Here is a 72,089-nt window from a genome sequence, read left to right on the forward strand (position 1 = left end):
CATTTTTGTCACTTCTCACACAAAACAGTGCCATTAGCTGTCACTCCTCATTCTTCTCCCATGGCCCTCTGGCAGCTTCTAATCTGCTTTCTGTCTCTATATTAATCTATTCTGGGCATTTCATATAAGTGGAATCATACAGATTATGGCCTTTTGTGTCTGACTGCTTGATCACAGAACAAACTTTTTAAGATCCATCATCATATCATGTATCAATACTTGGTTCTTTTTATGGCTAAATAATATTCTGTTGTACAAATATACTACTTTGTTGTTTATTTATTATTGTGTTCATGGACATTTGTGTTGTTTCCACTTTGGACTCTTACATAATCCAGTTCTGAACACTCATATGCAAGTTTTTCAGCATGTATGCTTTCACTTCTCTTGGGGATGTACTAGGAGCAGAATTGCTGGGTCCTATGTTAGTTCTATATTTTCTATCCTTTAAGGAATGGCATGTATGTTTTCCAAAGCAGCTGCATCATGTTAGATTCCCATCAGCAATGTATAAGGATTCCAGTTTGTTTACTTCCTCAGCAATAATTATTTTTCACTGTTTTCTTTATTATATTCAGGTATGAAGTGAAATTTCTTTGTGATTCTGAGTAGTATTTCCTTGATGACTATTAACGTTAAGCATCTTTCCCTGTGCCTTTTTTTTTTACCATTTGTATATTTTTTTATAAATAAAATGTATATTCAAATATTTTCTCTTCTTTACCATCAGGTATTTGTCTTTTCATTTTTGATCTGCAGGGCTTGGGGTACAGCTCATTGGTAGAGTGCTTGCCTAGCAGGCTGAAGCCTTGGGTTCAATTCCAATGAGAGTTCCTTTTATATTCCAAGTACTAGACTCTGATCAAACATATGATTCGCAAATGTGTTCTTCCATTCTGTGGGTTGCAGTTTTAATTTCCTGATGGTATCTTTTGAAGCACAAAATTCTCAATTTTGACGAAAGCCAGTATTTAAAATTTGTTTGCTGCTTGTGCTTTTACCATCACATCCAAGAAATTGCCCAACCTCAGGTTCATTAGTTTTCCTCACTGTGACCAAAATTCTTGAGAAAAACTCATCGTGGCAGGAGGGCATGACAGAGGAAAGTTACTTAACTTTTGGCAGTCAGGAAGCAGAGAGGGAAGAGAGGGAACAAGGAAGTGGCTAGGAACAAGATATAGTCCCCAAGGGTGTGCCCCCAAGGACCTACTACTCTTTCCAACTAGATTCTACCTCCTGCAGTCTGTACCACTCCCAGATATGAATTTCTAAATGGGTTAACCCATTAATAAGGTCAGAGCCCTCATGAACCACAATCACTTTTGGAAATTCTACCTTTGAAGTTTGTTTCATTGAGGAACAAGCCTTGAATTCATGAGCCTTTGGGGAATATTTCAAAATCAAACCATAATATTCCGCCCCTCACGCCCAAAGAGAGGAATCAATTAGGGACAAGATATAGCCTTCCATGGCACACCCCCAATAACCTACTTTCTCCAACTACGCCCCACCTCCAAATAATGTCTTCAAATTATTAATTCATCAATGGATTAACCCATTGATGAGGGACACCCCCCACACATCCTTTGCAGCTGCCATGAGATGTGTAGCTTTCCTTCCTCACATCTTTCTGCTCTGATGTCTTGCCTTGCCTCTCCTCAAGCCCATGTTTTGCCTTCCTACCATGGGCTGGATTCTCTGAAACTGTGAGCCAAAATAAATCCTCCTTCAAGTTGTTTTTCTTCGGTATTTCATCATGTTGACAAAAAGCAGAAAAATATACCAGATAATAGAGATTTACACTAATATTTTCTGCTAAGAGTTATGTAGCTTGAGCTGGTATACTTTCTTTTTTTTTTTTAATATTTATTTTTCAGTTCTCGGCGGACACAACATCTTTGTTTGTATGTGGTGCTGAGGATCGAACCCAGGCTGCACGCAAGCCAGGCGAGCGCGCTACCGCTTGAGCCATATCCTCAGCCTCTTGAGCTGGTATACTTTCAGTACATAGTTTGAGGTAGTGGGCCAACTTTCCTTTGTGTTTGGATATTCACTTGTTCCAGCTTTATTGAAAAATTATTCTTTCCCCATTGGATTATCTAGGCATGCCTGTCAAGAATCAATTAACCTTAGATGTATGGTGAATTTCTCTATTCCCCATTCTATTCCATTGATTTATTTGGCTTTGCCAGTATTATACACACTGTCTTGATTAATGACTCTGAAGAAAGTTTGAAATCAGGAAATAAGTGTCCTCCAAATTTGTGCTCTTCTTTGCATATTTGTTTTGCTGTTCAGGGTTCCTTGAATTTCCATATGAATGCTATGCTCTACTTATCTATTTCTCAAAAAAAAAATAAGTTGGAACTTGATGAGAATTGCCTTGAAACTCTAGGTCAATTGGGGAAATATTACCATCTTAACAATATTAAATCTTTCAATCCATGAACATAGTAGAATTTCTTACCATTATTTAGATGTCCTTTTTTTTCAATAGCATTTTGAAGTTTTCAATGTGGCATTCTAGAGCACTTTTTGATCTTATAATAAATGGGATTCTCTTAATTTTATTATATATTATATATTGCTAGTTTATAGAAATAAAATTGATTTTTATATGTTGATATTATCTGATAGCATTGATCAACCTATTAATGACCTTGAATAGTTATGCATGTGTGATTTCTTTAGGATGTTGTAAAAACAGTCATGTCATCTGCAAATAGAGATAATTTTACTTTTTCCTTTCCAATCTAGATGCTCCACTTATTTTTTCTGTCCTATCAGATATGTTTTAGGGACCTTCCTGGTTCTACCCCTATGGAAGGGGGAGAAAATTGATGGCCATTGAGCATAAGGTATTTTATTTCTATACTCTTCTTTATTATTATCTTAAAGTATTTTTTGTCCTTTTATGACATAGCTTAATCTTGATTCCTATATAAGACCCTAACCTCTTTATACATTCTCACATAAAACATGTTAAAACCAGAATGAATTACTCTGCCTACTGGGAGTTTTTCTACACATGGGTGTATAGTGTACTGGTTAGCTCATCACTTTTCCCCCACTGAATCTTGATTAGACTGAACTTGTACATTAACTCTTTTCTAAGATCATTTGCTTTTCTATCCTCTTCCTTTTTGGAATGTTTGCAGGTAGGAATAAGAAACCTCCAAGATGAAGTCACAAGTGTACAAAATACAGGTTTCCTGGAAGCTGCACAGAGGTGTGTTTAATCAGTGAGAAGACAACCAGGTGTGGCAGAAATAAGAAAGGAAATAAGAAAGAAACAAAGAGCAGAGTAGAGATGCATTGTTAAAATTGGATACCAGTTCCTGGGAAACAGTGGAGACATTGAAAAGACAGACGTTCTGATACTGAAAAATACATATTCTCGCCTGAACATTTTAAACAAAATAAAAAGGGAAAGGGACTCAAATTAGGAAATCAGGTATTAATTAATGAAGTCAATGTCATTATCAATTTAAGATAGCAAGATCTGGCAGAACTCAATGTGTATAACCTTTTGAGTTTGTAAGTTCAGAATTGGTTCAGAGTAATACTCTCAGTAATTCCTCTAAGAGTCAAGTTTCTTGTACGTGAGGAGGGCAACTTTACTGCCCTCAGCCCACTATCAACTTATCAAGGTCTGGCAAAGCCTCAGTGTTTATACCTTTTAATTAAAAAGAATGTTTTTTAGTTATAGATAGACACAGTACCTTTATTTTATTTATTGATCTTCTTGTGTGGAGCTGAGGCTCAAACCCAGTGCTCATACATGCTAGGCAAGTGCTCTACCACTGAGCCACACTCCAGCCCTACCTTTGACTTTGCACATTCAGAATTTTGGAGTTCTGTAAGAATAACTGATAGTCATGCTTGTCCAAGATGAGGGCATCCTTACAACAGGAAGCGGGGTGAACTGGCAGAGCTGGTTCTGACAAACTCTTAGAAGCCTATGTATACTGGGAGCTGTGGTACACCCCTGAAATACCAGCTGAGGGGATGATGCAGGAAAAACCCAAGTTTGGGCCAGCCTGGTCAGGCTAGGGAGACTCTTTGTCTCAAAATTAAACATTTTAAAAGGGTTGGGGATGTAGCTCAGTGGTAGAACACTTGTCGAGCAGGCACAATCCTGAACACTGCAAAAAAATTAAATGTAAAGTATGTTTTTCCACATGAGGATTCTCCAATAAAGTAGAAAAAGTTTAAAGTAAAAACAAAGCAAAACAAAATCCACCTTTTCCACCTTGTGATCAAGAAGCCCTCTCTATTCTAGAACTGTATACCCTTCCGTTCTTCCTGCTGTTGTACATCAGCAGTCAGGAAGCCATTTATTCTTTGGAGGCCAGGACTTTCCAGGAGCTGCACTGTCCAGCCTGGGTTGCAAGAGAAAGTTTTGTTTTCCCAGGCGGTACTTCTGCTGCTGCTCCAGGCCTTTCCCAGGAACTCTATCTTAGTGACACATGGAGAGCTGGCATTTCCCCAGGCCTTAGTGCCAATTGGTGGCACATGTTTGATTTAATAGGAGCAGACATCTCCTTTCCTGTTGCCCACAGTTTAACCTAAAGTTAACTCTTAGGAAGGGCAAGGCAGGTTACTGGGCTATGATTCAACCCCTGTAGCTTCTACTGTTCTTTTTTTTTGTTGTTGTTGTTGTTTTAATTTCTTTTAAAGGTACAGGGAACATAAGATGATGAGCCATATTAACAGGTCCCAGGAGACTACAACAGTCAAAAAGCTCCAAGGCACAGTGCAATCAGATTCACATCAATTTTATTAGAACAAACACAACTTCAGATCAAAACAACTAGCTTCAAAGTTGATATTAATGAAAATTATTCCAAAAACAATTCTTAGGTTACAAATAATTACTATTTCACATAAGGAAAAATCTCACCCAAGGAAGGAAAAGGTATCCTGCATATATTTTCATAGCAATGAGTATACATTCTCAAAATTTTGTCTGGCTAATTATCCAACATTTATCAACTGCATTCATTCAATCTCTCAAGAGGAGGATGTAGTCTAACATCATCCAGAACATGGTACAAGTCCATGGTGGATACTGCTATAATAAAAACATGCAGGTTTTGAAAATTCCTCTGCTGATGCCAAAATGCTTTAGTAGAAGCATTACTCATGCCTCAAACTTGTCCATTGAGGTAGGTCAGTTTTATTACCCCATTTTAAGAGAAGGAATACTGAGGCACATTGTAAATGACTTGTCCAGTGCTGTGGTCTGAATTCATGGGATGGACACTTCATCTCCAAAGCAACAACATTGAGGTGGAACCATTAAGAGGTGATTAGGTCAGGAGTGTTCTACCCTCATGGATTAATGTCCTTATCTTGGGAGTGGATTCTTTATTGTCAGCATAAGTCTGCTTTAGGAGTCACATGGTCAGTGGCATACTGGTAGGAGGCCCTGACCTTCACACCAGTATAGCATAGCTACCTTGCCTTCTTTTCACATCAACCCACTTCTGCTACATTTACAGAGAACACACTTGGAATAATTGCAGACTGTTAAAACTTCCATTTTAAACACTGTAACCTTTTAATTAATAAAGGTATAAATAAAATATGTTCAAATTATTTCTACCCTCCATCAAACGTGATTAATAAAAACAGCCCTAAGAAGTTTACAAAATGAAGCCCAGAAGGGAATCCTTCAAATCTACATATTGGTAATCCTCCAAGCGGGCCAGTTTTTACATCTGCACTGCTGCAGGCTCTCAGGTGTTAAGGGACTCAAGAGGGAGCAAGGGAGGCTCACGTGTAACATGGATTAGAAAAGAGGTAAGGCACCTGAATAAATTGTCAGCATTAACCATTACAAATTCACTCTTGATCAGAGTTTCTTTTAATGTGTCATTGAGCTTTAGAATCTTGAAAAATGTTCTTTACTGAGTCAATCTACCACTACCCCCCACACTCATGTCCTGCACCCTCAGTCCAAGGTCTCTATCCTCACTTCTGTAGGGACGTGGAATGGATCAGATTTGTGGGACAGAATTAAAAGAGAATGAGAAAAAATTGAGGGTTATATCTACCTGATGACCTGCAGAGATAAAATAACCCAAGAGACATATTTGTGGGTAGGCACACAGGTCAGCAGATATGATCTATAGTGATCTTCCATAAGATTCTTTTCTGCTTTAATGAACAGTTCAAAGCAAGGCTGCCTTAGTGCAGGCTGGTCCCTTTTGCCTCAACTCAACTGACACAGGAAGAAAGTTCCTGCTTCCTCCCAACATCAGGCCTCAACAATGGACAAAGCATTTGGCATTGTACACTGTTAATCCTGGTAAGAGCAAAGCCAGGCTTCCACACTGATGACGGAGGTACAGGGCAGGAAAGGCCCATAGTCTTTAAACTACTGACATTCTGTTTTTCCCCCCACAGACTTCTATCCTATTGTCTGCTTGGCTGTGTGGTAGGGGATGTCGGTTAAGTTTGCTAAACACACACTCTTTTCAGCAAAATTCATGGCATCTCAGATCCCACATTTAAGCCAAAGCTTTGCAGCAGACTCTGGCTCCTGGTCAGGGCCTCCTTTCAAAGTGAGAACTGGGTGTCCTCTTCCTGCAAGAATCACACTGAGCATGCTCTCTTCTGTCCTAGAAAGGAGATTATCAACAAACCCTGCTTTCCTCCATGGTCAGCTCACTGGCACAACATGGGCATTTGGCTTAGCTTTTTGGAAAGTGAGCCTGTGTGAGCCAGGAAAGTTTTGAGAGGGTTTGCTAAACTTTTCTTAAGTTATCAGTGTGGCAGAGGCACATAGGGTGGAGGTGAAGAGGATCTGGAGGCCACTTCAGTTCAGTGCCCATGAGCAATGTGTCTGCAGAATAGGGTGTTGCCTGGATAGGAAGTCCTCACTGCCCTGAAGACACACACATAGGAGGCTGTCTTTAATGAAAAAAAGGAAGTATAAGAGAACCAGTAAAAATGACAGATGGAGTAGAGCCAGGAAACAAGGTGGTTAAAAGATCCCTACACCCAAACCCTGCCACAGGCAGTCCTATCAGTGTTGTCTGGATGGTCACAGAAAAAGGAATGCATGAAGGGGCACAATAACGGGGGAGGAAACCTAGGTTTTATTCTATGTAAGGAGAAACAGTAATGAATGAACCTATCTAACTTAGCTCACCAGAACACCCAACAAATCACTCAGCAGCTTCTGAACCCTCTGGCAATGTGCTGTCAGAGCTCTTCCTTTAGAAAGTAATCTCTCAGGAGCTGCCTACAGACCCTGCCCCTCAAACTGTCCATCTCCTCCTGCCCAGCAGTGGGAGGAATGGGTAAACCAATAGGTTCCTCTTGTCCTTCAAGCTACTTTAGTATTTCTTTTTCAGAATGAAATACTCCCAGTGAATATTTTTCATGCTGCAATACAGATTATGTCTATACACGTTTAACTTTGACCCAAGTTCACCTGCTAAAATCTTTCCATTGTTGGATATTTGGAAATGCCACAGCCATCCTATCATTACAAGGGCAGTGACCAAAATCCTGAAGATAGCACAGCAGAAAGATGAAAGAAGTTGAATGAGAAGCTCACAGAATCCTCAAAATTCTATTAACTGTTGCTGTATCCATCACTTCTGGACATGGTTAATCTGACAACTTGTTTGTGTATGAAATAAGAAAATGTCCTTGTTATATAGGGGGGAAACGTCCTTCCCCAACAGAGATCACGTTTTCTAAGGATAAAATGCTTCCCATTTATCCTCAGTCTAAACTATATTGAGACATTGAGATGTGCTGTGGTAATTTAATTGCCAACCTTCATGGCTACTCTACCAATCAGGAGAGAAAGGACGCATACTAAGTAGAGAGGCTCCAGGTCTCTGCTAAGTAGGCAGCTGGTTCTGACTACAAAAAGCTTTCCCACCTCAACCACATCCTTACTTACAAATCATACCCTGCATGCTCACTCTCCCCTGATGAATGACCTGCTTTGCAAACTCTGTGACAAAGTTATTTTCACCTTCTATCTGGCAAAGCGTATGATGACAGTTAATGGGCACTTTTGAGAAGATTTTGTTGCATATCTAGCTAGAGCCACCAATCTGGAAGCTCAGGAGAGATCAAGAAAAGAGAGTTAACTGTGGCAAAGATCTTTACTTTTAGGCTCTAGAAAAGACCGTTGGGTTTTTACAATGGACACCAACTTATGGCTGATCAGGTGCTTGCCTGGGAGGCAATGAGGGATTAGAGAAAGGAAGGTGATAGGAACCAAGCAAGGCAAAGGATAATGGGAATAGAAGAGGAAAAAAAAAAAAAATCAGCCTAGCTTCAAAGAGGGGAATTTGTTGCCTTTCAATACTTGCGCATTTACAAGAATACTGTACTAGAGTGGGTTAAGGTCATCGTCTTTAGCATCTGGGTAGTATTACTCAGTAGTTAATTAACAGAACATTAAACCTCTGCCCAGATGGCTTTAGAAAAGGAACCTGGACAACCCCAAACTCAGGCACTCTTGTGGCTTCCATCTCCAGTTCTCTTAATCCTGGCCAGGACGGCGGTCTTGGATACTTTCTTCCTGTCATAAGCCAGGCCAAGGGAAGCCATGCAGTCGATGAAGAATGTGGTAAAGTTGATGTGCCAGCGGTACTCACTGGCAGAGTAGTCATAAGGGAAGGTGTGGTGGTAGTTGTGGAAACCCTCACCTGGAACAAACCAAGGAGAGAAGTTATGAATCTCGGTGGATTGACGTTTTCCTCATCTTGGCAACATCTTACCCAGCAGCACACTACAAACCTCAGAGAAAGCTGTTGTTGCCAAGTGAATGGATGAACCCTGTGTCTTCTACTCTGAATCATATGCCCTGAGGCATCTTAAGAAATGAGTCAAGGGGACTGGGGCTGTGGCTCAGAGGTAGCACGCTTCCCTAGCAGGCATGAGGCACTGGGTTCGATTCTCAGAACCACATAAAAATAAATAAAATAAAGGTCCATCAACAACTAAAAAATATTAAAAAAAAAAAAAAAAAAGAAAGAAAGAAATGAATCAAGAAGCCCTGGTCACCAATGGCTGACTGGGAGCTTTTGTGATGGGAAATCTATCTTGAGGATAAGGAGACTATAGAGAGAAACTGGTACTGCTGACAGAGGATTGCTACTTCCACCCAGGGTTTCATAGCAAGGCTCTAAGTGAGCAATCACAAAGCCTAACATTCAATTTAAATGGAATCATACACACATGCATATACAAGAGAAAAAGGGAGAGAGCCAATGGGTTGCACTTGCGGCAGCAAGACACATCTCAAGGGGAATGGCTGTAGGGAAAGGTCAGCTTTTTCAGGGAGAAGATGAGCATGTGACTGTGAGGGAGGTAATTCAAGATGAAAAACATCACAATGGCAGCAAACAATGGTAGAAGAGAAGCTCTGAGATGAGAAGGATGAAAGAGCAGCTTTGGAGTAATGAAAAACAATGGAGACTAAGATAATGACAATCACTTTTTTATGATCATCCTTAAGGAGGCTAGAATCCGGAAGGCTTGCTATAGTATTATTTATAATACAGGACACACATGTATATGAAAATTCAGGGGGCTGGGGATGTGGCTCAAGTGGTAGCGCGCTCGCCTGGCATGCGTGGGGCCCGGGTTCGATCCTCAGCACCACATAATAAACAAAAATGTTGTGTCCGCCAAAAAATAAATAATAAATAGTTCTCTCTCTCTCTCTTTAATAGGTCTGACCACTGATGAGAAGTGCCCATGCAGTCTGCACAGGGAAAATTAACTTGAGGCCTTGTCAAAGTCTATATGTACTTGGAATGAAAGGACAGGAAAAAAGTAGAGACAGATGGTAGAACTGTTTCCCTCATTCTGGCAATTGGAACCAGGATTATAGAGAGGATACAATTTAGGAATAGTGAACAATCAGATAAGAAAACAGAAAATTGTAATCAAATTCTCTGCTTTACTGGAGGATTCCCACAGTTCTGTGGGGGAAGAGGAGTTCCCAGCATATAGTAAAGTAAGCAGAAAACCGAAAAATAAAGGACAAGAAGAAATGGGACTGATAGGAGGTGGGAAAGGACCACCAACAGATGCCCTGACTCTCCTCATACTTGCATCACTAAATAATAAGGCCAGCCCACTCTATTTTTTTGGCACTGGGGATTGAACCCAGGGGCACTTAACTACTGAACCACATCCCCAGCCCTTTTAAAAATATTTTATTTAGAGACAGGATCTCACTGAGTTGCTTAGGACCTTGCTAAGTTGCTGAGGCTGGCTTTGAACTCACCATCCTCCTGCCTCAATCTCTCCAGCTGCTGGGATTACAGGCCTATACCACTGCACCCACTCTTAAAAGTAGGGTGTATTCAAATATAGTAGTGAGATTTAAAGTGTGGCATAGTTGAAATTTTTGAAACTAATTTGTAATCAATCTACATTTTATACAGAATGTTTAAATATAAAACACTAAACATACAAACCATGCAGATGTCTCGACTTTTGTATTTCTACATCCCCCATCCCATTGTAAGACTACAGCCTATGAGATGACTAGAAAAAGGAAATCTCAAAAGGACTCATTATAATAGATAGCACATCCTTTCCATTTATATAGTTGTTGCTTCACTCCCGTAAGGGTTTCCCAATATGCTGCCCCCAGTTTTATAGCGGAAGAACTGAGCTACAAAGTGGTCATAAAAACAGTCATTTGGATTTCTCTGGCTCCTAATCAACAGACCACTAGATGTGGTCATATTAGGGATGGATGACTTACCCACAGCTCCTAGGGAAACCAGAATATTCTCCCGGGAGTTAATGTTCTTGTCATAGGGGCGGTATCCGTACAGGTGGGCAGCACTGTTCACCAGCCAGGTGGCATTGAGCACTACAGCATATCGCAGGAAAGTGGCAACACACAAGCTGTTTAGAAAAGTTTCACCCCAATAGAACCAGGGCACCAGTGTGGGCAGGATGAAGCATATCAACAGGACAGCGGGCTTGTAGTACCTACATTGAGAGATCCCACAGTTAGTGGAAAGAGAACTCTCACATTTATCTGGACTGCCCATTCTTACTGAGTGGGCTGTATATTTCCTCCTACACTATGAGTACAGGATGGCATAAAACAGAAAGAGGAAATGGGGTGAAAAATCTTTTTTTCTTTCTCTTTCTTTTTGTACCAGGGATTAAAACCAGGGAGGGGCATTGCTGAGCCATATCTCCAGCCCTTTTTTATTTTGAAACAGGGTCTCACTAAGTTCCTTAGGTTGGCTCTGAATTTGTGATCCTCCTGCTTCAGCCTCCCAAGCAGCTGGGAGTAGAGGCATGTGCTACCACACCCAGATGGGGTGGAAATCAGGTTTTAGATGAAGCAATATGGACCTGCTAAATGATTCCCTTCTCTTCACTTGAAATCCATTTTTCTTTTTCATGAGACCATAAGGTCATGTGGTCAAAAAGGTAAGGGTTCAAATCTCAAGCTCATTAGCCCCAATTCTGCTGCCTGGGCTATTACCCATCTGCCTTAGGGCTCCCTTAACTTTAAATGTCCATCAGTTTTTGGCATAGTCTATGCAAGAAGGCTTGCCTCCATTTCCTGTGACAACCCATAATTCTTTGCTATGCTTTTCCTTCAGGAGTCTCTTTTATCACCTGAAAGTCTCTGTCCCTCCAGAGGCCCTGTCCTATTCTTTCATGCAAAACCAAGCCATTAATATTCCAAGGGCACTGACTGCTTACCTCCTTACAGCAGTCACACCTTTGACTTGCATTCCTTGCCTCCAACTCCTTTCCATTGCTGTCACTAACTGCATCACTACCACCATGGGTACTTCCTACCAGCTGACCTGGGTCCCTGCCTCTCCTCTCTCTGGCTCAATGGTTACTTCCACCCACCCTGAGAACAGGCTTTCTGAAGCACACCTCTGACTGTGCCATATTGCTGCAGAGACCATTAGTAGTTCCATGTTGCCAGATGAATTAAATCCTACATCTGTGCCTCGGACTCCAAAGGAACATTATCAGTCTCTGTAATCCTTTATCTAGAGCCACCCCTGTACTCTGAACAGAAGGACCTTCCTGGAACACGCATGAGGCTATATTTCATTCTTTTCATTGTCTTTGCACCATCCCTGTTTACCCATCTTTGAGAAAAGTCTCTATCCATGGGTGGATTCTGATGCTACTTTATTTGTAAACCTCTCCCTGGAGTTCCTTACTGAGCAATCTCCCTCCTCTTTCTTCCTCTGAGTATAGCAGGATATTCTGCCTTGTATCATGGTTATTTGGGTACTTGATTTATCCCTTAATCCCCAAATAGGCTTCATACTTCTTTAACATAAGGATTAGTTAAATTCATTTTTGTATCCCTGATTGTCCTAGGTCAATAATCATTTCTTGCCCTTAATTTGTTTCACTAAGATAACACACACAAAGAAACAGAGCATTAGTTCATGTCTGTGTATCTGTGTCACATTAAAAATTAACTTTTAAATGATGATCTGAACATGTAAATCACTCCATTTTTATTTTATAAGTTCTGAGAGAAAAAGTTGGGTCCCTGAACCACAGATGTCCAGGGCCACATCCCCAGCCCCATCCTCCCTTCACTCACCTCCTCTGGAACATCACCAGCTTCTCAGCTTTTAGGTCAGATAGGTTCAGCGTCGCCCCCTTCTCTTTGACAGCTGGGTGTTTGCGCACCAGCAGCCAACCCACGTGAGAGAAGAAGAAGCCGCGGCGGGAGTTGTGAGGGTCAGCATCTGTTTCTGAGAACTTGTGGTGGGCGCGGTGATCTCGGGCCCATTCATAAACATCATTCTGGAGGGACAGAGAAGAGGAACACAGGCCTGAGGAGAGATGCCCTCCTGGGAGAAGTCCAATGCCTGGATGTCTGCAAGGGCCCACGGCTCTCAGCCCAGCCTCACAAATATCTATGAGTTTGGCTCCAAAGAAGAGTTACTGGAGCCTGTCCTCTTCTGCTCAATTGCCCCGAAGCTCAGGTGGAAAAGCAACTTAATCCCAGGCCACAGGAAGAGCACTGCAGCTTCTTGCAGTTATATGATGGGGAGAATGGAAATAAATCATACTGAGCTCAGACAGTTTCATTAAGAAAGAACACTGCCATTTCTTGAGCAAAGAAGGGACAAGGTCCTCATGGGCCAATTTGTGGGAAAGTATGAGTCAAGTGGCCCCAGAGTGATGGTCTGTGGGTATAAGTGGCAGGGACTCTACCCTGATACCTGCACAAGTGACAGCTCACCCAACTCAACAAGAACAGCAAGTGATTCATGACTGTGACTACGGTTCCAAAGGACCTCTGGGCTTGCCTGGGGCTCTTTCCATTCCTTCAAGAATGTACCAATATGACTTTTCCTTCCCTTTGGCCCTCAGATAAACAGCAGGAACTTCAAGATACAAGTTACTAGAGCAAAAATGATTATGAAAATGTGCTAAGCACCTCAGATACTGCAAAGACAAAGGAAACTAATTTATTGTTTCCCTTTTGCTGCATGCTAAGCCCTATACCACAAGCTATATTGTGCCCATTGCTATAATTTCCCTCATTCTGTCTCTATTATAAACCTGTTATCTCACTACATTTTAATACCTGACTAACCTAGCTTATCTGGGGCTGCCATGCTAAGTTAGTCATTACTCAGTTTCCTCATCTATAAATTGGGGATAATAATAAGACCTACCCCCTTACCCATCTTAGAAGGAAGTAATTAAGCTATATCAAGTACTTAAGCACAGTACCAGGCACATAGTCTGTGCTATATACTGTTACTATCTAAAAGAAAAGAGCTCAGGAGTGTATGACACATCACCTTCAATCCCACTGTGGTGGAGTCCTAAAATAGTCAACCTAAGAGCACAAGTTTAATGTTCATTGTCTCCCCAGGAAACCAGGTTCAGTGCCTAGTTTATGACCATGGTTCCTTATGCAGAAGGCAACAGCAGCTATACTGTATGAGAAGGGACATTGGAAGAAAAATAATTCTCTATCTTGATAGCCTTTCTTATTTACCTCCTATTTCCCATCCCAGTGACTGAAGAATTCCCAAGCTGGATAGAATTAAGCACTGTAGGGCAGACGGTAGATGAGATGGACGTCATTACCCAAGTACATGTATGAAGACGCGAATGGTGTGACTCTACTTTGTGTATATCCAGAGACAGGAAAAATCGTGCTCTATATGTGTACTATGAATTGAAATGCATTCTGCTGTCATGTATAAGAAATTAGAATAAAGAAAAAAAGAATTAAGCACCGAGCCTCACTTGAGATGACCAAAGTAGCTGGAAAGGGCAATGGCTGTCCTACTGGGGCTGTTCTCTAAACACTGAGCCTCTTCATTCCCATCCTGGATCAGTGACTGGGTAGAGACATAAGAGCTGAGCAGCACCCGCTACTTACCTGGAACGCCATGGTGTTGGCAATGATCAGGAAGAGCCGCAGGGGCAGCCGCGCTTTGTAAGTTCGGTGGCTCCACAGGCGATGAGCTCCTGCAGTGATGCCCAGGCCACTGATTAAATAGTACACATAGGCTGCCAGGACAAGACGATAGGGGAGTCACCAACAGGAAAGTTCATAAGGCATGTCAAAATACTCTAATGCCAGAGTCTGTGTGTTGTTCAGGTTTTGGGTGAGGAACTGCCTCCCCTGAAACTAAGGCCTCTTGGAGTTTTTTGTTTGTTTGTATTGAGAATTGAACCCAGGAACACTTTACCACTGTGCTAAGTTCCCAGCCCTTTTTATTTTTTGAAACAGGGTCCCACTAAATTGCTGAGGCTGGCCTCTGACTTGCAATCCTCTTGCCTCAGCGTCCAGAGTTTCTGCAATTATAATCATGCAACCTGGTACCTGGTAGCCTCTTAGCTTTTACCACATGAAAAGTATCATCATGTCTACGTATCAGCATTTAAGAAGGCAGGACAGCAGAAGGAATAGGACTCTCACCACTGTGCCACTCGGCACTATCGGTCTGCAGGGGCATTATCCCAGAGCCTATTTCCTTTGACCTTCAGCTGAACTTTTGTAAGATGTTCAGGGTCTCAAAGTACTCCCACAGACCTTAGGACCTGGGAACTAGTTGTGAAAACAGCAGCAAGAGCTATGTGGCACTGCCCAGTTGGAGCAGCCATAAGTTGTAGAGAACAATCAAAGGATGCAGTGATGTGTCTATTTACCACCTTGTATAAAAGTATTTCAGTCTTGTAGAAGACAGTGTGTCTGTTTCTGGGAAAGTCAGCCCTACAGAGTTGTATTTGCACAGTGGCTCAGGTCCTAGCAAAATATTAATATTCTGTAATTCACTGCATACCTTGAATGGAGCAGGTCCTGTTAAGACCTCATAGTGCAGTTGAAGAAATAGATCCCCCACAAAGATTGTTTATCTAGACCACACAGCTAATAAACCAAAGCCATGGTTTGAAGCTAGATTTTTTTCTGTCAATAAACCCTCTTGTTCCAGCTGTGCCAGCCACTCTCCAAGATCTGTGCCCAATTCCTTTTCTCTCCTTTGCCAAGTCCCTGTGAGACTAGACTCTTGAATTCAATGCTAATTCTAGACAACGCCAAGAGATAGTCAAAACCGGTAACAGAACCAGAACATTGTCCTGCCTCAGCGTCCTCTAGTTCCGCAGGCTCACAAGGCAGCAGATCTGATCTCTAATGGGGAAATGGGCAGGTGTACCTAACTCTTCATGTGTTCAGCAGTTCTATGGGGCACCAATGTTTCATTCTGATCAAGTGGGTGCAACAGTGGATCGTCAAGGGCCACATCACTTAGTTGTGGTTGAAGACAGCACATTGTAACAAATTGTTCTAGTTCTTCCACAGTCAAAAATAACTATTTCCTAAATAGCCTCCTCCTCTCCCTTCCCGGCCTTCTGCATCCTATCCTGTTTCTTCTTCAGGATACTCAGGAAAGCCATAGTCAGTGACTGTCAAAGGAAAGTGTTGTTCCAGGTGACATGAGGTCTCTGACTATGTGGCAATTGAGACCTTCTAATATTCTTCACCCATACCTGGAAAAATCACACTGGAACCAGAGCCCTGCAATCACCAGGAGGAAAGAAAGGGCTCTGGACAAAGCAGAAGCACTTGGCCAAGAAGCAAGGGAGCATTTAGGGTTGTTTCATGGTGCAAATGTCCCTGGGACATTGAATCCAAAACTACAAGTCGTTCTATCTTAACAGGGGACCTGGGACAAGAACCCAGGCACTCAGCTGCCTGTTCTATCCACATTCATTGATTCTAACACAGTAGTGCTGCCCCATTTGGAATCTGGAAAAACTTTTACTGAGAAAGGGGTTCTTCTTAGTTACGTTTCCCTGTGGCACCTGAGAATGTCTATGACAAAGCTCAAGGGACCAGATATCATCATCTATTAGACCTAAGAGATTGAGAGGGGACATTTAACACCTGGCTGGCCAGCCAAACTTTCTAAACCACTACTCTCCCAGAGAGCTGCCGGAAAAGCCCCCACACCTTAGACTGTTCCAGGAAACTTCTGATGGTCTTCTGGAGAGGGCATCCTGGCTCCCCACTCCTCAGAGAGCAACATTTGGGCACCTGGGTTTCTAGAACTCCCTGTTTCCCCTTCCCAACTCAGGCTTCAAGGGCAGAGGTTAATCTGCTTGCAAAGCACCACCTGTGTATCCAGGGGGCAGAACTGCTATCAGCCTCCAGCCACAGATCCCAGAAAAAGCTGAGCTTAGGGCGGGTCAGGGAGGACCTGGAAATCTTCTCTCTCATTACAGCTGCCTGAGGGCTAGGGAGGGGGCCAGGAGAGCTGGTATTAGAAGGTGCTAGCCCTTGCAGGCTCTGGAGAGAAGCTGAATCAAGAGTATAGGGAAAGGAATATGAAACATTTCTATGACCTTATTTCATCTTAAGAACATTTTATTGATTGGCATGTGCTTACCTAGAATAACAGTAGCACAGTATACAGAAATTTTCTTCATCTTCCTCCATAATAAACCAGCCTAATCTGCCCTGGGCGGGGTAAAGTCAAAATAGTTTTGTGGAAGACAAGCAAATGATACAAACAGAACAGCTCTTTCAGGATAGGGGTCTTTGTCACTTGTCTATACCTCAAAGCCTCCTGCACATGTTCTCAGCCTTGATCCCTAACATCCATGTCAAACTGCCCCCAGAACAGACACTTTTACATCCCAATCCTACTAGGCTCTATTCCTATCCCCATCAGCCTCTCTCAAGCAACCAAAGACATATGGGTGGCAAAAACTGGACAAAGAATAGTAGCCCTTCTGTAGAAGTCCCCACCTTATTAAAGATCAGGGAGACACCTAGGGGTACTGGCTCAGGACAAGAGGACACGCTTACCCCAGAGCCAAGTGTAGAATTTGCAGGTGGGAACAAGTATGATCCCATACAGGGCTCCCAGGTGCAGCAGACACATGAGGATGATGTTTCTCCAGACAAACTCAAACTTGGGCCTGGGGCCTTCTGCATCCTGGTAGCTGGGGTCATATATGTCATCTTTCATTTCAGGGCGGATGTCTTCCTCGGAGTAGAGAGGGTGGTTCTCCAACTTCTCTCCTTCATTCTGCGGGCTCCCCTTGGGAGGCGCTGTGATGGTGGTGGTGGTGGTGTAGGAGCTGGAGAGCTAGAAGGAGAGTTAAGCGGAGAGTCAGAAGAGAGCAGAGGCTTGCAGCAGCAGGGTCACTTTGCCCTCTAAGAGGAAGGGGGAAGGGTACTGTAAAGGCACAGGCCCTGCCCCAGTACCCAGGTTACATGAGGGTGGCTTGAGATGGAATGGGGAAGTTTCCAGAGATTATGCAGACAGATTGTGGGTAGAACATTAAGGTGAAGTGGCACAAGGAAAGATGGGTGAAACACTCCTACCCGTGGCAACGGACAAAGGAAAAATCACACGTATACATAAAGGCGCCGGCAACACCAGGTTTTTCTTTACTTTAAAAGCTCAAGAAACAAGGGGTATCAAGTGCCCCCTATTAAAAATTTAGTTACTAACTGAGAGCAAAGCAATCGACTGAAGGCAGAGCAGCTCGAAAAAAGATGGCCAGGTCCTCCCAGGAGTTTTCAACCAGTCACCTATAAGCCAATTCAAACCGCATAGCACGCGTAGCCAGAGCCACTTCTGGGATTCTCACCTGCAGCATGTGGGCCGGCATCTTGCCTCGGTGATGCTGGGATACGTTCCCAGGGCCGAGACTGCCGAGCGGAATTCGATCTGCAGAGGCCCGAGGATTGACTGACCCGGCTTAAGAGCCGCGATCTAGTACGTGCGCTCAGAACAGTCTGTGCGCCTTGCACGCGCGATGGATGTCCCGGCCGGAAACTGCAGTGCGCAGATCTCCCGGGGCTGCGTTTTTCAGGCTAGAGCTGGCAGTGATTGTGTCCGGTATTTCCTTGATTCCGTTTCAACAACGAGGGACACAAAGCGCAATGCTGGCGGAAAAAGCCGAGAGAGGAGGTGAGGGCGGGAAAAGGACAGGAGCGCTGTGAAGAGTCAAGGCACCAGAATACTGCAGACAACAACCCCCAGCGGCGGGGGTACATGCTAATTAGGCTTCCTCAACTCTGGTCGTCATTGGCCAACGGGAATTTGGTGCCACCTCGTCCTGCTGTCGCCATTGGCTCGGCGCAATCTGCTGTTCCCACTGCCACCAGGTCGTCGCTCCCCCGCCCCTCTTTTTCTGCTTTTGGCTTCTCCCCCCAGCCCGCAGCTGTTCCTCCGCCCACCACCCCGCGGCCTCGGGGCGCTGGTGAGCTCTCTAAGCCCGAGGACACTGTCATGTTGTTGGGGTTGGATCCAAGCCCGGGACTGGCGCGCGGAACAGTGTGGGAAGCCAACTTACCTCGGACCACTCGTGACTCCATCTTTTTCCCATCTCCCCAGGCGCGTGGGAGAGGAAACACGGTTTCCATCACCGAGAGTAGAGTAGCCAGCTCCCCTCCTTAACGAGCACCGGGGCTCTGGCCCTGGGCGAACTAATGCTCAGCCTCAACCACCAGCTCCAGGATGATAACCCGAGACTCCAGGGAGTTCATTTCGAATAACCAGAAACCTGCATAAAATCTGTGTGACTGCTCTCACGCACTCTGGTGTCACTGAGCACCTCCACAGGGTGCTGTCTCCACCAGGCTCAAGTGGGCTATCCTGTCACCATTCCTACGCCTCCAAAAATGAGTCTGGATGCTTTGGGAATTCTGATTGTCATGTGAAAGTTTGGAATCTTCTCTATGCAAAAAGTTAGGAAACACACAGGTGTTTTCACCCAGCAGAAGGGCAAAGGACTAGTATGTGGAATAAGGGTAGGGGGACAGTACTGAATGAACCCTGCAAACCAACTCCCAAGAGTCATTTTATTGAATCCTCACAAGGTCGTCTCACTGTAACCTTATGAGGTGGGTACTGCATGATTCCATTTAAAGGAGGAGGAAGGTGAGGTTTGGAGAGATCAAATGCCATGGCTATCCATGATCCCAGCAGTCAGTAAGTGGTGGAAGCATGAGTTGAACATAGAAATATGATGCTGGAACCCCAGCTCAGGACACTATTGCCCTGGGACCCTGAGGTGCTTTGACCTCACAGACCTATCAGGGCATAATCTCTGGGCCTCTGGGAGTCCTACCAGGAATTTTGAAGGCTCCACATTCACCTAGCCTGCTTCCATGCCCAGGTCTCCCCATTGCTGCTCTGAAGAGGGCGAGCTAAGGAGTTCTGTGTCTCTCAGGAAAAGTCACCTGGGATTGCCTGGGACTAGGACAGAGCTCTGGCCTCTGGCCTCAGGGGCAGGCCACATCCTTGACCAGTGACCAGTCACCTTCACTCTATTCCTGACTCCCTGGTCAGTGGGAAAGTGCTGAATGAACCTAGCTCCCAGAGTGGAGCGCCTATGTGGTAATGGCTCAGCAGGATATGGAATTCAAGTCTGCCTATGCTGCTCCTCCTCAGATTCTCTCAACAATGTCATCTCTGCTAAATTCCTTTGCCAACTGCAGTTTTACTCTTTGTCTAATCCAAAGAAAACTAACAAACCATGCGCCTTTTTCAACAAAAATACATTTCACACAGTTCTGGCAGGGAGTCTGTATCAAAGCACTAGGAGGTTTAATGTCTATGAGGACCCACCAGCTGTTCACAGAGGGTCATCTTTTCTCTGTCTTCATTTGGGAAAGGGGTGAGGTTCAGTTCTAGGGTCTCTTTGTAAGAGGATCAATGACATTAATGACCTAATCTCTTACTAAGCACCCACTCCAAATGCTATCATCACATGAGAGATTAGGTTTCAGTGTATGAATTTGAGGGGATATAGCATTTAGAGTACTGCACTCCTCCAAGAAGAAGATTCAGGATTTCTTTTAGGGTATACCCTTAATTGTAACTGGAGATGGCTCTCCCTTTGAGACCAACTTTCCTTCTATTTAACTACCTAAGTATATTGACCTTTGTTTCCTCCAGACCCTGGACTTCATCAGGTAACAATAAAAAATCAGGGTCCCCTGAAACCTGCCCTGTTGAGAGCCACAGTTTAGTCGGAATGACGCTTGGCATTTTGCTAGAGGGAATGGTTGAAAGGTGACCCTGCTCTGGGATTAGGGCAGCTCCGGGATTAGGGCAGATCCTGGGGGGGGGCAGGATAGGGCGGCTCCAGGATTAGGGTGGATCCTGCTGGGATTAGGGCGGATCCTGCTGCCTCGGGTGCCCTCTACTTTGGAGTTCCTGTTGAGTTCTCGCGGGGTTCCTGGAGAATTGGCACGAGGAGCCCGGTGGAGGGAGTGTGTTCCCGGGAAGTGTGTGTAGAGTGCCCGTGAGAGTTCAGGAATAAAGAGTTGCTGTTTGAACCTACAAGGCTGTGTGGCGGCTCGGTTATTTTGTGCCCAGCCAGACTGCGGCACTGCCCTGCCACTTAGTTAGCCTCTGGTACACAGTGCTGCTAATGTTGCTAAAATTAAGGCTGGCAATGTTACTTAGGCTGGGCACCATGTCATTCATTTTCTGCTAGAGAAAGAAAGTGGGTTGCCAAGACAAAGGTAGAGTAGGAGTCTTATATTTCTCTTCAAAGACAGGCTACTGCCTGGTAGAGAAAGCTCTTGGGGTCCAGGGAAGTTCTGGGTTAGGGAGAGTGAGCAAAAGGTCAGAGCCTACTTGGCTGTTGATAACCAAAAAAGTGGGACCTGGTTCATCCCATGAATATCTGTGACAATGTCACCCACCACTTTCACACCTCGGGAGCTCATGACCACCCACAAAATAAGGCTGCATGGTACAAATAATATTATTAGAAAAGCATAAGCCTTAGCATCAAGAAGTGTTAGGTTAGTGACAAATTAGAATTTTTAAAACTTTGGTCAATATTTCTTTACAATACAATCATTTATGACTTAGCTGAAAGATATTTTCTCAAACAAGAGATGGGACAAATTATGCTAGGATGAGACAGAGATTATGATAGGACAGAGATTGGAGCACTGACCATTACTTTATGAAAAGGGGCAGAAGTTACCATGGCAGTTAACTTCATTTAATTTTTTGTTTTTTGTAGGGGGAGTACTAGGGATTGAACTCAGGGGCACTCAACCACTGAGCCACATCCCCAGTCCTATTTTGTATATTATTTAAAGACAGGAGCCCACTGAGTTACTTAGTGCCTCACTTTTGCTGAGACTGGCTTTGAATTTGTGATCCTCCTGCCTCAGCCTCCCAAGCCACTGGGATTATAGGTGTGTGCCACTGCACCCGGCTCATTAATTTTTTAACTCAAGAGAATAGGAAAAAAAAGGTACAATTTAGCCATCTTAAGTAAATACCATGTCAATAACAAGAACTTTCTGTTGCCTTCAGGGTGAAGTCTTACCATTGTAGGCTCACTGGGACCAAACCTCCCACCCCTCTATTTATGCCGTCCCTCATCTCTGTCTACCTTTAAGCCTTGTTTTCTCTATTCCCATGATATTCCACTGTTAGAGCCTGAGAATATTCTTTTCCCTTTGTCCAGACTGCCCACTGCCCGCCCCCCCGTCCCTTCTTCCACTAAATTTCATTTAGCTAATTCCCATTTTCTTCAAGTGTCCAGAAGGTTTACCAGGCTAGCCCATATCGGGCCCTCTTCCGTCCTGTGTTTTCATCATTTTCATGCTAGGATGCTTCCTGAGGACAGGGCCATGTCTGTCTGCTTCACTGCCATCTTCCCAGCAGTACCAGGCTTAAGGAGGTTCTCAACAAGGATTTGTTCATTGAACTTGTTACATAAATCATCAATAGGAGATGTTAAAGGATTCTCTCTTTAAAGACTGCTGTCTTCAGGCAGTAGATGTACATTTTAATAGAGACACTTACTGGGAACTATTTACCATTAAAGTTTTTTTTTTTTTTTGTACCAGGGATTGAACCCAGGGGTGCTTAACCACTGAGCCACATCCCCATCTCCCTCCCCTTTTAAAAAAATTTTATTAGAGAGAGGGTCTCACTGTGTTGCTTAGGGCCTTACTAAGTTGCTGAGGCTGGGTTTGAACTTATGAGTCTCTTGCCTTAGCCTCCGGTGTGGCTAGAATTACAGGCAAGGGCCACTGCACCTGGCAGACCACTGAAGTATTTTTTAATGTGGGATTATCATTAATTGAGACTATTCTCATATTCCATAATGAAAGCAAAGAAATATTTCATCTTCTCCTCCCCACCTCTACCTTTTGCATTTCCCTCTGCTCCTTTCTGTCTTCTTCTCCCCTCTCCTTTTTCCTCCTTCCCTTCTTTCACCTCACCAACAATTTCAATCAAAATGACAACGTTGCAGGGTAGATGTTTTCATGGCAGTTAAATTTGGGGGTGGGGGGCGCAGAGGTGCAAAGAATTGGCTGCTGCAGTTTAAGCAGGTAAGGGGCCCTCATGCAGGGGGCTGCCGGGCTCTGGGTGCTGGAGTCTGAGTCAGGTAAGGAGAGCACCCATGTTGAGGGAACAGCCTGGTGTGCAGTGTTGGACCCTACATGCATTGAGGAAGGAGACCATGTGGTGAAGAATGGGACACTTCAACAGTCTCAAAGAATCTTCCTTCTATAAGAGGCTAGAGGTCAGGGCTGAGGGCCATCCCTGCCCACAATGCTGCCTTTCGCCTTGTAACATTTTCAGCAATTTGAGATCTCCAAATCCAGAACTAGCCTTCAAGGGTAGGAAAGCATGTGTGTCAAGGAAAAATAAAAGGTATAATTTTATTTTCTTTAACAGTTCATAGCTTGCTTTATAAACCCATGTCTGTGGGCCTTCCTTTGTTCTCTTGCTGGGGCCCTGCAAATGATAGGGCTGGACTGCTGGGAATTCTCCTGGTAACTTTGTTTTCCATCTTATTTTTCCAAAAACAGAAATTAAGAAAGTGGCATTTAAAAAGCCCTCTGAGCCTGTTTGTGCCTTTCATCACAGTACCGTAAATTGCTGGTAAACATTTCACAAGCCAAGTTGGCACAGGAATAATTAAGCTACAGCAAGAACTAGCACATGCCAAGCAGTCACTTCAGAGCCAAATGTCAGCCACTGGAGAGGCCTGACCTGGTTAGAGCAGCCCAGGTCCCCTCCACATCTCAGGATGGGCATGTCACTGTCTCAGCTCTATCTAGACTGACCCTCACTGCTCTGAATGAACCTCATCTTCCAAGAGATTTGCCTTGTTCTACAAAAAAAAAACCAAGATTCACGTTCAGTTTACTGAAAGTTTGTACTTCTAAACTGGCCACAGTTTTTGTTTTTCTCAAAAGCAAATTTGAAAACACTCTGAATCTCTACTTTCTCCTTCCCTTCCTCCATTTCTTCTCTCCTTTCTTCCCTCTTTCCTTCTTGACAGATGGTACATAGACATTAATTCAAAGAAAAAAAAAATTAATGGGAATTTCTTCTGTCCTGGAAGGTAAACAAGCTTGTTAAAGAAGGAAAGCAGGGGCTGGAGCTGGAGCTCAGTAGTAAAGCATCTGCCTCACATGTGTGAGGCACTGGGTTCGATCCTCAGCACCATATAAAAATAAATAAAGATATTGCGTGGCCATCTACAACTAAAAAAATAATTTAAAAGAAAAAAAGAAGAAGAAGAAGGAAAGCAGACTATTGTATACACCTGGAGCTCAGGAGCTCACTATCCCAGAGCTAAGAGGGTCCCGTCCTGTGCTTAAACAAGTTGGAGAGTGTCTTCATGCCTCCTTCATCATCACTAACCATGTACAGTGGGTGCTTCTTTGATGAAGCAAAAGAAGTGGCTCTCAGCAGAAGGTGAATAGAGGAAATGAATGTCAAATGAATGTTTTATTCATGAAAACCAGCATGAGAGCCATCCAGGGTGAGGAAAGAGCTGTTGGTCACAGGGGGTGATTTTTTCCAGCCACACCCATGAACAATCTCAGCCATTTGTGTCTTTTGTGATTACAAAGAGGTAACACAAAATAATTCAGCTTTATTGGAGCTGAATTCATATAAAAGGGAAATTCAGGAGGCAGGACCTGTGGGAGCAAGACTGAGTTCCCTGTGGTATTACCTTGAGTAATCACTAGGTCCCTTTCAGTTCAAAGATTCTAAGATTTTAATATTTCAAGAGTTTTGGAGGAGGGAATCTCACAGGAGGCATTCCACAGATTCTCAGTGTTGAAATCTGCTTTCTGGAGGGGTGGAGGAGTTTACCAGGATTGAACACAAGGGCACATAGCCACTGAGTTATATCCCTAGCCCCTTTTTTATTTTGAGGCGGAGTGTCACTAAGTTGCTTAGGGCTTCGCTAAATTGCTGAGGCTGGCTTTGAACTTGTGATCTTCCTGCCTCAGCCTCCCAAGCTGCTGGGATAATAGGTGTATGCCACTGTGCATGATGGCCAGTGTAGAAATCTTGACTTAGCCCAGTCTGGCTGAGGTTGAATTTGTTTGATACTTTATCTGAATTTGGGCTTAATTGTGGTCATACAGATTATGAATTAGTGATATTTAAAAGTAATATTAACTTTGTTTAAATGAAAATAAGAGATTAGAAAGTATGACTTTCACTTATATTGAAAAAGTATCAGAGGACCAATATCTTTTTGTTTTATTGACTCATTCATTTAATTAGCAAGGTATAGGAAAGAGAAATAGCAATGATTCTGAAGCCAAAATAAATGAATGCAAGCCCTTCAGGTTATAGTAAGTATAGGACTGTGAGGGGCCTATGTTCCACTTCTTCCCAGAGGGAGTGTGGAGGGGCAAGTATGCAGAGACTGACAGCCCAAGTCTCACCAAATGGAAAGAGGGAGCTACTGACAGCAGAGAGGCAGCTCCCATCCATTCCTGCTCTAAGCTGTGCTTCTGCCCGCTGAGCAGCACCTGCTGACCCCCACTGAGTCTTAGGGCCTGCAGCTGGGGACACTCCCCATCCTCATCCCAGAAAGTCATTAGGTCCTTCACCCTTCCTCCCAGTCCAATGGCTCAGAAGTGTGATCCTCATCTGGAGTACAGGTCCTCATCCTGGGAGCCAAGCAAGTCAGCTCCTGCATGTTTCCCTCCCAATCTCCTGGCAACTAATCTTAATTGCAAAAAGAGTGTTTTGTGGAATCTTTAAAGAAAATTGAAAAATATTTCAGATGTTATGCTACTATCTTTATGAATAAAATCTTTTCTGCCTTTTATTTTTCACAGCAAATGGAATGCAAATGGAATTCCCTCATGAAGTTAATCAAAACATTCTTACCAACATATGCAAATTCCGGCCTCTTTTCCTTCTTAATGAAAGAATACTTTTTGAAGAGGCTCCCCTGGGGCTGGGGATGTGGCTCAAGCGGTATGGCACTCACCTGGCATGCAGGCGGCCCTGGGTTCGATCCTCAGCACCACATACAAATAAAGATGTTGTGTCCGCCGAAAACTAAACACTAAATATTAAAAAATTCTCTCTCTCTCTCTTAAAAAAAAAAAAAAGAGGCTCCCCTGATGGACCTGTTAGTGAACTTGGATCCCAAACCCAGCTTCCAGAGGTATGTCCAGGTGACTAGTGTGACTCAGGGCAACACATATCCAAGGGGTGTCTTTGGTATCTGTTCTGCCTTTTGCCAATCTTAAACCTGGGAAGGACACAGGCTAGTTTCTAGGTATAAACCAACATGGAGTGTTTTTTCTCCCAAGGTTCTACAGCTTTCTGATTTCATCTTTAGATTGTCATTAAATAGATATGTATACAAAGCTATGGGGAAAACCAAACCAAAACTGAATTCTTATTCCATAGAGGCCTGAGGTTAAGGACTAATATACACTTCTCACAGAAACTTGGAGAAGAATTAAACTCCCTGTTTCCATATGGGGTGGGAGCTTAGTTTGGAAAACTGTCTGACATGCAGTGGGTGCCCAGAAACTTCCCCTGATAGTCAATGAATAGCCACTGCCCTGTTCAATTGCTAAGTCCCTTTCTGTCTCTGTGCTCTAAGGCCAAGGACAAGTGGCAATACTTCTGTCAGTTTGATTCTAAGAAACTTGAATTTATTTACCAAGACCTTAATAAACTTTTTATTTCTTTATATGTTAAAAGGCTCAAAGCAGATGGCATTTGATTACCCTTCACTATTAGAGGAAGACCTCTTCTATAGAGAGTATATAAGGCACCAGCTTCCAAGGCTTGGGTTGCTTCCTACTTCCTTCCACTGCTGCAGCAAGTAGGTGTGCTAAGGTTTCTACTCTGCTGATGGGTACAGTGGTTCTGCATTAATGTCAGCTAGAACTTGGATAATAAGAATGTAGTAATTATTAAAGAAGCAGGAAACACCATACCAGCCCCATGGATTGGCTGGAGTTTAAAACATTTTTATTGCACTAAGGGACTAGGGGAGATGACTTTAAGAAGAGTTGTTATTTTATGAAAGTTTTTCTATTGTTGTGGCAACAGTAAATAGCAGTCCAATTTAGCAATTACTTAAATGTTTGAAGATTCAAACATCCGGGAGAATGGGAAGCAATAACACAGCCCCTTCTGCTCTGCTTTAATCTTTCACTCAACAAACACTGTGTGCCAGCCATAACATAGGCTGTTTGGGAGATATGAAGATATATGATGGTAGCACCTTCCATTAATGAGCTTAAAATTTAGTAGAGGAGGTTAATTCCACACATGCAAATATCTACAATGTGACATAATACAATAGGAGACAGGCCATAAGAAAAGTGCAAAGTGTGTTCCTGAAATGACTGGAACATTATATGGGGAGCTGGCCTTTGAGCTGAGCAGGAACAGGACAGATGAGAGGGTAGGATCTTCCAGGCAGAGGAAACTGCAGGGGTGAGAGCAGAATCCAACTTCCTTCTCTGTAAAGTCTTCTTTACCCTCTCCCCTCTTTCCCCTGCTACTGTCCCCATCAGACAATCTGTGGTTTGAACATACTATCATTGTGACAGTTGCATTTTAACTACTGTTTGCAAATCTGTTGCTCCAGAAAACTATAAACTGTTTTAGGCCAGGGCCCATGTCCTCCCATCTTTGTTTTCCTAACATTTTGCAGGTTTTCTAACAGGGGTAACTACTCAAAGAATTCTGAGGGAGAAGGGAAATCAAGTACTGACATCAGGGACTAGTGAGAATTACAGTTTGGCAGGAATAAGAGGATCATGCAGTGAGCAGTGGGAATTGAGGCTCCTACAGAAGGTTGGCAAGTGGGTGTGCTGGTATCAAATGTTGGTGAGGAAGCGGAGGCACGGACACTCCTATATGCTGCTGGTGAGACTGCAAATTGGTGGCAGTTTTGGACAACAATTTATTAACATCTCATTGAATCACAGATGTTTGTATCTTGTGCTCCAGAAATTCCAATTCTACAGAAACTCTTGCACATGTATATAAGGAAACAAATATAGAAAATTTGTAGCAAAAAGTTGTAAATAAACAGGAGAACTGACTAAGAATAAATACATGCATCAATGTTGGTGCTTTGTTCATATGTTTGTTTGCAATACTTAGGATTGAATCCTGAGGTGCTCTACCACTGAGCTACATCTCCAGAACATTTTATTTTTAATTTTGAGACAGGATTTCACTAAATTATCCAGGTTGGACTCTAACTTGCAATCATCTTGCTTCAGCCTTCTAGGTACCTGGCATTAGAAGTGTGTGCCAACAAAGCAGGAAATATTAATATTAAATATAATATTAAGTGCAGAAAAACTCAAGGGTATAAATTTCCTATTATCTTTTATACAAAGATTAAAATATTTTAAATTCAACTATGTATTATGTATTAAGAATGTATATTTATAAAATACTTACTTTATATAAAACATAAATATATGTCCAGGGCATAGTAAATGAATATTCTCTGCAATCACACACACACATGGGGCAGAAAAGTTGATGAAATAGCTTCAACTCTGTTTAACTTGGTGAAGGACAGGTGTTTTTTGTTTGTTTGTTTGTGTGTGTGTGTGTGTTTTAAACATATTGTATATATCTTAAATATTGCATAGAATCATTTAAAAAGTTAATTAGACCCATGTTCCAGTAGAGTTGAGTTACAATATTTAGGAGATTAGGTACTATTTGGTAGTTTACAAAGAACTCCTGAAGCCTCTCAAGCAGATAAATAGTGTGCAAAAAGAAAAAAGAAATGTCCACATCACAGTAGAGAAGGGGAGGACATGTGGGAGACAGGGTTTCCTAAGAGCTGAGCCAGGGGAACACCAGCCTCTCACTCAGGGAGCTGTGTCCCAGTAACTGGACCCAAGCTCAGAGGGAGGGTTTCGTCTCTAAAAGGGAGAACTCAGAGACCCCGCCAAGGTGGAGGCCCCACCTCCCCTAGTATGTCCCATGTCCCAAACATCTGTCCCTCACCAAAATGGCCACCACGTCCAGTGTATTCCAGATGCTGCTGAGGTAGTAAGGCCAGTGCAGGTGGCGCTCTGGGAACTCTTCACCAGATAGCAAAAGAAAGAGATGCAGAAGATGCTCTCACAGCCAATGATGCAGAAATACCAGTTTCCTACATAGCAGATCAGTTTAATCATGTGGATTTGCCTGGACAGGATGGTATCTCTTGTGGGAACTCCACCACAAATCTGTGGGGAAGGGAAATAATTGTTGGAGGTGGCCTGGGACAGTTTCTCCCACCTTGCCTGCTTCCCACCCCACCCCAGGGCTGTTTTTAGGGAAGGATCTCAAGCATAGCAGCCAGGGACCAGCAGCCAGGGATGGAAGCATACAACAAGGAAAAGTCTCACCTCAGAAAGCAGAAAAGATTGATGTTGGCATTGTAGAAATCAGTGAAGACCACCTGAGTGTCCCTGTTCAGCCACAGTCCCTGCTGAAGGTCCCAGAGTACCTCTGTATTAGCCTGTCTGGACACTGGAAAGTCTAGGTAAGTCATTGCCGCCACTATAGCTTGTGAGTCTGCCCCAGTGAGAAGCCCTCAGCTCATCCTGTGAGTGGGATGTCCACATGCCATAGAAAAAGCCATCTGAGCAAACCGAGTCTGAGTCAGCCCAAATGCTCATCTCCAAGACCATGGCAACGCTTTATTGCCTGGGCCATATATTTCCATATATCTCACTTATCTATATACACACACTATATGTACATATATGTGTGTGTATATATATATATATATATGTATATATATTATTGCAATTTTACATATGATATATATTCCAATTGGTTGTTACTAATAACGGTTTTAGAAGGGAGGGAAAATATTGTCCACATTTTGCAGAAGAGGAAACAGACTTAGAGATTTCTAAAAGACCCAGCTATATAGTGACAGTACTGAAACTCAGATGTAAATCTCATTTTTTACTCTGTCTCTAGGTTATGGATGACAAAGTCAAGCCCCACTTCTTGACCATAAATCCAGAATGATCTCTCTTGCTCTTATGGTTGTTGGACCTCATGATTTTGTTCTAACCCCCAAATTGTGACACTGGGCCCCTATTTCTACCTCTTATTTTCTGTCCTATCTACCTGCTTCCCTTTCTTTCTTCATATCCATTCAAAACCACTTGCTGCTTCCCATCAAATCCAAGGGCAGATTCTCCAGCCTTGACTGTGTGTCAAAGTTACCTTTACCCAACTTTACTCTTCTGGGTAGAAGAGCTTTCCCTGTGGGGACTGCCTGCAGAGAAGGATCAGTCTGTATAGGCTATAACCTCTGGACTTCTTCCCACACACAGGTCACAGTAACTGTGACCTGTGTGTGGGAAGAGGTCCAGAGGCTATAGCCTATCTCCTCTGTGTTTGAGTGACACATACCAAAGTCCTCATGGAGTTGCACTTGGGACTCAGGGAGATATCTGCTGAGTCCCCTTCAAGATTCATATGTGGGCTGGGGATGTGGCTCAAGCGGTAGTGCGCTCGCCTGGCATGCGTGCGGCCCGGGTTCGATCCTCAGCACCACATACAAACAAAGATGTTGTGTCCGCCAATAACTAAAAAATAAATATTAAAAAATTCTCTCTCTCTCCCTCTCTCTCACTCTATCTTAAAAAAAAAAAAAAGATTCATATGTGCTCAACAGAAGTGGTTCCAATTCCTTAAGATGGTGTCACACAACACACAGGAATCATTGCAGACCTACAACTGCTGCAGCCTTGGGACCCCCAGCAGCAGGTTCTCACGGTAGATGAAGGAGTGCAAGCCGTGGCCCAGGCTCTGGTTGTTGAACCACTTAGTCCAATACAGACTGTCCAAGAGTGGGCCCTGGACAAACTGGACCACAAGCTGAGTTGGACTGACCCAGCCTCCTCCTGACCCCTACCCTGAGAATGATCTTTATCCTCATTCCTGGACACCAGCTTGTCTCTGGTCCCTTTTGTTAGACCAATCACACCTGACCCAATGACCTTAACAAGGTCCTGAGTTGACTTTACGCAAAATGTATTTTGAGGTTCAGCCCACCCTCTCACTCCCAATTCTAGTCTAACTGCTGGATTGGTTCCCAGATCAACATCCTGACCTCTCACCCACTTCCACCTGAACTCCAGCATAACCCATGAACGCAGTTGACCACTGACTCAGCATAATTCCAGACTTTTCTCATCTCTGGACATTCGTCCTGATCTATTGTCTGATGTCCCTGCATTCTGGCCTATGGTGTCAGGCCATTGAGAAGGAGAGAGCAGCGCCTGCTGCCCTGAGGACAGAGGTGCTACCTAGAGGGTAGCACCATCAGACTCCCCTAGAGTGGTCTGGGGAGACTGATGGTGGCTCTGAGGAAACCAGGGAATGCATTAGGAAAGGTGTGGCTATCAGGGCTTCTCCTCTCCTCCCCCCTCATCTCAGAGAGATGAACTCCACTCATACTGTCTCTTGACTTTGTTATTCTAGAATTTCACTTTTCTCTCCTCATTCAGCTTAACTTCCTGGTATTAACTCCTCAGAGCCAGGATATTTCTACTTTGAGTGGTGCTTCTTTCTATTTATCGTCTATTGGCTTTGAAAAGTGCCTTCAAACTCTAGAGCATTCTAAGGTTCTGGCTAAACACCTTACAATAGAGATGTGGCCTCCTGGCTTATAGGGTCAGTGATTCTGCAGACATGGGAGCAGCAGGTAGGCATGACTAGTGCATCTTGATTGGCACAGGTGTATCCTAGGAGAGGAACTCAGAGCATCCTTTATTAAAAAAAAAAAAAGACCTGGCCTTTTCCCCGAAGAACTGGATCTCCTGAGACCACTTGTATGCTCACTCCTAGTTCCATGTGCCTAAAGTAGGGCAGCTCTAAGTTTTCTGGCTAAGGGCAGGATTTTAAATGTATATGACACTTATTTTATAGATTGTCACTTCACTTAGTTTTTTTTTTTTTCTGATATTTTCTTAGGATGAAATTCAGGCCATATGTTTTGAGAAGTGCCATACAGGTACCTCCTAGAAGGAGGTACATATTGTGTGTCTCATTATTGATGAGGTTAACTTTGATTCCTTGTTAAGGTCATTAACTACCAGATTTCTTCAAGGTAAAATTTTGATTTTTCTCCTTTCATATATAATTACTATGGGTGTTGTGAGGAGACACTTGGATACTAAGCAAATGTCATATTACTCATTGATCTTTCACCTACTAGAGTGGACGAGAAACAACCCTAGAGGCTGTTCTTCTGACTGTTCTCATCCCCTTTCTGCAGAGGAGACAGGAAATCCCACTGCCCTGTGGCCAGAGTATTCTACCTAGATGGGAGCCCACAAGATCCACTGATAACCTCTGACCTCTCAAGTATCCATTGATGACTCAAAGAATAATAGTAGCTCTTGCCAAATGCAGTTGTTGCCAGATTGAATGAAAATGCCAGATTGAAGGCATATAGCACAGGACACTTAATAGTTGTTCAGAGTATCCATTGATGACTTTTGTCTGATTATACCTTATATGGTTGTCAGTTGGTAAGTTTTTTATTCCATCTATTCTACTGCATTTATTAGTTGGCATTCTGTTCAAGTAGAATTGTTCTTTTCTTCGCCATTCCTCTTTGTTGTTGTTGTGACATGTACGTGCTAAGCAAACCTTCTACTTCTGAGCTACATTGCCAGGCCTTCTCCCTTTCTTCAATAATGTATGCACATCAGTTAGAATTAATACATTCTTGGGTATTTTTTTTCTATGATATAGAATTTGTTATTATTATATATTCTGTTGCTCAAGTTTTTTGACAGGGTCATAAAAGACAAAAAAAAAAGATTGAATAATTATTTCAGATGAAAAGAAAGAAAAAATAAATTAAATGTAGTATGTGATCCTGCAATGGATCCTGGGCCATAGTTTTTCTTCTTTCCTTCTAAAGACTACTAATGAAACATGATTGAAATGATAATAAGGTCTGTCCCAGAATGACATTGGTGGAACAGAGTGAGCATGATGTTTGGAGCCAGGAAGACCTAGAAAAATCTCAGCTTTGTGACTTACAGTATAAACTTAGGTACTGAGTCTCAGCTTTCTCAGTTTGAAAGATAAGAATTATAATATCTTTCTTATACTGTTGCAAAGATGTCTTTAGAATGCATGGAAAACAGGAGGTGCTCAATAAGTAGTTCCAGTTATCCTGTTCTAAGCTTCTCAGGGAAAAGGACTATGTTTTATTTATTTTGCATTTTGCTTGGTATCTATTAAGCTGAATGATCACTAGAAAAATAAAAATAACTACCATACATGGTGGAATGAAATAAGTAAGTCATTTACAAATTGAGTAATATGTTATGATTCCCTATTGCCCACCACAGCAATGTCATCAAAATAGTCCATGGCAACTTCTATTTAACAGGTACTGGAAAGAGGCTGGTACATTCCTTAGGCCAATTCATTCAAGTCTTGGGTAAGAGAAATGAAGCCCAGTCTTTGGCTGGCTTGAAGAGCATGCAGTTAGCTAGTAACCCTTCCACAGGGTGAGGTAGAAATGGTGCTTGTAGAACTCAGTCTCCCCAATGAGTCACCCATCCAGAGAATCCAATGAGCATCAGGTTTAGAGACTGCTCAATCTGAACCCAAAAGCAGGGTAGAGGGAGTCTACGGTTGCTAGATTGAGCAATGACTCCAGCTCCTATGACTTTCTCCTCTTTCTTAATCCCTTATGAACACTTGAGCATGCAGCAGAATCACCTAGAATCACCCATTGCTGTAGGTTTGGGTGGAGCTCAACATCTGCTTTTCTAATGCAGATAATACTGATGTTCCGTGTCCCAGAACCACTTCCTTGACCTGTTTCAACCCCAATGTTTCCACAGAGATGTCAAGAGATGTCAAGTGGGTTTCCAAGTGCCCATTTCAGTGACTCTCAAGATTGGGAGTGGAAAAGAGGGAAACACACCTCTCCTGGGAGCCCTCAGAACCTCCCTGGAGTGGGAGAGCTTTCACAAACTACATGCCCTTCCTACCCCAGGGAAAAAGCACTGAACCCATTGCCCACCTAAACCAGTGGCAGTCACCGAGGGCATTATACCCTTCGGGTACACTGTGGTAGAATAAGGTTGAAAACATCCTGTTGGTCTTTCCCGGTGTCTCCCTCCCTCCATGGCCACCATTAGTTTCTATTCAGGTAATAAGGATCCTAGTTTGACTTTACTGAGAAGAACCAGCTTGCCTAACTGGAACACCTGGCACAGAAATTTCTGAATGTGACAGAAACTCAGCATATCCATATCACCATCATCCTTCTCCATATTATGGAAAGAAATGACCTAAGGAGGCACATATTGCCTATTAAGTGCCCTGCGCTATGTGCCTGGTGACTTTTCATTCAATCTGGCAACAACTGTATTTGGCAAGTGCTATTATTATTCCCATTTTATAGTTTCAGAGAGTTTAAGTCACTTGCCCAAGAAAACACCTAATGGAGCCAGGATTAAATTCAAACTCTGCTTGCCCCAACAGTGTACCAATTCTGTACTTCTCCAAGGACAGAACTAAAGCCAAGGGACAGAAGTTACAAAGGTAAAACTCAGGCTCCTTAAGATTCAGCCCTTCCCAGTCAATAGTGCTTTCAGCCAAGATAGAGGCACTTCACAAACACCCAATGTCCTATTGGAGGTGTTGACAAGGAACATTTTCTGAGAGCACTACAGTCTGCGTCTCTGCATTGAACAGGGCCTGGTCCTCCTGGTTCTTTCCCTTAAGTTTCAGTAAAGGAATGGAATTGCTCTGTGAATTTCAAAGATGACACTGAGCTAGGAAGTGAGGATTCAGAATTTGATTCATTTTGTTATATGCCAGGTTGTTGGTAAATCACTACATTTTTGAGGACCTTGTTTCAGGAAATTTTCTAAGACTGGACAATAACGGCATGAAAATGCCTTGAAGGGGGATTCAGAGATCAGGAGAAATTTTCAACTATCTAAAACCAAATATTTGATTTTTTTGATCCAATATAATAAGAACCATCATTTTTGACAATTATGTAGTACTGGGCTTTGTATACAGTGCCTTCCCTGATTCACCCCCCCCCAGAAAAAAACATAATAAACAACCCCTTGGTCTATGCAGCTGAGATCAATAATCAGCTAGAATATGTATTCTAACTCAAGTTTGCCTTACTCCAAAGACAGTAGACTTAACCATTATCCTACACTACACTAATGTATCACTTTACTCGTCTAAATCCTTCTGAATATGAACTGTGACCTACCCTCCAACAATAAATCCAAAGAGTTAGGATTGTGCAAGTTTACATGAGCCCTGTTAGGCGAACTCTATTTTGAAGGATTTAATGTCTGAGTCAGAAAGTGAATTAAGATAGCACTTGGTAAACTCAAAATGGTAAAAGACCTTAAAATGTCTTCATTCTGATGTCAAACAGATTCTAGTATGTCATTCTGTATCCAAAACGTACTCTGACATAGATGAGTCCCCAAAGAAGGAAGAAAATCACAAATACAAAGGTGTTACCTGGTTTATTTATAATATTGTATGTTGAAAGCCACCTAAATGTCCTGCAAAAGGGCATGGTTAAGTAATTATGATCTCATTAAATCACTTAATGGAGTATGATACAGGCTTTAGAATGATAACAAAAACATTTCAAAATGAATATATGCTATCATTACAATTAAATCTTATTTTGAAAATGCAAAATATGGGGGGTTGAGTTATTGCTCAGTAGTAGAGTACTTGTCTAGCATGCTTTGATAACCAGCACATAATACATTTTATTTTTTTTATTCTCATGGAGTTTAATCAATGTAATAATATTACGAGTATAAAAATATTAAAAGCATTTGATGCAGTCTTTCCAGTTTTATGTTTCCAAGTTACAGGAGGTGTAAAGGTCCAGATCTTCAATACTGCATTCTGAACTTTGTTATTGCTTCCTTAATACCATGATCTCTGAGGTATCACACCTCTCCTGATTATTTAACTCCTATTGCCAGAAGCTATATCTAACCCTGGCTCTAGGACTTGGCCAGGAAGCTCAGGCCAAAGTGAATCCTCAAAGGCCCTTCCCTTGGCATCATTATAGGTTCAGGGTTGAGCATGTGACACATTTCAGCCCCAGCAATCATAGAGTTTTAGAACTTTCTGGAATCTTCTCATACTAGATGTGAATGAGAAAGCCCCAGAAGAATCACTCTTAGGATGAAACTCACTGTGCAGCTGGCAGAAATGAATAGCAGAAGCAGACAGGTCTTCAGTGATGCCATTAAGCTACTGGATTCATCAGTCTTGAACCTTGTCCTTTTTGGGACTTTTGTTGCCTAGCTGGTAGATCCCCTGAAGGTTAAGCCAGTTCTCATTGGGCTTTACTTTATTGTAGGACTGTTTTCTATACAGTACTTGCCTTTATGGAAACCTTGACATTTTTAAAAAGATTGCATTATTTCTGAGGAAAGTAGAACTAGAAAATGAGGGCAATTAATGACTTTCACATAAATCTGTGCCAGTGTCTCCATTTATTAAAATGCATTCTTACCCTCAATTTAAGAGGGCTTGATGACTCAGTCAACTGATAATAATATTCCAGGAACATTCCTGCCACTAATTCTTCAAGGTCTTCCACGATTTATTTCTGGGTAAAGCTGGGTTTCTGGAATATATAATGATAGCACACACATGAATGTATATATGCATGTTTATACCTACACACATACACATATATTTCTACTCCTAAATTAAATTAGTACTTAATATGGATTTAGAAATAGAATTAGTACTTAATATGGATTTAGAAGAGGACAGATAGAAGGAATAATCAAATGAGAAGTTTGGGGTAGAAAGAGGAGCCAGTGGCTTAACAGATACAAGGTACTGGATTCTACTGCCAGCACCTCCCTCTTCTTCGTGAAAAAAATGCTTAAGTGAAAAGCAGCTCTAATTTTTAACACTGCTTTTATCCTCATAAAATTCCATGTCCTTTATATCAAAACCAACAAGGTCAATTGTTCCCAGACTTAGCATTTCCATCATCCCCATATAATTGGAGAGTTTTCTTCTAAGGCAAAAATGAGAACTAGGCAATTTACTTATGTTTTGTTCTTTGCTTTGGCCTCTAAGGACCTCAGATTTTTTTCTTGTTTGCAGTACTTATTTATCTTAAGTGTTTTTTTTTTTTTTTTTTTTTTTTGCAAGTTACCTTCCTCTTGCTCTTTTTTTGACAAAATATTTTTATTATATTTTCAGTGAGCCATATTTTATTATATTAGAGCTTTTTAATGTAGTCTGTCTCAGATCCCTTTTAGACACAGGTGGGGCATAAATATGTTATTATTAAAGAAGCATGACAGGTATAATTATTATTAATCATCATCATTACAAGCTTGGGTACTAACCTGATTTTATCCATTCCTGTGCTGTGGTACAGGCTGAATATTCTTGTCCTCTCTTTTGAACTCCTGGCAGAACTTCCAGCTCAGAGCAATAACAAGCAGTCAGCACAGTGCCCTGAGCTTCTCCATCCCCAGGTGATTGCCTTGAAGGCCTTCATGTGCTCTGCCCACCTTCCCTGTCCCTAGTTACTATTTAATGCACAATGTCCTTTTCCAACAGCCTTTTCCTAGGCCAGGAATGGGATCCTTTCCCTCAACTACCCACAAATAACCCCTGATAGCTGGGGTGCTTCTGCCAGAAAGTATCTCAGTCATTTAGGTACCTATACTACTCCTATGTTGGAAATTGTATGACCTCAGTTTTTGACACTCAAAAGTCACTTGACCCTTTCCAATCTGGATATCTACTTCCCTTGCAATCCCAAGTCTCTTCCACCCCCAATCCTAGTGCTGACAGTCATTGTACAAATATAGCTGCACTCACCCATGATCCACTAAATGTTGAAGAGCTGGAAGTTCCTTGGGCTTCACCATTTCTATAAATTGATCATGTGGCTCCCCTGAGGGCCTCTTTTTGAGCCCATTTTCTCATTTTTCTGGTTGAGAAGTTCTCTGAAACATCTGTTTCTTGGCACATTGGATCCAGCATGGCTTGGTTATATAATTTGGGATAGAGGACCTCTGTAGTTATACTTAAAAGGTGTATCTATTCCTTACAAAATAAAATGCAATGTCATGTAACTACCCCTTCTCCTGCCTCCCTGACAGCCTCTGGCAATAGTTTCACAATAGCTTAGCTAAGCACTGTAGTGTCTTATTCTGGTAGAACAAAATAAGCTTCCATCAATTTTTCAATGATTTTTGTCTCAGGTAGATGATTTGAGGTAATACCTTGATTTTTCCAGGTTCCACCAACAGTCGTTGTGCCAAACTCTGGACAAGATCTCTTCTTACCTTATCTGCAACAGACTGGTAGTTATTTCCCAAGACCTTCCCTTCCCTTCTTCATAATAATATCTTATCTGGAGGCACATTTTTAACTAAATACTACATTACCCAGCCTCTCTTGTAGCTAGGTATGGTGACCATTTCATAAAGTTCTGACCACTGGAATGGGAGTGACAGCTTTCTGCTGACAGCTTCTGACTTGTGTCCTTAAGAGGATGGGACACATTTTCCCTTCTATTTTCCTATTTTCTGCTAGCTGGAGTAAGGACATAAGAACAGCAGCTATAGCATGAGATAGCGGCAGTGTTTGAGGATAGCAAAGCAGTAGATGGAAGGATCCTGACCCCCATGAATGTGGAGAGCCATATTAGTTCAAGGCTTCTTATAACCCAGACTATCACACAAGAGGGAAATAGACCTCTATTTTATTTAAGCCACTGTTATTTTGGTCCTGTTATTACAGCTAAATCAATATTCCAACTGAAGATTTCACATGAATATGTCCATGTCATGGATACTTCAAAAAAGGACCCTTTCTAAAAAAATAAGAATATGGAAAGAGAAAAATAAGTAGAGCTGAAATCAACAAACTGTGAGCACAAAATTTGTATCCTTAGAAAAGTCAGTTTCATAACAGATCTCTTGGTTAAAACCATTTACTGGGTTTAACCAAGAGAACCTGTTCCTTTTCTTGGTGGAAAATCCCCTAATAAAATATTCTTTCTTTGGTGTTCTTCTTCTAATTCTTCTCCTAGGGCAATTCTTCCTTTCAGTCTCTTTGCTGCTGTCCCACCCATATCTTCTGGCAAATGCTCATTGAGTTCCAAATGTCTCCTGTAGTTTTGGATGGGCAATAAACAGGAAAGTTGGAAACTGTGGATGAGGAAAGGGTTACCTCCTCAGAGGATCCACTGGAGTTTTGTGGGAAATGAGTGCATTTCACATCTCACATCAGAGACTACATAAGAGAGACATGGGGGACTCATAGCTGCCCTGGCAGCAGAGTTTCTGAGCATTTTCAAGCCTTTAAAGGTGAGATTCAGATACAATCTTAAAAGAACCTATGACCAAAGATGGGTGGTTTCTTCTTAGGAATTCAGAATCAGGCCCAAAGAGTTTTATGAATTTTTGCTGAAGGAAATTCAATCAGGTTGAAGGGGATTTCTTTGAAAAATGAATGATCTCCCTAAAGTTTCTAGTTACCCCTTCCATCTTAACATAGCAGGAACAGTGAACCTGTATGTATCTATGCATGTGGAGTCAATGTAACTGACTAGCTCAGGGGAGGGACTATGAAATTAGATACTGGAAGTTTAGAGATTGGACCACAGAACAGGACACAGGGATCTAATTATGATCAGTTGTGGGATGGAAAGGAAGCGCACAGCAAGGAAGATGGATGTCCACCAACAGAGCCATCATGGAAAAATGACTGCACCCAGGGATTTATGTCATCATCCCAGCCTTGGTATTGACATGGTAGTTCCTGACTGTTTGAATACTGTACCCCAAATAGCATCATTTTATGTTGTCCACAAACTCCAAAGCAGCATGACTTCAGACAATGTCATGAGAGACACCGGAGATGTTTCTAGCTATGGTCTCTGGGAAGGAGGGCTCACAGGGTTTAAAGAGCTGAGGACTGTGACTGGAGCATAACATGAGAGACCTGAATGGGGGACTATCTTAGGCTGTGGAGTCAGTGCTATTTATCCACATCTCCGTAAAAGGTCACAGGGGAAGACTTGTGCTTGCTCTTACCATATTCTTTGAACTATTTTTCCCAGGATCTTCCAGAGCCTGGCCATCTTGGAAAAGCTAAATCAACAGAGAGTCGTATTGAGCTGAGACCCAAACACTTAACTATGCTGCTACATCTAGCTGAGCCAAAAAAAAAAAAAAAATGTCCAGTACTAGAAATGAAGGACGCATCTGCCGGGTTTCTGTTCTCACGACTAAAAGGCTCAGGGGTCACTCTAGTTAAACTGGGCTAACTGGGCTGCACGAAATAACCACACAAGAGACACAAATNCGTATAACTGACCATTACAGTCAGGACAATCAATCTAGTTTCATGGGTGGACTTTACAGTCCACATTGCAAGACACATTAAAGGTGGACCTGGGAAATGGGTCCATACAAGCCTTTTCATAATTTTTATTTACCTGACAAGCTAGTGAAGCTGCATGGCTATAAACTCTGTAGCTGGAAATTGACCTTCCTGGGCCAGGTTTCTCAGTCATTATCATGATGACTGGTTTAAACTCTCCTTTGATATCTGATTTAATTTACTGAATCATGTTCAGTAACATTAAGACTCTCAATATTACAATTTAAGAAAAAACTTTTAAAGTATTTTGTAAAATCTAGTGTCTCTCTGGGATCCTGTATTCCCCCTTTTCCTTATTTAATAAAATTGAGTAAAGGCTTGGCATAAGTTATAGTATTATTAGTTTAAGTTATAGATAATAGTACAAGTATTTAAATGACTAAGAATAGATTTACCTTTTATTGATTATTAAAATTTTTTAATATAGACTAGTTGATCCATCCTAACAATTTAGAAAGAATCCTCCATCTTTTTGAGAGAAGGTCTCAAAATCTCTATGTTTTAGAATATTATCCTTTAAATAGGTATCTCTTAATTGCCTTTAAAAAATTTGATTAAGGTTATTTTCTGTGTAGGGAGCAGTATATAAATCTTACTGTATTTTTTATGGACAATAGATCTAGTTAGAGAACTTATATCAATGAATTTTTTTTTGAGTTTGTAACCTTTATTGTTTAAAATTAATATATAACTTTAATTTGGAGAACATTAGTCTTAATAAAATGTTTTTTTTAAAAATTTTATAATTATCTAACAAACAAAATATGTAAAAATTAGTATCTCAGTGTCTTAGAATTAATCAATTTTAGTCTCTAAGGACAATTGTTAAAATCAAGATTTAAGTTAGTAGTTCAATATACTTAATTGTTTAATCAACAATGTGAATTTATTTACCAAAACCAATCTTTGTCTTAAACAGTAAGAATTATTAGGCAATAAGGATCTTACTTTAAAGAAATAAACTTACATTTTAATAGGTTGTTTATCATGTCAAAATATGGACAAAACCTTAGCTCACATTAGTATAGTTAAATTAGGAAAATAACCTGAAATACCCTTAAATTAATTATAGTCAGTTTAGTATATATAAATCTCTTTTTTAATCTTTCTAACTTTTTACATCATCTGTTTAGATAACAATATAAACATCTTTTTTACTTAGGAAAATACTTTTATCATTGAAATATGAATATAAAGACCTTGTTTTACCCAAAGATGATTTTTTTCTTCTTTTTAGGATCCATGTGTGCTTTTTCTTTGTTGAAGCATCTTTTTCTTTTAGAAAAATTTTTTTTGGTTATACTTTGGAACAATTTCTGTAAACCTTAGAATCCATAAACAAATTATTATACTTTGATAAGAAATATCAATGAAAATATAGTTAAAAATCCTTAGATATTTTGTAGACATAATTATAATTATTTATCATCTTATGAGTTTGAACAGTAACTTTGAGAATTAGAAACTACTTGAAGATAGAATTTTCACTTAAAAGCAAATTTATAGTAAACACATTTATCTCAAATATCTGTAACTGAAAAGGCAGAGTATCTGATAAATGTAAATATAAAACATAAATTATGGGTTTTCTGTTGAAGAAAAACAGGCAAATATATATTAACTAATCAATTAGGCATGTGCTAATTATTTTATAGATATCTAAAATATAGGATATCTAAATATCTAAAAATATATATATTAAGAATAAGAACATAACTTATAATTGTATTAACTTTATGTAACCACGTGGTCTTAAAATATTTGGATCCATTTTAATTTATTTTTAACTAGAAGTGCACTCTTTTATGTGACGTCACTTGATGTAACTGAAATAAGATCCTTGAGTATACATATTTATTTTTTATAGTTAGGAATGAGAATAAGGATTTTTTGGTCATCACAGGAACATTGCCGGCTTTGTTCCTGTGGCGAGCAAATGCATCCTCATAACCTCCAAAATTAAAAGTAAAATATAAAGAAGCATGTTTGATATCTCTCATCAATAGAACATTATTTAGTAACACAACTATAGAGAAAAGTCAGGTTATTTAACTTGGAACTAACTTAAATTTAGGACTGCAACATAGAAACCTGTGGAATTAAATTTTGTCTGAAAAAGATATCTTTCGTTAGCATTTACAGGTAGGCATTCTTAAAAATACAGGTTCTGAACAGCTCTGGTAGAAATCTGAAACACAGTAGTACAGGTTAGTGGCTGGAAGGCCAGACTAAAAGTCCCGTCTGAGTGACTGTGGAAGAACCAATCGGAAGCCCGCGAAAGTGTGGGAGGTGGGACCAGGAAGCCCGCTCTTCCGGCCAGGCACCCAATGGTTACCATGGTGATGCAAACACCATGGAGTCCGTTGCCCATTTTCCAGGCAAAAGTTTTCCTAGCCGATTGCATTTTGTTTGATTTTGTCTGCATTTTCCCCCGCCTGGCCAAGATCTTCCTGCAGTAGCAGCTTGTTCTGTCTCTGCGACCTGCGGTTGCAGCTCGTGTACATCCTGCACTTTTTTCTGTGGCACGTGGGTGCTCCAAAGGTTTTTTAGCAGCAAACGCTAGCATAACCATCAGATCTTAAGTTAGTCTGTGTTTGGCATTTATGTCAAGTAATTCAAGGGTTAAAAGCACTGCTGGCCGCAGGGGCTAGGACCCCATAGCGAGCAGCAAGCAGCAGCGGCTAAAGTCTCTTGTCCCCAGCGGCTGAGTTACAGCCATTCTGATTCATAGGACAATCATGTAGTTCTCATTCTCCTAGCACAAACTTCTAGAACATAAAGGCCAAAAAAATCTCTCTTCTTTTTTTTTTTTAAGCTTTTTTTTTTATGTGATCCTGAGGATCAAACTCAGGTTCCGCCCATGCTAGGCAAGCACTCTACCGCTAAGCAACAATCCTAGCCCCCAAAAAATCTTTTATAAAGATTTATAAAAACAAGTATAAAAAATCCACAAAAGCGCGCTTTCCATGGAGAGGACTCAACTCAACAACATAGCCCATCAATCATCTTAATAACTATATTTATTTAGAGTCTCTACAATTATACCCAATATTAAAAATTTTAACGTCACAGATTTTCCTTTTGTCAAATTCACTTACTTTCTACAATTCTGCCCACAATACTCTGCAATCCTAAGCATTCTTAACTTCTGGAGAGAACTTTCAACTTCACTAACTTTCTTTAATATTTAAATTGGAGTCCCCTTAGGAGCCAGCATTTGTCGCTTTTGTCCCAGCGGCTTAAAGACCTTTCGGCCCACGTTGGATGCCAATTGCCGGGTTTCTGTTCTCACGACTAAAAGGCTCAGGGGTCACTCTAGTTAAACTGGGCTAACTGGGCTGCACGAAATAACCACACAAGAGACACAAATACCTTTTTCTTTGGGGTTGCTGTGACGGCTCCTCTGACCTTAAGGGTCCGCAGAAAGAGAGAGAGAGAGAGAGAGAGGAGAGAGAGAGAGAGGGAGAGAGAGCATGCGCTGACCCCTTTTATTGAGGAGAAGCTATTCAAATGAGGCAAGGGGTCAGGTTTCAGGGGCTGAGTCTATCTTCATGATGTCCACAGGTTGACTGACACCTGGGTAGGCCACACCCAAGGGCACAGTAAGAGGAGGGGACACACACAAGGCACTTCCATGGAAGATTCTATCCTAAACAGGGCAAGGGGTTATATTACAAAGGAACAGGTGAGCATAGCTTCACCCATGGGGCTGTAGCAAGACACACCCATTTCTGTGACTGAGCACCTCAGCACCCAGCTGGGGAGTGTAACTCAGTCACCCATAAGCTTGGCCTCCCACACGCATCAGAAGAGGAATATTTATCATTAAAGGCTGCCAAGGCCAGAGTCCTAGAAAATTCAGACTGCTGAAGAAATCCAGCAGGAAAACTAGTGACCACTTCTATAGGGGATACCACATTTGGATACCACCATTTCATATGGTCTCTAAAGAAATGACAAAGGAGAACTAAGTTAGTAGAGTTAATGATGAATTCACTATATAGAAGCCCTGGACTTTGCCTGTATGCCGCAGTCTGGCTAGGCACAAAATAACCGAGCCGCCACACAGCCTTATAGGTAAGCAACCTTTATTCCCAAACTCTCACTGGCACTCTACACACACTTCGCGGAACACACTGCCTCCACCCGGCTCCGCGCGCCAATTCTCTCAGAACCCCGGGAGAACTCCAAAGTAGTGGGTGCCCGAGGCAGCAGGATCCGCCCTAATCCCAGAGCAGGGTCACCTTTCAACCATTCCCTCTGGCAAAAATGCCAGGCGTCATTCTGACTAAACTGTGGCTCTCAACACCGGTACTTGTACAATATAGCTATATGGATGGATCAGGTTTTGTGACCATTATAGATAGGATAATCAACACAATGACTAAACTATATGTTCACCCGATGCCAGGAACATATGGGGTCATGATGCTTTCTGGAGTTACTAGGTTTGTTTAAGCCTTGTCATTGATTGGTTGGTGAAATATTGCAAATTAAAGATAGTCCAGGAAGTTCCTGTGAAGACAGCTTTGGCCATCTCAGAGAAATCAATCACTCCCTTTTCTACAGGTATTTTTCCCTCAGTGCCCACTAGGAGGCTCTCGAATGGATCCATATGAAGGGAAGCAAATCTCACTAATGAATGTGTTGGTTGATTTAAAAATAATTTAAACTTGGGGCTGGGGATGTGGCTCAAGCGGTAGCGCACTTGCCTGGCATGCGTGCGGCCCGGGTTCGATCCTCAGCACCATATACAAACAAAGATGTTGTGTCTGTCGAAAACTAAAAAATAAATATTAAAAAAATTCTCTCTCTCTTAAAAAAAAAATAATTTAAACAGAAGCGAGATCATGAACTGCCTAAAACAACTTGTTAAATTCTACCTGGAGTTCAAATTAAAAATGGAAAATGTTCCCAGTAAGAAGAGTATTTGAAAAAATCCCAAGAAGTCCTAGGGCCTTGTCAAAAACAGGAAGAGAGGCTGTGAGGCAGGGAAATGGGAAGAAAAGAAGAGGACACCAAAGCTGCAGGCAGAGGTGGGTCAGGAGAAAGCAAAATGGGCCAGTGCCTGGGGAGAGAGAAGAGGGAAGGAAGGGGGCTCTGGGAGAGCCAGCCCAGGACCCAGAAGTGTCCAGCAGAAGCAAACTCCTGATCCTGGCTTCTCTGCAAGCCGGCAGCTCCCTGTGGTTATTCAGAGGTGTGATTTATTCTCCACAAAGTGCACCAAGAGATCCTCTTGCACTGCCTCTGTTGCCATCAGCCATCAGGGCCTCCACACTGCTCCTGTCACCATCAGCAGACACTCAGGCTCATATAGGGTGTCCTGTTGACCTCACACACCTTCTGCTGCAAACAATCCCAGCTTCTCTGTCTAAAGCTCATGTAGATCTGGATGTGTCTTGAAAGTGGCTGAGATGACACAGTGACTTTCCATGGTGACTGCAGGGAGGGCATTTGACACTCTGTATTATTTGACTTTTTAAAACAGGGACTATATGTTAGGGAAAAATTTAATAATAATGTAACCATTTTATTTTTATTATATGTAATAGTAAAATGATAGAGAAATATCAGTAGACATTCACCTGTTACTTGCCCTTTGATACTGACTATGGCAAAGCTCTCAATTATTCATCGCCCGAGGCCTTGGGTGGCTAAAACTTCCTCCTCCAACCCTGGCTCCTCCAGGCTGAGTGGCAACACTGTTCAAACAGCAAGGAAGCAAGCAAGTGGCAATGACCCTGGGCCTCCCTGACAATGACTCTGGGCCTCCTCATACTTCACGGGAACCTGCCTGTGGCACTGCAAGAGTTCCTTGATCTCCCTAGCCACTTGTCCCTACGTCTCCCCAGATTCCTGAAGCCCCCTTCCACTGTGAACTCCTCATTCTGTTGCTGTTGTTTAAATAATGGTCTCCCTGGATCCATGAAGGCAGAGGCTGTATCTCATGCATTTCAAAGCCCTTAGCACTTGACCTAGGGCCTGGCACTTAGTGAGAATTCATGAATGTTTGAATGAATGAATGTGTGAATATCTGGAATCTCTTCCTGGTCTCACCTATTCTTTTCCTCCATGCTAAGAAATTATCTCATTTGACTAGCTCAGACTCAGTCTCTACACAATTGGTTCTGAAAAGTTTTATTCTCAGGACTCCTTTGTAACTCTTAAAAGTTTTGCAATTCCAACAATGTTTTGTTTTTATGGTACCGGGGTTTTAACTCAGGGGCATTTGACTACTGAGCCACATCTCCAGCCCTAGTTTGTATTTTATTTAGGGACAGGACCTCACTGAGTTGCTTAGTGCCTCAAAGTTGCTGAGACTGGCTTTGACCCACGATCCTCCTGTGTCAGCCTCCCAAGCTGCTGAGATTAAAGGCATGTGCCACCATACCTGGCTCCAACAATGTTTTTGATACTTGGTTTATAGCTATCCATATGACTTCATTAGAAATTAAACCTGGGGGAGATTTTAAATATTTATTAATTTATTCATTCAAAAATAATGTTTACAGCTGGGCACGATGGAGCACATCTATAATCCCAGTGGTTTAGGAGCTAAGGCAGTAAGATCGCGAGTTCAAAGCCAGCCTCAGCAACTTAGTGAAGCCCTAAGAAACTCAGAAAGACTTTTACTAAATGAAATATGAAAAAGGGCTGGGGATGTGGCTCCATGGTTAAGTGCCCCTGGGGTCGATCTCTGGTACCAAAAAAAAAAGATGTTAACAAACCCAATATATGTACATACAACATATTTTTTTTAAAAAAATGACTATTCTAAAACAAAGCAAAAACAATTTTACTGAGAAATGAGGCAACATGTCACATGTTTACAAGTCTCCTTAATGTCTGCCTTTATAGATGACAGCTGGATTCTCCTGTCTGCTTCTACATTCAATCTGTTTCAATAGTTGCTTTGGTTGGTATAAAGTAAATATGACCTTGAACAAATAATGTTACTGGGTAAGAAAAGACCTCACAACACCCCTGAAAGGGCATGGGAAGTCCCAGGGCTCCTCAAAGTTCATCTTGGACAACCATTGCCTTATTTCTGGTTCTAGAACCTCTGCCCAGTCCTGACCATCTGCCTCAACTTAAAAACACCAGGCTTCCTGCTGCCATCACCAATAAGATGAACAAATTGCTCTCATGTTCTTATAACCCCTTGCTTATTCACCTTACTTGCTGAGGGAAGAAAGACCATTTCTTCCTGATCTCTAAGCTCAGTTCATTTTTTGATAATACAAGATTCTACCAAATTCTGGACAGAATCTTGAAACCAATTGAAAGAGTGGACAAGGGGGAATTTCTTCAGAGCCAGCAATGGGTAAAGAGCATCCAGTATTAATTGATGGGCAGACACAAGTCACCAAAGAAAGAGTGTTTAGATTCAGTCTTGTCCTGCCTCAGGGCCTCTCCTATACAAGGCCAGTCCCAGGTGCACCTTTGAGATAACAATATGTCTCCAAGAACAAGCAGCCCTTGTTTCTACACAAAGACCTTCAGTGTTTCCTCCCTCAACAAAAGGCCACAGCCATCCCTCCCTCCAAGAAGACAAAGGGCTAGAAGCCCTTTAGTCAATATCATGGAGATGGTGTGGGGGCAGGCAGGAGAGGCCGGAAGAGCCTTCATTTTCCAGCACTTTCCCTGCTGAGCAATAGCTGGGACAGGATGGACTCCACCTCTCAGGAACTGTTGTGAATGGCTGATCATTCCTGAACTATTTGTAATGACAACAATGACATTTTCCTAATCTTCAGAATGGAAATAATAACATCTATCTCTTACAGGATTGCTGTTGGGTGCAATGAGATCCTAGGTGTGAAAGCTCTTTGTGAGGTTTCAAGGGCTCCACAGCTTGTTATTGTGATATTGTTATTGTGAGAAGACTGATGGTTCTCCCACATGGCCTGCATAAAAAAGACAGCTCTGTTCAGCCAGATCAGACTCCAAATAGCCTGGTTTCTAGGCCACCAAGTTCCTGGAATAAAGCATGGAGGGGAATATACGTGGTCAGTGCAGCTGTCTGCACTAGGTTAGTAGGCCCCATCCCTGTGTGCAACTGCACTGGCTTTTCTTTCAGCTTCAAGAACCAGGTGCTGGAAATGAGAGCCCTGGTTGGTTCCCTCTCAAGAGTCTAGTGGTAGGGCTGGGGATGTGGCTCAAGCGGTAGCGTGCTCGCCTGGCATGCATGCGGCCCGGGTTCGATCCTCAGCACCACATACAAACAAAGATGTTGTGTCCGCCGAAAACTAAAATAAATAAATATTTTTTTTAAAAAAAAGAGTCTAGTGGTCTTCTCTATGGTCCCTCCTTCTCTCCCTTGTCCCTTTTCAAGCATACCTTATACAGTTTACACAAAGTAAGTATGCTTTATATATTAAGACACCAGAAAACTATCTTGCCTCACTATTATCAAAGAGAAGAAAATTAAGATGAATCATACCATTTTGTATCTATTTAATACTAAAGATTATAAAGAAGAAAATCTAATTTTGATGAGGTTAACACAAAATCAGTGTGATCTTACAGAACTAGTGACATAATAAATATGTATAATCTCTCACAGAAGCAAAATGACAGCACAAAGCAAGTACCATTTAGGTAATCCTTATCTTTGGCCTAGTAATATCTCTGTTTGGAAATTCCCAAGGAAACAATTCAACAAAAGGGAAAAGAAGCAACAGGCGCACACATATCTCCCCATAATAGGCACATATTGAAAAAAAAATAAGTGTTTTAGTTAACTGTGTTATGACTGTCATCATTAAGATGAAAATATATAAACTTCTTAGAAAAACTACAGAATGTTTATGTTGTAATTATACATGAAAGTATACAACATAACACAACTATGTAAAATACATAGTCATATGGGTAAAGACTGATAATGTGAACATATCTTTGATGTTACAGTAAATTATGTATCCATATGTTCTTTGATGTTTTCTTTTCATCTTTTAAACACAGCAATAAAAGACAGAAATGTTGTCTGCTGATAGAATTCTCTCAAGATTCTGGTTCAGTTAGCGTTGGGTAGGGAGTTGTTCTTGCTAGCAAGACAGTCAGGGACACCACTATGGGGCAGAGTGGTGAGATGTGAGACCCTGATAAGACTACAGAAGCAAAATTTTGCACAAGATGAAATGATTATCAGGGAAAAACCTAAAAAACCTTCCAGCTTTCCTTGTTCTTAGGTAACTTAAAAATCATTAATTTTGGAGGTCACACACTTGGGCAGTACAATATTATCTTCTTGCTAGCTTTGCTGTGGATAACACCTCTGGTGGGTAATTTATGCATGATAATGGTTACCTAGGTTACTTTTCTAGAACTTGAAGGGGACTTTTGCTGAGAATACAGACTTTTCACTTGGACTCGCAGATGTCTAATGGGTGACTAGAACAGGGGGAAGAATCTCATCATTTTTTGTTTTCATCCTACGTCTGTCCTCTTTATTGCCTTAACTTTTAGGTCAATTTCTACTGCCTCTGCATGTAGGCATGGTTTCTGATTGGAGCTGGTATGTGTTTTCTCCTACTCAAGACTTGTACAGCAGCCCAAGCACATAGTGTTTCACCCCTATCCTAAGGCACAGATAGAACCCCAAGGCCAAAATGATTGCTCAGGATGATGGTGCCAGCTGCAACAATAACTCAGCACTTTCAGGGACAAGTTGACCATGATCGTCTGGTAGTCTGAGTCCTGGGCAAGAAGAAACATCTGTTGGAAGTGTGCCCCTGACCATTGGAAATTGCCAGTCTTTAGTCCACCTGAGAAAATCAATAAAAGCTAACCTCTCCCTTTGTTTAGGGAGAAGCTTGGTCTTTCCATAACTGCTATCTCCCTTCAGCTGAAGTCCCCATGAAGCCTTGCCTCTGTGTGCTCGCAATATTTGTTCAGTCTCATTTCTGTTATTTCTAAGCCCGAAGATCCCATCTCTGGTAACACTAGGATGTAGATGGGTATTAATAAAGTAACATGGAACACACATTTGTATGTTTGCCACTATAGCTGACCTTGGAAAGAGCCCAACTCCACAAAAGTTGGAAGTTGTTGGATATTTAAAAGCATCAAATTATTTCTGTCTTCATCATCCTCCATTATTGCTTGGGTCCATGATGCTACAGTATAGATTGACAGTCTGCATAACAGGACTAATTTACCATGTGCAAGTTATACATCATGTTAAATTAGCCCAATTATTAGTACAATATTGATGGGCTATTCATTTAACCTTGCTCAGATCACACAGATGACAGTTGGAAGTGCTTGGCCTTGAACCTAGACAGTCTGACTTCAGAGCTCTAGTGCTTAACCAGCATGCCATACTAAATCAACTAAGTTGACATAGTGGCCCTGATAAGAATACCATGAGGGCTAAATAAAATACTTGTCCCACTCAACTTTTCAGCTCCAAGGTCCAGCTTTTATTCTCCCCCAAGAATTAGGGGAGGAGCATGTCACTCCAATGCTTTGAACCTTCAGTGGTTCCTTTGGTGGTTCTCAAGACACAGTCCAATTCCATGTCATGTCCAAAGAAGCCCTTTGTCACATTCCCTGCTTACACAGTAGTCTTATCCTCCTCACCTCTCTGCTCCATCTGCACTGCTGCATCTTCACTAAACTGTGCCGTTTGTCCCCACTGGGCCTTGGCACATGCCATCCCCTATTCCTAAAATCTTTCTCTTTCTTCACCTCCTTTTCAAGAAGCTAAATCTTCTTCATATCTCTCAGTTCTCAGCTTGGATGTTCACTTCCTCTGTGTGCCCTCATGGATCCCCCAAATCTGGATCCACCAGAAGTAATGGCATCCCAGGTATCTGCTGTCAGATTGCCCAAGGAGTATTTTATCCAACAACAGGCATCAAATTGATCAGGTCTGGAGACAAGGCAGACAACCAGCATGGTGAGCACACTGAAATGGGTTTTAAGATATGCCAGGTATCACATAACTAAAATCAAGGATATTAGGTCAAAATAATGCTCACATAATGCTATTGGATCAAGTAGGCACAGATGAGGAATCAGACTCAGAGAAGCTTAGAAGCTTGCTCTAGTTACCACAACTGGTTAAGTGGTAGAGTCTGGTGTTTGAAGCCAAATCTGTGCAAAATCAGAGCTCAAACCTTCAGTTCTGCATAATACCACCTCTAGATACTGCATTATGACATTGTAAGAAAACAGTAGTTTTTACAAATATATTTATTTTTTTTAGTTTTCGGTGGACACAATATCTTTATTTTTATTTTTATGTGGTGCTGAGTGTCCAACCCAGTGCCTCATGCATGCTAGGTGTGCACTCTACCACTGAGCCACATCACCAGCCCGAAAACAGAAGTTTTTTTTTAACCTGGATAAGAGATGACTAAGGAGAAATCTGGTCACAATGGTCATTCTAACACATTCTCTCACTTCAGAGAGTAGATGGAAAATATGGCTCCAAAAAAAGAAAGTTGTAAAAATGAAAAAAAGAATGCCCAAAGGGAAAGGCTCAAGTGCCAGTCATTTTTTTTTCCCTTTTAGTCCAATATCTGGCATTGACAACCGAGGAGACTCCATAAATGAAAGGAACTAGAGCTGCCCACAGCAGAATGGGTTTCCCATGAGTCTGTGAAATCCCCATTGACACTCACCAGGGTGGGGCCACTTGGACACCTGACAGAAGGATAATAGGGAAGGGGATTCTGCCTATTCTGCACCCTTGAAACATATGACCTCCAAAGCCCCTGGCCACCCCAGGGTTCTGTAATTACTGAATTGAATCTGTGACTCAATTTTGGCAAGTCACAGACCATCTGGCACTCATGAGTGCATGAGCTTTCAGGAACTGGAGGTCAAAGGCAGATGAATTCTGGGTGCCAGGACCACAGCTTCCCCACTTCAACTCCAGAGGAGTCAGAAATGGTTCAAAGTAACCCTGGGGAGCTAGGAAACTCCCAATCCTCTTCCAAAGCTAATGTGGAACTAGAGATGCCTCAGTCATCTGCAAAGAAAGGCTCTGCCCGAGGGTCATGGGATGTGAAGAAGAGAAATAAATGAGTCTCTGACAGTCATGTGCTAAAAGGAGTCTAATGGCCCCACAATGTGAACCCTGGCCTGACCACAGACGACTTCCTCCACCAAAACCTTCTACCTTGACTTTCTGCTTCACAAACGCCAAAATAAACTTTTCCTCCCTTAGGTTGTTCTGGTCAGGAATTTTGTTCACAGTGACAAAAAGCTGCCTAACACAGCCAGGGACTGAGAGGTGCAACCTCCCTACCAGGCTCAGCCAATGGACTCCTTCATGGTCTCCCCTTGAGCTGTCCCTTAATTAGTGGAGAAGGGCACTCCCCTACTCACCCACACCCATAGCCAGGGTAAGGTTAATGGCAGGAGGAGCCCCTGCAGTCAGATCTTAAGGGGCAGGGTCTCCATCCACATCAAAGTCTTTGGTATTTGGGTGTCCCCATAAGTGTTAAGCAAACTCAGGTTCTTAGATTCAGAGTTGTAGAAACAAACACTGGACCCAGAAAGAATGTAAGCACAGGCAAGGCTTTATAATGGGCTTCTGCTCAAGCCAGAAGGAAGTCACATCACTGAGAGGGAGGGATGAGGCTGGCTCCAAGAAAGAACAAAGGGGAACAGGTTTTTTTTTTTTTTTTTTTTAAGAGAGAGTGAGAGAGATAGAGGTAGAGAGAGAGAGAATTTTTTAATATTTATTTTTTAGTATTTGGTGGACACAACATCTTTGTTTGTATGTGGTGCTGAGGATCGAACCCGGGCCGCACGCATGCCAGGCGAGCGCGCTACCGCTTGAGCCACATCCCAGCCCCGGGGAACAGGTTTTATGGCATCCCTGGGGTAGATAGAACCTTGGCCTCTTGATGTCATCATAGGTAGAGGTGGAACTTCCGTCACACCTGCACTCTTCTCCATCATGCTTCTTCATGTGACACATGTCTCTTTTTTTTTTTAACTAAGAGAGAGAGAGAGAGAGAATTTCAATATTTATTTTTCAGTTTTTGGCAGACACAGCATCTTTGTTTGTATGTGGTGCTGAGGATCGAACCCCGGCCGCACGCATGCCAGGCGAGCGCGCTACCGCTTGAGCCACATCCCCAGCCCGACACATGTCTCATTATCAACTTAAGCCTCCACATCGGGATGAGCATCTTTCTATTCTAAAGATAAAGGTAATGTGGTTACCATGGTGACTATGCATGCATTTGCTCCTCATTACCTGGAGTCGCCTGTTATCATCTGGTAGAGTCTCTGACATTACTGTTTTCAGAATAGTGTAGACCCTGCTTTGTGTGGCTTTAGCTGGGACTTCTATAGACCACACAGTGTCAGAAGCTAAGCTGAGTTCCCCAGCCTCCCATCTCCTTGCATGTTATCTTATTCCCATAGCCTTGAAGACCAGTTCACCTTTTAACTCCTAATTTTCTGGTATGGCTAAAAACCCCATAAGACCAAGAGCTGGCTTGACTGTTTTATTTCCCTTGAAAGGTGTTTATGTCTTAGTCCTAAGAGGTTCTGCTTTATGTTGGTCTGGGTTGGGTTGGGGGGCATTCCCTGAGTCTACCATAAGGGGATCTTGATCGTAGACGAGGGATTAAGGACTGTGCTGAGCACCTTGAAAATTCAGTGTATCCCTTCTAGGTGTGCAACTTTTTAAATAGGATTGGAAAAGCAGATGTGCCCATGAACTGGACCATGAACCCCCCTACCTAAGTACCGAACACTGGAAAGGAGATAAATTTCCTGCTTAGATTGCAGCTGAGGGACTGTCAGGAACCTTCCTAGATGTGGTGGTGTGCATGTTCCATTGAACTAGTGAGACACACTCCAAAGGGCCTATTTTTTTTTTTTTTTGGGGGGGGAGGGCAGGGGGCGGAGGATCAGAAACTGTGCCAGTGCCAACAATATGTTAGATCAGCTTGGTGAGAAGAAAAGGGAACCTGTTTCCTCTCACCAACAAGCCTTTGAAACAACTGCACCAGGATTTCTGACTTGCAAAGTGGATCTCAGGACAGAGGGGAGGAAAGGAAGCCAACAACATGACCCTAAGAAGAGGAAAAACAGGAGAAGATTTCTGGTTCCCTTTGGTAAATCTGAATTCTAGAGGATTTCTGTGACCAGAATGAATGGATTCAAAGAGGTTAAACATATGACAAATCTTCCCATGGAGAGGTCAAAGAGTTCAAGCCTGGGTTGGACTGCTTTATTCATGCCACTTAGCTGGGATACATCCTGTGCTTTTCCCTGATCAGAGTTGCACACAACTCTTGTGGCTGGATTAGCCCATATGGTCCCAGGACACAGGTTTTGCAACAAGCCTTGAGAAATCTCAGCAGATCCTCTACATTCTGATGATGTCTAAACTTACTCAAGAAGTTACAAGTGTGGTAATCAAGTGGAATCTCCTGATGATTTTGTGTCCGGTACTTCCCCACATCCTCTTGATTCTATAGTCACTTAACTTTTCCTAAAAGCTGTCAGGAGGAGCCGGAAGCTTGGGTTGCTTCTTGACCACATTAGCAAAAATCTCAGAGGCTTGTATTTGAATTGAACTGTTGGGTTTAATTGTTGGTTCAGCAACTTACTAGTGACATAGTTCTGAGTAAGATGCATTTGAGATTAGTTTACCTATCTGCAAAGTGTTAATAACAATGCTTGCCTTGATGACCTGAAAGACTATTAAGGGTTAAAATTAAATGTACAAGGCTTTATAAACTGTTCTTTAAAGCACAAGAAAAATTTAAGTGTTTCCCAGAGCATCCATTCTTGGGCTGTCCACTCACATTACATTTCATAGTAAGGTAGATACCTTCAGCCAGGACTTTATTGACATTGCATTGAGGGACATGCATCCAGAACTGTCTGCATCCACCCTACTGCATTCCCAGCAGTTGAAACCAGAAGAATTGAATGAAACCAAGGGGGCTGGAAAGACTCTGAAATGAATCTTTGAATGAGATTCATGAAATGAGCACAACATTTATGGCCCATCAGAATGAAAATCACCCTTTCAACAGGATGCCTATTAGCCCACTTGATGAATTGTTCCTATTCCTTAGCCAAGATAAATTTTAGCCACATGTTATCCTAGTACAGACACTGGGAGGAGGACCACTCCATTTCTGCTGCCTTTGTGCTCCCTTTTCACACCATAGCCATCCCAACCAGCTTCTTCAGGCCTACCAGCTCTACTAGACTCTGACAAGCAGCCCAGAGACAGAAGTCTCTAGGAGGGAAACTTATGACCCATCCTTCTATAAGTTCTTCAGAACCCCTGGGACAAGTTCCCTTCCGTAATCTAGGAAAAGAAAACCTGGGGAGATGTATAGTCCAGCTTCTGCAGGAAACTTCAAAATACGTCCTGTATTCTAATAATCCTTCTTAACCCTTTTTACCCCAATAAACACTGACAACAGGACATACTACACTGTTACTATGGCTCAGTCTGACAGAGTGTTAATGGAAGACATGGGAAATCTCTTGTGTACTAGAAAGCACCCTGGGCACAAGCCTGAGTTTCATCAACATACCCCTAGTCATCTATGCAGAAAGAAGACTAAAATCAGAATACCCAAGTTTGCAGCTCCAAACATGGCAGACCAAGGAGGAAGATAAGAGTTGGCTATATCCAAAACCAACTTTCTCACCTGTTTATATTCAACAGATACTAGGGCACTCACTTCTCCAGGGCCTCTATAAGCCTCTGCTGCCCAATACATCAAAATGAACTGGCAGTATCCACTGGAAGGTTGTGGTATATAAAGTCCTGTGGCAGCTCCCCCTACCTCAGGAAGCCAAGAAAATAACATTTTGTTCAATTTCGTCTGTGATCCCATATAGACTGGAGGTGCCCCCCTCTCCTCAAAAATGTCCTACATTCACATGGCTCCAGAGAAAAATGAATTAAAATAGCAGTGGTCATCTCTAGATGTTGTAATTGTAGGTGGTTTTTGTTCATTTTTCCTACAATAATCATGAGTACTGTTATAGTCAGAAAAACAACTATTTTGAAAAGCCAGTAGTCAGTAGCTTTGAGACCTGAGCAATTCCTAGCTTGTGGTCTTCACTGCACCAGCTTTCTACCTCCATTTTTGACATGGAAGCCACCCATGTGGCAGGTTTTCCAATCACCTCCTTGCACCAAGACACTGTACTGATGGCCACTTCCATGGAGATCCTAGTTGGGAGGAGTATGGGTGGAATGTGTGGCAAGTGTGAGAACAGCAACTTGAAGAACAGTGGCTAATAGCAGTTCAGAGCATGATTGGGCCAGGAAATGGGAGGGTCAGGAAGGGAATTTGGAAGGAAATGGCCATTGAGGTGGACTTTGAAGGACGGGTAATGTTTGAAGACACAAAAATAAAGTATAGTTGCCATTTATTAACTCTCCAAAGGCCAGACATTTTACAGTGCATGAGATTAGTTAATTCTCACGGGATCTTCTGGGGTGGATTTTTATTATTGCTGCTATACAGGTGAAGAAACTGAGGATAAGAGAGACAATTTCTGGTGGAATCAGTCTTCAGAATTAAGATTGTCACAGTCAAGATACTGACTTCCTCTTTGTTTGCATCCAGGGAAAGTAACTCAAGCAAGGGCAGGCAGCAAGGAAGACGATAGACTTTTCCAGAAGGTCAGTTCTACCTTGGCTGAAGAATAGGAAGCAATTCTCTTACAAAGGTTGGGAGCAAAGATGGAAGGCCTGAAGTGCCAGTTATTTGACTCTATTACGCAACAGAAAGACAAAGATTATTTCTAAACAGAGTAATGGAATCAAAGCAATAATTTGTGAAAAATTGTCTGAAAACAGATGGGCTGTTTGGGGGGTAATAGAACTTAGATGTGTGAAATTATGGGGAGAAATTTGAGTATCGAGTTTGGAAGTCAACATTCCTCCAATGTCTGCTGTACACCCGGAAAGGAAAGGATCCCAAACACCAGATCAAATTCTCCATTCTCCCCTTTCTGATTGAATCACACAGCACAGCAGAGGCCACAAAAATGCTTTACTTGCCTGGCCACTAGGTGGCAGAAGAAGCATCACCCCATCTCCCTCTGAATGGAGGGACTGCTCTTCTCTGAAGGAAAAGCAGACAAACCAGTTTGCAGGGCTGTGCACACAGAGGGTCCCTATCTTGAGACCATTTCTCTTCCCAGGTCTTTCCTGTTATTTACCCGTTTCCTCTGAGTAACACTTTAGGCTCATGTCTGCTCCTGCCAACAGGCTCTTACCCATAGGAACTGATCATTTCAGAGGCCTGGTAGAAGCTGAGTCCTCTGAGAAGCAGACCTGAGAATGGACAAATGGCATGGCTTTCAGTGAGGGAAACACCGTGAGAGAACAGAGGGAGGGGGCCCGGTTAGGCCAAGGGCTGTCAGCTATGATGTGCATCTGACCCTTAGAGAGCTAGACCGGTGAGGTGGGGGGTGGGGGCACCAGGGAGGAAAGATTGGGTGAATGACTGCAGTATAGCCCAAAAAAAGGGTTAGTAAGAACTTTAGGGAAACAAAATAGGTCACCAGAGAAGTCTTGTGTCTCCCAGGATCAGCTTGTCCAACTTCATTATTCTAGCTGATACTGGACCGGGAAAGGAGAAGCCATGGACAGTTTGGACCCACAGCAGTTTGGACCCCTGTAGCCAGCAGTCTGTGAGGCCCATGGCCTCCGTGCCCTCCTTTGGAGCAGCTTCTGTCCTCAAGATTCTTTACTGAGTGCCGTTTCTGCTCCAACCTTTGGGAGAGATAATTCACCCCTCACCCATTCCTCTCACACCCTTCTCCTTCCCAGTGACCTGTTCATAGTCTCCTCCCAGCCCTGAATGGGACTCTGTTCCTGCTGTCCTGAATGAATCTGGTTACATTCTCTCCCGAAACAAGTCCTAACCCTGCCTTGCCTCTGCCTTTGACTCCTTGATGCTTATCGTACTAAACCATGAAGGGGTAATGGGATTACCTGGCTGTTGGCTTCAGTTCATATCCACAGGCCCTGGTACCAGCCTGCCCTTGCAAGAAGTAAATTGGTTGGCATCAGGCCCCATCCTTTTCCCGGGATTCCTGTTTCTCAGGTGGCTCCCCACTGGAACACCAGAGTAAGCAATGTGGGGATGGCCTCAACCAAGTCCCAGTTGTCATTGTCAGTCAAAATTTGACCAAGTAGCCCAGAGGCCCAGGTAGCACTGAAGCATCAAGAAGACATGGGCTCTTGTCTGTGGAAAGCAGAAATTTAGTGAAAAGAATATTAGAGGACAAGAATGTTGGGTACCTGGCATGTCCTGGGGACTGACAGGTCATGAGTCTCCTTTGGGCTTCTAGAGGCTCTTGAGGCTGGAAGATTTCAGATGGGACTGAGGGGCTTACTGTGAATGGGATTCTAGAGTTGGCTCCTCCCAGTCTTGCTGATTCTCAACTACAGGGAGAGGAATGCAGGTGGCTCTCTGGGTTGCTGCTCTAAAGGAAGACAGGGGAAAATCAAGGCTTCTCCAAGAACATGTCTGGGCCAGATAACATTGAAAATTCAGAGCAGGTAGAAGGAAATAACTTTGGGTTTTGAAAAGAAATCCAGTCAACCCCTCGTGGGGAGGTTGCAGAGAGAAGCTTGGAAATCCACTAGGATTATAGTCACTTATACCTTTGATGTCAAGGACAATGCCAAGGGCTTGCTTGGGACTTCCCCTTTTCCCTCTAGGATGGAGGGGAGAGGAGGAAGGTGCAGTGGGGCCATGGAGTAGAAGGAAGACACTTCTAGCTGACTCTACCTTGCCCAGTTTCCAGGGTGTCTGCAGCCTGGAATGGGGCCCTGGCAATGGGAGGGTGCTAGTGGACACAGAAGAAGCAGGGCACAGCAAGTGCTACTGACTCTGCTTGACATGTTGTTCTGTGATTGGAATGAGCTACTTGCCAGATAAAATATTCAGAGTCCTTGCACATACCTGGCAGATGTTAGGATCTGGCACATTCCTGCCACAGCATTTCCCACCCAGCAACTTTTTCTGAGCCTTGCAAAGTGGGAGTAACTTGTAGGTGAACGTTGGTAGATTGTAATTGCACCTAGCACAGTGTACATGAAGAGAAGCTTGAAAGTACTGCCGCAGCAATCACTCTTGAGGCCATTCTCTTGCCTGCCCAATCCTAGGGGCTCTTCTCTTCCTCTTCCCTGAACTCCTACCATTTGATATGGCGTGTTTACACTCTGTGCCCTTTGAGATGCTGGCCTGTGTGGTTTGCTATTGTGCTTTGTCCTCATTTCTCTTAGAAATTTGTGATCTCCCCAGGGTGGCAGCAGAGCTTTGACTTCATCCCCCAAACAGAGTGGAGCATTGACTTTTCAGCGGGCACGGGGTGGCACAGTCAACACCCAACACCCCCGGCGGATACCTTGGCACAGAGGGATGAGATGGGAGAGATACACACTCCTGGTTGGGAAATGCCCTGGGGAAGCTTGGCTTAGGACAATGCCAGCTGCCCTCTGGACCTTCAGCCCTCCTGTGACCAGCTCAGTGCTATCAGAGAAAAGCCTGGATGACATCAGTGTGAGTGAGGTTACTGCAGAGCAAAGAGAAGACCAGGAGAGTAAAAAGGTTTCTAGAGCTCTCTTTGCACTCAGGCTGAATGGACTCAGGAAAAGCACAGAAATCTCTAGCCCTGGCCTTGTCTTAAGACCTTTATTCCCAGCTCTCACCTGCCTGGTTATCATCCTCCATCACCACACTGCCCTGAGACATTAGCTGCCCAGTCACACTCATGCTCTGATTTGCAGAGCTGCAGGCCCCTCAGAGACAGGTAGCCTGGAAGAATTCTCTCTGCTTGTCCAATAACCTGTGGCTTCAAACTTTGTGTGTGCACGTACACACGGAGACACACAGACACACACATACACACACAGGTTGTCTATTGGACAGGAAAAAAGGGGGAAAGAGCTTAAGAGGGAGGTCAGGGACAGCTCTTTCACAGTGTAGATGGACACATGTCTGGTAATCCCATAAGATGGGCTGGATGAGTACTCTGGCCTTTTCTCATCTAGGGCCACCCACCTGAGGACCTGAGGCACCATCTCTCAAGTCTGGGGTCTGGGAGGAGCCATATTTGAGTGTCCTCATCAGTAAAGTGTCAGGTTAGAATCTCTTTCCCTCTTGTGGGCTCCTGAAGTGTCATCTGATCTTCACACCTAATGTCAATGGCCCCTGGGGATTTCTTACCAGCGTCTCTTCCCTGCTTCTCCCAGGCTGGTTTTGCCTGTGTCTTTCCTCTTGAGTCTACAATAATGCCCTGTGGTGAGGTCCCATCAGTATGTCATTAACTATGAGAACTGCCCAAGGGGAGCTCCTGGGACCTCAGTTCTTTCCCTGAGTCTGGGGCCTTGTGGATGGTTCATAAACATTCTCTGAATGAGTGAAGTATGTGTTCATGGCAGTGGGTCCTCATTGCCTGTTTTATCCCATTTCCTCCAGACACAGTGTTGCCCAGATAGGCTGCAGAAGGGCAGGCCACCCTGGGTCCTGTCCTTGGGTGGGAGGAGAGCAAATACATTTGCATCATCTTCCTGGTTGTCTGATGCCTGGGGTTCAGCTTGGATCATTAGACAGGGAGAAGTCCACATCCCAGGAGGGCTCTGCCCCTTTCTGTGTGCCCAGAGAACTGGCTGGGCCAACACTGAGACAGGAGCACATGCTGGCTTTTATCCCTCCTTACCCACATCGCCCTTTGACATGGAAAGCCTGAGAGATCCAGACAATTTCTGCAATTCTGACTTTCTATCCCAATGCACAATGCCATCTGTAGTGAGGATGGACTGGATACTGGGGCTGGTTGCATAACAAGGCATCTCAGTGTGCTTGTTTACTTGAGCAAGCTGACAACCTCAGGATCCGCAGGGGCTGATGGGAAAGGTGAAGTGGCTAGAAGTATTTTTTGAGATATAATTTCTATACCATATAATTTGCCCGTTTACATCACACAATATAATGGCTTTTATCATATTCACAAGGTTAATTGTCACAATCAATTTTAAAACATTTTCATTACCCCCCAAAATGACCCTGCACTCTTGAGCCATCTTCCTTCATCCTCCATCCAAGGCCTGGGCAAACATCAATCTGCTTTCTGTGTATAAATTTGCCTATTCAGGACATTTCTTTTATTTATTATTTACTTTTTAGTTATAGGTGGATGCAATATCTTTATTTTATTTTGATGTGTTGCTGAAAATGGAACCCAGTGCCTCACACATGGTAGGCGAGCACTCTACCTCTGAGTCACAACCCCAGCCCAATTCAGGACATTTCATATAAAGAAAATCATGCAACATGTGGTCCTTTGCAACTGGCTTCTTTCATTTAGCATTCTTTGTTGTTGTTGTTGTTTGTTTTTTATTTTTTGCACCAGGGATTAAACCCAGGGGTGTTAACCACTGAGCTATATCTCAGCCCTTTTAATTTTTAAATTTTTTATTTGAGACAGGGTTTCACTAAGTTGCTTAGGTCCTCACTAAGTTGTGGAGGTTGGCTTTGAACTTCTGATCCTCCTGACTCAGCCTACTGAGTTGCTAGGATGACAGGCATATGCATGCACCACCACGCCCAGCTGGCATTCTATTTTTAAGATCAATTTGTGTCACAGTATGTGCAAGTACTTCATTTCTTATTACCAAATAATCTTCCATTGTATGACCATACCACTTCTTACTTACCAGTTAATCAGTGGATGGAAATTTGCATTGTTCCCATTTGGGGCTGTTATGAATATTCATACACAAGTTGAATATGTATATATAGGTGTGCGTGCACATCTGTTTTAACCTCTCTTGTGCAGCTTGATGAAGGCCTAAGTGATACCAAGAGGGAAGTGAAAATTAAGGCTGAAGAGGACATTCCAAGTACAATCATGGCATACTTTACATACCAAAATGAGAGACTCTGGATGTAAATGAAATAACAACAATTGTAATTTACTATGTATCCAAGACTATACTAATGAATTTAATATCTTGTTAAATATTTACTACACTCTCCCAACCCAAATATTAGTATACTTATTTTACAGATGAGGACATTGAAGCTCACAGAATAAAGTAAATTGCCCATAGTTACCGGGTATCTCAGTAAATTTCAGAACCAGGATCTCAGCTTAACATTTCTTTTTTCCCCCCTTTATTCTTTCTATAATATTTTTTACATTGTTGAGATCACACAGATATATTTTTAAATAATTGTATGTGAATGTCATACACATATAGAAATGCTTAATATTTTTTTTCAAAGTGCTGGGGGTCAATCCCAAGGCATCCTGCATGCTAATCCAGCACTCTGTCACTGAGCTACACCCTCAGTGCATTAGACATTTTTGTGTTTGTACCATATATACATATATATATGCATATATATATATATATATATATATATCTCCAAAATGTTTGATGTAGCCATATCATATTCTATCATTTATAAGATTGTTTTATTGCATTATTTTAAAAAATATTTTTAGCTGTAGATGGACACAATATCTTTATTTTATTTTTATGTGGTGCTGAGAGTCAAACCCAGTGCCTCACACATGCTAGGCAAGCATTCTACCATTGAACCACAACCCCAGTCCCCTACCTTATTTTTTTAATGTTAGAAATAATGTTGAGATGAATATGTGGGCAAATCAATATATCCTGCTCCTAGCATTTCCAAGAATGCTTTTCTCATCTCATTCTCCACAATATTGAATATTGTTAAGTCTTTATTAGTGACAAATTATCATAATTTTTTTAACAATTAGTAAAGTGCAACATTTGTTAAGTAGTTGTGTGCCATCAATATTTCTTCCCTTAAAAAAAATTCTCAGGTGATTAATTGAAGGTAGCTTTTTCCCTTTAGTAGAAGTAACTCTAAATTTTTCATGCTAATGAAGGAGAATGCAATGAATGCTAAAATAGACATATCATTCAATTCTAAATTATGTTCTAGTGAAGTTCACGTCAGCAGTAATAATTTTCCAGGAGTGTAGATGAGGGACAACTAAAATCTGGCCCAATACTCATCGAAATATTGCTCTGACTCAGGGTGTTACTGGCCATGTATTAGGTAGCATAAGGGACATCAGTTCTTCCAGACTCAAGTACAAGGCACCCAGAGAAATGGAGGTGAAGCAGGGAATGCTTTCAACCATAGATTTGTACTCCCAATTCTGTTCCGAATAGAGGCTATACATAGTGTTAGAGCAGGTTCCAGGTTCCAGTATCAGATCCAAAAACGGTTGGGAAGGACTGAATGAATAGGGAGATTGATTTCTATAAATTCTTGCTATTGACAATTTATTTACTTAAAATTACTACATGCGGCAATTTTTTTGTCTTGTTCTTTTAAGTTGAAGAATCAAAATTAAAATTTCAAAGTGATGTGATTCCTTGTGCCCTTTCATATAGGAATGTTTATAGTACCAATCTCTATCTCCCAAGCATACTTTGTACTTTTCTATGCTAAAATATCAGTTGAGGAGAAAACCCTATTGTAAATAAATATGAATTGCATTGTTGTTTATAAGTTCTAATCGTCACTGAAATAATATTTTCCAATACCACAATTCAAGCTTTTTCAAAAATTTTGTCCTTATTGTGCAGTCTTATTTTGTGGGCAGGGGTGACCTTCTGGGGTTTGAAGATAGTGAGTGACACCATCACAGGTATGTGATACACACCATTCTATCTTGCTTATCAACATTAAATTGCTCTGACCTCTTATTCCTGAATCTCCTTCTCCTTAAGTCAGAACTTTCTTGGACTTCTAGAACTTTGTCCACAGGGCAATAGCCTGTTTGAAAAGAAATACAGGGCTTCTGTTCTACCTCTACCTTATTGTTTTGGCAGGCCTCCTCTTTATTCTCTGGCACAAAAATTACATGGCACTGGCCTAAGTAACATCAACAGCCCTATAGTAATGCTAGCGGCACTATGTACCACAGACTATACATAGTAGGAGGGCAGGTTCCAGGGGACCCTCATTTTTCATATTGTTCCCTGATGAAGTACAGGGTGTAGAGGAAATGAGACTCAAATGCATTCTTTAAAGAGAAGGAAAGTTGATCTCAAAAGGGAGAGCCATCTTCAGGCACATCTAAGAGCACACCCCAAAAGAAATCTTGAATTTTTCTCCAAGAAGAGTAAACCTGCAGTTGGCAAAGGAATTTAGCAGAGCACACGTTGCTGAGAGAACCTGAAGAGAAGCAGCACAGGTGGACTTGGCTTCCACACCCTGCCTCTGAGCCATCACCTCATGAGCTTCCACCTCTGAGATCACCTAGGCTCATTTGGCATCTTCCCAATGGCCAGTGAGCCATGTCTGGAAATGGAGGTGCCTGATCACTAGTCAGGGAGTTGGCCTGCCCCTGAGACCAGAGGCACAGCTCTGTCCTGCTCCCAGACAATCCCAAATGCCTTTTTTCCTTATCTCCTCATCTGCCTCTCTTCCCAGAGCAGGATGTGACCTGGGCATGGAAGCAACCTGGGTGAATGCACAGCCTGCCTGGCTCCAAGCTCTCCTGGTAGGACTCCCACAGGTCCAGGGAAGATGGATCCCTGAGGGACAGGTCTCTGAGGTCAGCGCACTCAGGGTACCAGGGAAGTAGAGTCCTGAGCTTGAGTTCCAGAATCATATTTCTGTGTTCACCTCTTAGTTCCATCACTTTCTGGCTACTACCACTGTGGGCAAGTTATTTGGTCTTTCCATGTCTCCTTTTCTTCCCCATGATTCCATTTAAAAAAAAATGGAACTACTTTTATTTATGCAGTACCGCCATCACAGGTTCAGCTTTTCAACGAGAGTTTTCTATAAAGTGACTCTTGTAAGTTGGCTTGCAGGATTCATTTAATACCTCCTCCCTATTCTTATTCCATATCGCTGGGTGAAAACACCTGTCTGTGTTTCCTTCCTTTCCCCATGCAGAAGACTCCAAAATTCCAACCCGACAAGCAGAAGGATCTCTAACCTTCCCGTACACATTTTGGAGGCATGGGCATTGGAACCAGATTACCCGCTGGTGCCTGGCGGTGACGGTTCCCAGCAGTGTGCCCTGTGACTGAGCCCGGTCTTGGTATGCAGGCACACCTTTGCTCTAGAGCCAAAGTTCTGGGCTGTCTCAGGTTAGCATATAGGAGTTGGAGCCGGGCAGAGGCCCTGTCCGCCCCCACGGGTTAGGACTGCACCAGACCTCTCCACTTCAGTCTCCCAAGTGGAAGCCAAGTCTTCCCTCCCACGCGACTGAAGGAAAGGGAAGACAGGATGGAACTGTGTGTTGGGCGCCACCGTGGCTTCCGCACAGTTCCTCGTGCAATTTCAGCAGTGCCTAACCATTCGCTGTGACCAATACTGGGCTTGTAATGCATCCCCAGTGCCGAACCAAATCCTCTCCCTCGTCCAGAGAAAAACCTCCCTGACGCGCCCAAAGCCGCGGGGTGCCGGGGCAGAGGCCCAGGAGCCGGTGGAAGAGAAATGGAGATGGAGAAAAAGAAGGGAGGGGGGCGAGGAGCTGGCGGCAGAGGCAACAGCAGATTGCGCCCAGCCAATGGTAACCGCAGGACTAGGTGGCACCAAATTCCCTTTGGCCAATGACAGGCCAGAGTTTACAAGAGCCTCATTAGCATTTCGCAGAGGCAGAGGCAGGGGCAGAGGCGGCGAGGTGTTGCTGTCTGCAGCATTCCAGAGCCTTGGCTCGGGTAGTTGCTCATCTCTGCTCTTTGTCCCCTCCCCTCTCCCGCCCTCACCTCCACGCCAGGCTGTCTCCGCCAAGCAGCTCTGCGCACTTTGCCCCTTGTTGGCAGCCGATGAAAGGTGCCTGAGGAAATACCCGGCACCGTCCACCCACTGCCAGATCTACTCCTTAAATTCCGAGCCCAGAGAGATCCGCGCACAGCGGATCGGGCCTGCACAACCATCCAGCGTGCCACAGCAGAGAGGTGTTCCGAGCGCAGCTCCACCGATCGCCCCGCTCAAGCGGGCCCCTGAACCGAAGTCCACCCTCAGTTTCAGCTGTGCCAAATTCGCTCCGCAGCCTCAGCCCCGGGAGCGTGATCCCAGCACCCGAGAGCCAGATGCCCGCCCACATGCTGCAGGAGGTGAGCGTCCCAGAAGTGGCCTCCGTCCCGCGGCTTGGCGGGCGCGAATGGGGCTTGTAGACAACTGGTTAGTGGGGGAGACAGTTAAGAGCTTCTGTGAGGAACGGGCCTTCTTTCCCGAGTTTTGCTGCCCACGGTTATGGTGTGGGTTTTAATCTGGAGGGTTGATTTATCAACTTTTGCTTCTTGAGCTTTAAAGAAAACTGCGGTCCTGCGGATGCCCTTATACACGGTTTCCTTTGTGTGTTGGTATGTTTTCCCCTCCCTCCTTCTGTCCCTTTACCTTGAGGTTTCATTTGCAATCTATCTGCACATTTTTTGGAAGCTTCTCCCTATTCCATCTCGGGTTACAGGCCACCTTCATGTAACCTGGGCACTGGGGAAGAGTCTGTGCCTCTCCTGCACACTTCCCCAACTGCATTAGAGCCCTCCTGGGCTCCCAGTCCCTGCTGTCTCCTGACTCTCCACTTCCTGGCCTTCTAGATATCCAGCTCCTACACCACCACCACCACCACCACCATCACAGCGCCTCCCAAGGGGACCCTGAAGAATGGGGGAGAGAAGTTGGAGAAGACCCCTCTCTACTTGGGGGAAGATATACGCCCTGAAATGAAAGATGACATATACGACCCCAGCTATCAGGATGCAGAGGGCCCCAGGCCCGAGCTTGAGTATGTCTGGAGAAACATCATCCTCATGAGTTTGCTGCACTTGGGAGCCCTGTATGGGATTACATTGGTTCCCACCTGCAAGTTCTACACTTTGCTCTGTGGTAAGCAGTTTCCCTTGTCCTGAACCAGCACCCAAATTTCCATTGCACTTTAATATGGTAGTGTTAACACAGAGCAGAGGCCCCAACTCTGTCCAGGATTAGCCAGCTATGTGTGTTTGGTTGCTTGAAGGACTAACTGGGTTGAGAATAGAGCCTTATAGGATTGGGATGCAGGAGTGTCCATCCTTAACAGGGGTGCTGGGAGTGAGCCCTGTGACCATACACTGCAGGATTTTAGGTGTAGGCCTGTGGCACAGAGGTCCCTGCAAGAAAGTTAAGTCATTTACATGGCTTCCTGTCCCCACCATGAATACTTCAAGAAAATCAAGGACTCTACGTGGGCAGCATAGGAACCTGATGCTAGACCAGGGGCTTCATGAGCAACGTGTTAAGCAAAGTCAGGCGTCAAAGCAAGGGGAAACTGCTTAGGAGGCCAGATCATGGAAAAAGGATAAACACAAGTCTTGTCCACAAAATGATTTTCATCTTGACCCCTTGACCAGATTTGGCTGGTTTGTCAGAGAGGAAACATAACATGACCCAAGTTGCACAGATGTGTTGCTCCTTATTCCAGATAGTTCTCCTGGCTACCACAAATGCAACATATGTGCTTAGAAAGAAATAACATTGCAGAAATGCTTCATGTTCCATTCCCCACCTTCCCAGATCCTGCCTTCCTCTCCTAAGGCTGTGAAGTGCCAAGGACCCAACACCTAACATCAGCACCTTCCTGGCCTCTTCTCATTCCCAGGCTGCTGTAATGAGGAATAAGGTCACCAGTTCCTTCCTGACCTGCCCTTAGCTCAGCTCTTTCAGGGATCCATGACTAGTCCCTGATACCTGGCCTGCCTCCTGGACCTGCACGTGTGCTTTGCAGGCAAATGCATCTCTGCCCCTGAAGCCTGAGTTGGAAAGGAGGAGTAGGGAGCTCTAGAAACCCAGGTGTCCAATTGCTGCTCTCTGAGCAGTTGGGGAGTCAGATGTCTTCTCCATAAGCCAACTAGAAAGTTAATTTAGGAGTGGGGGAACTGTCTGGCAGCTCTCTTGGAGGGCAGTGGTGGAAGGGCTGTTTGGGTAGGTGTTAGACTGTTTCCCTCTGAATCTCTTAGGTTCAATAGGTAGTAACATTTGGCCCCTTGAGCTTTGTCTTAGAGAATTTTCAAGGTGCCACATGGAAATGCAACTGAGAATATCCCCTTTCTCTGGATTGCAGTTTTTCCAAATACCAAATGGTGACAATATTTTTAGGATGATGGGAAGGTTCTGTTCCTTAGGACAATGTGTGTTATATCCCAGCATTTCTCCTGAATCAGCTATTTTGAGAGATCTGTCTGTAGACTGTGAAAGAGCCCCCAGGGCAGAGCTGAAAAGATGTCTCTAACAATTGTGAGGGCCCAAGGGCAAAGCTACTTTTCTGGACAAACCTGTGAGATGTTGCTTAACCATCAACAGGGACACCAACAGTCCTTCTCTGGGGGAGAGAGAATGAATGTAACACATATCAACTCTTCTATTTGATAGACCAACAAGTGTGGATAGAATGGGCACCACAGTGCCTGGGGTCTTGTCCTAGTTCAATGCCAATATCCCAGGGCCATCTGCACTGTGAAACAATCCTATATACTTCCTTGCCTCTTAACTGAATGCTTCTGCTTCGCCTAAAGCCCTTTCTTTCCTCCTGGTGATGCAGGGCTCTGGGTCCACTGTGGTTTTTCCAGATATGGGTAAAGAGTATCAGATTTCAATCACCATGTGGCCAGAGGCAAAGAATCACCTGGGGCTTCAAGCCTAGAGACTATGTGGCTGTTTTGGGGGATCTGGAAGGAGACAGATTTGGTGGGGAGGGGAAGGAGAAGAGGGGGCTGTTTAAGCAAACTATTATCTCTAGCTCCAGAAGAACATGGGACAATTTGTTACAATGTGTCCTGTGTTCCACCACAGCTATGTTCTTGGCCCCTTAGGATCCATTGTTTCCAGCTGGCTCCTGGGAATGAAAAATTGTTAGTTTCTCCCAAGGCCTGAGTCCCTGCCTGCTAGAGCTGCTTAACAAGATAGGTACACCATTGCTCCCTTCCCCAGTAGACATCATATCTAGTGCCTCCTGATCCTGCAGGCCTAGAGGAGGCTGAGGCAGGACAATATTGCAGTGTTCCTATGCCAGCTTTGATTATCTCTCAGTGTTGTCTAGAATTAGTATTGACTGGGTTTGGGGGCTTGGCAAAGGAGAGACTGGGGACCTGGGCATGGATCTTGCAGGGTGGATAATAGAGGTAGAACAAGAACTTCTTGTGACACAAAACTTAGATTCAAACCAAGGCTCCCATTTTCCTTGTTATGAAGGAATGTGTGATCCTTGTTAAGTAGGAATTTCTAGAGCACCTATTTCCCACCTACAACATGCAATATTAAGAGTACCAGCCCCTTTCATGGTGAATATGAGAATATTAACATCCCTGGTAAAGACTGAGTCTCATTGCAAATATGACTGTGCAGGGCTGACTTTCCTATCAGGCCACTCTGCCTGATACAATATTGAAATACTTTTGCACTGATTGTTAAATAGCCATAGTGATGCATGCCCTGAATGTTCCCTACACCATGGAGCTCCAATTGATCAATGCCCAGATATGCTCTGGCTACTCATTTTGAAAATCACTTGCTCATGGTTCCTAAGCTCTATGGGAATATTTTGAGGCACTGAACACCTTAGAGAAGGTCAGCTGAAGGTCAAACGCTCATACGGACAATGATAGTGGCATAGTCATGAGAGTTTTATTCCTCTCTTGCCATCCTGCCTCCTTAGTCCCTGGGAGTCCTCTCCACTCTCCTAGGTAGAGAGACAGGGAGGTGATGGTCACTTTTCAGGAGCTAAAGGTGACAAGGCAGCCCTGTGGTTCAGCTGAAGCTGATACTCAAAGCCTAAAGAACACATGACTTGTGGCATAAGAGAGTTACTTTGATATGCTTTCCCACGGAACTTTCCTGTTGGTGACTTCCCTATCGTCTTGTCCTGGCAGCCTATGTGTACTATTTAATCAGTGTCCTGGGCATCACTGCAGGAGCTCATCGCCTGTGGAGCCACCGAACTTACAAAGCGCGGCTGCCTCTGCGGCTCTTCCTGATCTTTGCCGACACCATGGCGTTCCAGGTGAGAAGCCGATGCTGCTCAGCTCTTTTGTCACCACCCTATCAATGATCCAGGGTGTCGTGGAGGGGCTCAGTGCCGAGAGCAGATCCCCAGCAGGATAGTCATTGCCCTTTCTTGTCTCTTGTGGTCATCTCAAGTATAGGCTCCATGCTTGGCTGCATCTGACATGGAATACTCGGAGTCATTAGGAAGGAAAATAGGGGTTAAACAGCAAAGGCTCTGAAGGTATAGGATTATTATCAAGGTTCCTGTGTCCTCATGCATTGTGGGTGTTGTAGTCCTTCATCATAAAGGGGCATGCACTGAGCCTGGTTTCTTGGGCAGACGGTGGATAATAAACTCATGCTTTAAGGAGATTATCTTTGAACCCTACTACAATTCCTTTGAGATTGATGGCTAAGAGACTTAGGAACTCTGTTGTTTCAGGTAATAAGAACAAACACTTCTATAGCATTGCTGTGTGCACTGTGCTATGCATTTGACATAGATTAACTCCTTGAGTTCTTACAGGCATCACAAGGTAATCACAAGGTAGAACCTGTTATTCTGTCCCCTTTATAGATGAGGAAACTTGAGTTACTGCGGTTGGATTGACCAACATTGTGATCTGATCTGGGGTTGCTATTTGGCTAGGTTAACTACTGAGAATGATTGAGGCACACGTTTATAAAAGAATGAAGGGAATTGAGGAAGGGGACTCTCCTAGCTGTGACATTATAGCAATGGGCACAGGATGCCTTGTGTGGGGTTTAACTTGTATCAAGAGGAAAACAAAAACATATTAGTCCCCTCTCTTTGGCAACATGTGAGGTGCTTACCACAATTGCATAACCATCTTTGCCCTAGTACCCTATAGTTTGATGCTCTCGATGTTGTCCATATGGGGCAAAGGGAGGAAGAGACATGTAGGCACATTTTTGAAAGGATGGAAAGAGTCCCAGATAGTACCAGAGGTCTTTTGAATGTGGCCTTGGTCACTGTCATGACCTGTCACTTGTGAAGGCATCAGAATAGAGTTCCCCATAGCTTTATCCACATACCAACAACCTAGGATCATTGGGCCAGACTCCTAGGGACTATATGCTTGGGCTAAGAGCCGTGGGTCCTTGGAGACATCTGGGCATTGGACTTCTCCCAGGAGGGCATCTCTCCTCAGGCCTGTGTTCCTCTTCTCTGTCCCTCCAGAATGATGTTTATGAGTGGGCCCGAGACCACCGTACCCACCACAAATTCTCAGAAACACATGCCGACCCTCACAACTCCCGCCGCGGCTTCTTCTTCTCTCACGTGGGTTGGCTGCTTGTGCGCAAACACCCAGCTGTGAAAGAGAAGGGGGGGACACTGGACCTGTCTGACCTAAAAGCTGAGAAGCTGGTGATGTTCCAGAGGAGGTGAGTGAAGGGAGGATGGGCCTGGGGATGTGGCCCCGGGCATTTATGTTTGGGGCCCCCAGTTTTCACTTATAAGACAAGAGGATTGTTGGGTCTGTAAATTCAAAATCATTTAAGTCCTCATATTTAACATTCTACAAGCCCATAGCCATAGTTTATTGCTGTTACTTTCTGATCATTTGCAGGGAGGGGACTGCATCCTGAGAATAGAACTCAGGGCCTTAGCCCATTTTGTTCCACCACCCCAGATGTGGAACACATATAAAAACTTAAATATGTTATATAATATTATCATACAATACAATGTGATTTTATAAGAATAAGATTAAATTAATTAGGGGCTGGAGTTGTGGCTCAGTGGTAGAGTGCTTACCTCACGATGTGAGGCACTGGGTTCAATTCTCAGCGCAGCATATAAATAAATGAATAAAATAAA

The 72,089-nt window shown here is 43.1% G+C and overlaps 2 protein-coding genes across 4 annotated transcripts in view; one reads left to right on the plus strand and one right to left on the minus strand.

Moving 5' to 3' along the window:
- Positions 1-4,762: 4,762 nt before the first annotated feature.
- On the minus strand, positions 4,763-30,943 carry LOC107149799 (stearoyl-CoA desaturase). Of its 3 annotated transcripts, XM_048807150.1 has the most exons (7): positions 30,918-30,943; positions 29,005-29,011; positions 17,336-17,618; positions 14,402-14,532; positions 12,596-12,801; positions 10,757-10,989; positions 4,763-8,681 (listed from the first exon to the last, which is right to left on the minus strand). In XM_048807150.1, the coding sequence occupies exons 1-7, from the start codon at positions 30,929-30,931 to the stop codon at positions 8,482-8,484; spliced, it is 1,074 nt and encodes a 357-aa protein (XP_048663107.1). In that variant the 5' UTR covers positions 30,932-30,943; the 3' UTR covers positions 4,763-8,481. The 3 variants fall into 3 exon arrangements, with proteins under 3 accessions (XP_048663107.1, XP_048663108.1, XP_015350140.1); XM_048807151.1 differs by lacking the exons at positions 29,005-29,011; positions 30,918-30,943 and adding an exon at positions 18,127-18,476 and having other exon boundaries at positions 14,402-14,471; positions 17,320-17,618; XM_015494654.2 differs by lacking the exons at positions 29,005-29,011; positions 30,918-30,943 and adding an exon at positions 18,127-18,475.
- A 35,021-nt stretch (positions 30,944-65,964) lies between these two features.
- The window catches only part of LOC107149800 (acyl-CoA desaturase 1), a 10,240-nt gene continuing 4,115 nt past the window's right edge, over positions 65,965-72,089 (plus strand). Inside the window, exons 1-4 of the mRNA XM_015494655.2 lie at positions 65,965-66,342; positions 66,826-67,114; positions 70,132-70,262; positions 71,448-71,653. Coding sequence (XP_015350141.1) covers positions 66,319-66,342; positions 66,826-67,114; positions 70,132-70,262; positions 71,448-71,653 — 650 coding nt within the window. The 5' untranslated portion in view covers positions 65,965-66,318. The remainder of the gene's footprint in view (positions 66,343-66,825; positions 67,115-70,131; positions 70,263-71,447; positions 71,654-72,089) is intronic.

This window comes from Marmota marmota, unplaced genomic scaffold (assembly GCF_001458135.2).
Source record: "Marmota marmota marmota unplaced genomic scaffold, marMar, whole genome shotgun sequence".
In the NCBI taxonomy this organism is placed as follows: Eukaryota; Metazoa; Chordata; class Mammalia; order Rodentia; family Sciuridae; genus Marmota; species Marmota marmota.

Bases quoted from the DNA above. Each gene is read 5' to 3' on its own strand.
- LOC107149799 (XM_048807150.1), bottom strand. The intron at 14,533-17,335 runs GTAAGCGTGTCC...TTGTCCTGGCAG, and splicing joins ATTCTACACTTGGCTCTGGG to CCTATGTGTACTATTTAATC. The intron at 12,802-14,401 runs GTAAGTAGCGGG...CTGTCCCTCCAG, and splicing joins CCAACACCATGGCGTTCCAG to AATGATGTTTATGAATGGGC.